This window comes from Triticum urartu, chromosome 2A (genome assembly GCF_056163025.1).
Source record: "Triticum urartu cultivar PI428250 chromosome 2A, HENAU_Tu73, whole genome shotgun sequence".
Taxonomy (NCBI): Eukaryota; Viridiplantae; Streptophyta; class Magnoliopsida; order Poales; family Poaceae; genus Triticum; species Triticum urartu.
Genome location: NC_141874.1, coordinates 360004459 through 360076547, shown reverse-complemented (window position 1 = coordinate 360076547; position 72089 = coordinate 360004459). Strand labels below are relative to the sequence as shown.

Genomic DNA, 72089 nt, shown 5'->3' with positions numbered 1-72089 from the left:
ACATAATATGTTCCCCTTTGAGAGGTTCATGGGAGTCCTAAAAAAATATGTCCGTAACCGCGCTAGGCCAGAAGGAAGCATCTCCATGGGCCATCAAACAGAGGATGTTATCGGGTTTTGTGTTGACTTCATTCCTGGCCTTAACAAGATAGGTCTCCCTAAATCGCGGTATGAGGGGAGACTGACTGGAAAAGGCACTCTTGGAAGAGACTCAATAATATGCAGGGACGGATATTCTTGGTCTCAAGCACACTACACAGTTCTACAGAACTCTACCTTGGTGACCCCGTATGTCGATGAACACAAGAACAGTCTGCGCTCCAAACACCCGGAGCAGTGCGACGACTGGATTACATGTGAACACATCAAGACTTTCATCAGTTGGTTGGAAACACGTCTCAGAGGTGACAACACTGTTTGTGATGAGTTGTACTTGTTGTCCAGGGCACCATCTTTGACTGTATTGACTTACAAAGGATACGAGATAAATGGGAATACATTTTACACGATCGCCCAAGATCAAAAGAGCACCAACCAAAACAGCGGTGTCCGCTTTGATGCAGCAACCGAGAGCGGAAAGGACACATATTATGGTTACATAGTGGACATATGGGAACTTGACTACGGACCTGATTTTAAGGTCCCTTTGTTTAAGTGCAAATGGGTCAATCTGTTAGGCGGCGGGGTACAGGTAGACCCACAGAACGGAATGACAACAGTGGATCTGAAAAATCTTGGGTACACTGAGGAACCGTTCGTCCTAGCCAATGATGTGGCACAGGTTATCTATGTGAAGGACATGTCTACCAAACCGAGAAAAAGAAAAGATAAGGAAGCGAATACATCATACGATGAGCCAAAGCGCCACATAGTTCTTTCAGGAAAAAGGGACATCCTGGGAGTGGACGGCAAGACAAACATGTCTGAAGATTATGAAAAGTTTCATGAAATTCCTCCCTTCAATGTCAAGGCTGACCCAAGCATCCTGATAAACAATGGAGATTATCCATGGTTACGGCGCAATAAGCAAATGACACAAGCGAAGAAAAAGTGAAGACTTTCTCCCGCAACTATTATGATGATACCATGCCAAATTTGTAACAGACGAACATGCTATGTGGGTGAAATTATGATACCATCCCAACTTTCAACTTTTTCAGAGTTCATTTGAAATGCTTTCATGTCTTATGGTTCGAAACTTTGATACTTCGAAAGTGATTGTCCATTTTGTACACGAAGTGCATCAAGTTTTTGTCATAACCCTCTCTACTTTTTGGAACATGCTATGTGGGTGAAATGATGATACCATGCCAACTTTCAACCTTTTCAGAGTTCATTTTGAAATGCTTTCCAATTTCAGAGTCATTTAGCTCAAAGAATGAATTAATAGCAAACAGAATGAACTACAAAACTTTTATGAAAATAAAAACAATCAATTAAAATATTATGTTATGATCAACTAAAATAAAACTATAATATTCTTCAATAGCAAAAAGAATATAATTTTTGTGACCTAAAATCAAACTATAAGTATTTAATTGTAAGTATAAATAAAAAATAAATAGCAAAGAAGAAAAAAAATTCTATTTTTATAGTAAAGTTATTCATAAACTAGTGATTCACACAAATTTTTAAAAATTCAAATATAAACTATTCAAAATTTAAAACTAATGGCACTAACAGAAAGTTTATAATTTTTGTGACCTAAAATAAAAAAGAAATCACTAAAGAACTATAAGTATTTAGTTGTAAGTATAAATAAAAAATAAATAGAAAAAAAATATTCTATTTTTATAGTAAAGTTATTCATAAACTAGTGATTCACACAAATTTTAAAAAATTCAAATTTAAACTATTCAAAATTTAAAACTAATGGCACTAACAGAAAGTTTATAATTTTTGTGACCTAAAAGCAAAAAGAAATCACTAAAAAACTGTAAGTATTTAGTTGTAAGTAGAAATAAAAAATAAATAGAAAAAAATTCTATTTTTATAGTAAAGTTATTCATAAACTAGTGATTCACACAAATTTTTAAAAATTCAAATTTAAACTATTCAAAATTTAAAACTAATGGCACTAACAGAAAGTTTATAATTTTTGTGACCTAAAATCAAAAAGAAATCACTAAAAAACTATAAGTATTTAGTTGTAAGTATAAATAAAAAATAAATAGAAAAAAAAATGCCTCCTACTGGGCCTCCACGGCCTGAATACGACTAGAAACCCTACATGGGCCATGATTCAGGCCCGCAGAAGGCCCAATAGGCCCACAGGCAGTAGCAAGTTTAGGCCCGAAAGCCTCCATTAGAGAGGAGCTCGAATGGGGAGGCACACCAGCTCTTATAAACCAGTGCCGGCGCCCTTCAGCTAGCGATGTGGGACTAAACTTTTGGGCGCGGGGCAGCACAAGGCCATTGGTCCCGGTTGGTGGCACCAACCGGGACTAAAGGGGGCATTGGTCCCGGTTGGTGGCACCAACCGGGACCAAAGGCCCCCTTTAGTCCCGGTTGGTGCCACCAACCGGGACCAATGGCCTTCGCTTCCCGCCCTTTCGGCTGCTGAAAATTGGCCTTTGGTCCCGGTTCGTCGCAACAACCAGGACTAAAGGGAGCATCAGTCCCGGGTCGTAGCACGAACCGGGACCATTGCTCTGGCTATATAAGCCAACACTTGTGAAATTTTGCCCAACCGCCTCCCATTTGCCCCCAGGCCGTTCGTCGTCGTCGTCGCCACCCCGAGCCCGTCGTCGCCCCGCGCCCGCCGCCGTCGCCCCGCCCCGGCCCGCCGTCGCCCCGCCCCGCCCCGTCGCCGCCCCGAGCCCGTACGTCGTCGCCCCGCGCCCGCCGCCGTCGCCCCGCCCCGTCGCCGCCCCGAGCCCGCCGCCGTCGCCCCGCCCCGTCGCCACCCCGATCCCGTCGCCGCCCCGAGCACGTCGCCGCCCCGCCCCATCGTCGCCCCGCGCCGGCGCCGGCCCTTTAAGTTGATGATGTTGATGATATGATGATGTTTTTTTCTGTTGATGATATGATGATGTTTTTTTTCATATATGCATTTTTTTCATATATGTATTAATTTTTTAAGTTGTTAGTAGATATCGATTTTAGGTTAGTGCATTTTATCACTGATTTTAGGTTAGTTGAGCCTCTTTAGTGCATTTTATGTTTGTTGCATTTTAGGTTAGTGCATTTTATGTTAGTGGAGAGGAAAAAGTAAAATAAGGAAAAGGAAAATAAGTAGAGAAAGAAGGAGAAGAAGAAGGAGAAGACGAGGAGAGGAAGAAAAGGAAGAGGAGAAGAAGAAAGGAATAGAGGAGAAGAAGAAAAAATAGAAAAAAAATTCTATTTTTTCTTCTCCTCCTCTATTCCTTTCTTCTTCTCCTTTTTTTTTCTTCTTTTTTTTCTTCGATCTTCTCCCCCTCCCGATAGGAAAGTTTTATATAGAAAGTTACAATTTTAGAAAAGTTTTATATATGCAAAAATTACAATTTTAGAAAAAGAAGGATAGGAAAGAAGAAAATAAGAAGAGGAAAGAAAGAAGAAGAGGAGAGGAAAAGAAGAGGAGAAATAAATAAGAAGAAGAAAAAAGAAGAAAAAGAAGAGGAGAAGGAAGAAAGGAATAGTGGAGAAGAAGAGAAAATAGTATTTATTTCTCCTCTTCGAGGGGTCGAGGGTCGGGAACTAGGGTAGAGGGTCGAGGGTCGTTAAGAGGATTCCTAGTGTCAAAGTATTGAAGAAATCCATGCCTTCATCATTGGCCGGAAGTAACCAGGGCATGTTGGTACGAAGTTCTGCAAAGTTGTTCTGGAATGGAGTCCCGGATAGAATAATCCGCCTTTTGGTACGAATTCAGCAAAGGCCTTCCAAATAGCGATATTCGGAAGGCTCTTGCTGAACTTTGTACCAAAAAGCGAATTATCCTATCTGGGACTCCGTTCCAGAACAACTTTGAAGAGCTTCGTACCATCATGCACATGTTACTTTCGCCTAATGATGAAGACATGGTTTTGTTGAATCCTTTGACACTAGGAAACCTCCCGACCCCCCGGCGATCCTCTCGAACATGAGAGGAAGAAGAGGGTCATCTAGGGGTCGAGGGTTCCAGGGTCGTCGAGGGTTCGAGGGGTCGAGGATCGCCGAGGGGTCGAGAGAGGTTTCCTAGTGTCAAAGTATTGAAGAAATCCATGCCTTCATCATTAGCCAGAAGTAACCAGGGCATGTTGGTACGAAGTTCTGCAAAGGTGTTCTGGAATGGAGTCCCGGATAGAATAATCCGCCTTTTGGTACGAATTCAGCAAAGGCCTTCCAAATAGCGATATTCAGAAGGCTCTTGCTGAACTTTGTACCAAAAAGCGAATTATCCTATCTGGGACTCCGTTCCAGAACAACTTTGAAGAGCTTCGTACCATCATGCACATGTTACTTTCGCCTAATGATGAAGACATGGTTTTGTTGAATCCTTTGACACTAGGCAACCTCCCGACCCCTCGGCAATCCTCTCGAACATGAGAGGAAGAAGAGGGTCGTCTAGGGGTCGAGGGTTCCAGGGTCGTCGAGGGTTCGAGGGGTCGAGGATCGCCGAGGGGTCGAGAGAGGTTTCCTAGTGTCAAAGTATTGAAGAAATCCATGCCTTCATCATTAGCCGGAAGTAACCAGGGCATGTTGGTATGAAGTTCTGCAAAGTTGTTCTGGAATGGAGTCCCGGATAGAATAATCCGCCTTTTGGTACGAATTCAACAAAGGCCTTCCAAATAGCGATATTCGGAAGGCTCTTGCTGAACTTGTAGGATCTAGAAGTAGATGTGTCTAGAGGGGGGTGATTAGACACATAATGCTCAAGTTGCAATTTTTAAGCTTTTTCGGTTTAAGTGGAGTTTTAGGCACAATTTCAACACACACGATACATATCAAGCAAGCATGCAAAGAGTATATGAGCAGCAGAATGTAAAGCATGCAACTTGCAAGAATGTAACGGGAAGGGTTTGGAGAGATCAAACGCAATTGGAGACACGGATGTTTTTCCTGTCGTTCGGATAGGTGGTGCTATCCTACATCCACGTTGATGGAGACTTCAACCCACGAAGGGTAACGGTTGCGCGAGTCCACACAGGGCTCCACCCAAGGGTAACGGTTGCGCGAGTCCACACAGGGCTCCACCCACGAAGGGTCCACGAAGAAGCAACCACCCACAAAGGGTCCACGAAGAAGCAACCTTGTCTATCCCACCATGGCCATCGCCCACACAGGACTTGCCTCACTAGCGGTAGATCTTCACGAAGTAGGCGATCTCCTTGCTCTTACAAACTCCTTGGTTCAACTCCACAATCTTGTCGGAGGCTCCCAAGTGACACCTAGCCAATCTAGGAGACACCACTCTCCAAGAAGTAACAAATGGTGTGTAGGTAATGAACTCCTTGCTCTTGTGCTTCAAATGATAGTCTCCCCAACACTCAACTCTCTCTCGTAGGGTTTGGATTTGGTGGAAAGAAGATTTGAGTGGAAAGCAACTTGGGAAGGCTAGAGATCAAGATTCATATGGTAGGAATGGAATATCTTGGTCTCAACACATGAGTAGGTGGTTCTCTCTCAGAACATATGAGTTGGAATGGTATGTGTGTTCTGATGGCTCTTTTTCGAATGAGAAGGAGGTGGAGGGGTATATATAGCCTCCACACAAAATCCAACCGTTACACACAGTTTTCCAATCTCGGTGGGACCGAATCAATAAACTCGGTCGGACCGAAAATGTAAACCTAGTGACCGTTAGAGATTTCGATGGGACCGACTGGATCAACTCGGTGAGACTGATGTGCTAGGGTTAGGGTAAATCCAAAACTCGGTTTGACCGATTTCTCAAACTCGGTGGGACCGATTTGGGTAACAAGTGAAACTGAGATTTGGCCAAGCAAACTCGGTGGAACCGATTGCATATCTCGGTGGGACCGAGAATATTGCAATGGGTAACAGAGAGTTTGCAAGCCCATCTCGGTGAGACCGAGATCCCATCGGTGGGACCAAACTGATTAGGGTTTGGCAGTGGCTTATGACAAGTGAAACTCGGTGGCGCCGGATAGGAAAAATCGGTAGGACCGAGTTTGGCTTAGGGTTTAGGTCATATGTGGAAGTGGGAAAGTAGCTGAGGGTTTTGGAGCATATCACTAAGCACATGAAGCAAGAGGCTCATTAAGCAACACCTCATCCCTCCTTAATAGTATTGGCTTTTCCTAAAGACTCAATGTGATCTTGGATCACTAAAATGTAAAATGAGGAGTCTTGAGCTTGAAGCTTTAGCCAATCCTTTGTCCCTAGCATCTTGAAGGAGTTCCCACAACCTTTAGTCCATGCCACTCCATTGTTGAACTTATCTGAAACATGCTAGATTGAGATGTTAGTCCAACAAGAGATATGTTGTCATCAATTATCAAAACCACCTAGGGAGCACTTGTGCTTTCAATCTCTCCCTTTTTGGTAATTGATGGCAACATACATCAAAGCTTTAGATAAAGATATAAAGAACAGCAAGTAAAGCTTTGGAAGGACATGTAACAAGCATAGGCTCCCCCTACATGTATGCACTCATGTAAATATGAAATAGAGAGGCATGTGAGAGCATAACCATGACAGAGTAGGCAAGGTGTTACATGTATCTTGGCCATATGCATCAGAGCAAAAGATTATCAAGGAAAATACCTTCATGCTCATGAGTCCTTCTTGCAAACAGTATGTACATAAGCAAGAACTCCTCATACTCATGATTTTGATGCATATCCTTACCTTGTGGTCTTGAGTTGGCTTAGGATGGAATGAACCTGCACAAACAAGGTTAGATAACACAGGTACGTCCACTAGCCAGAGCAAAGAAAAGAAACCACAAGAATACCAAGATTGGGATGCCATGTAGAGGGTGAGTACAAGGTACCATATTGAATTCAACATGTCCCCAAGAATAAAGATATGCAATGAATTTGACTGATTTCTTTCCCTTAGGTGTCTTGCTCCCCCTGAATCTTACATGGGATATTGGGAGAAGATAGGAAACAGAAAATCAGAGCTGAAGGTTATGAATAGAACTAAATTCAAATGAGTTCATATGAACATGTCTTTCCCCCAAAAAGACATGTGGCATCTCTCCTCTTGAACATCAAGCATCTGGGATCCTTGAGTATTCTCTCCCCCTTGGAGATTTCTTTCTCCCCCTTAATATATGGGATCCTTGAGTATTCTCTCCCCCCTTGAGGTCTCTCTCTCCCCCTTAATATTTTCTCTCTTGTAGGTTTGGTCCCTGAGACTGTTTCTCTCCCTTGATGTGATCTCTCTCTCCTACAAGCTTTGATGTGATCTCTCTCTCCCCCTTTGACATCAATTTCCAAGAAGGTTTCTCCTGGAATCCGTCGAATAGGTTTGGTCCTTGAGATTCAGTACAAAGCAGGGAATAAAACTGTGATGCTTGTAGAGGACAAGATTCATTGAGTGGAGCTGGATCAGAAGAAATATAGAATATGTGGCAAACTGTTTTTCCTGTTGCGAAATCGGTGGCACCGAGTGGCATGTTTCGGTAGTACCGAAGGGATTCGGTTGGACCGAAAATGGCAATTCGGTGAAACCGAGTTCATCACAGAGAAAAACACTTGTCACCTCAGCTCACTAGACAGGTAAGATCTCACAAAGATTTGCAATGAATTTGATGCAGAAATATGCAGAACAAAAATCAAAAAGAAAAGGGTAAAAGGTTTCTAGATGAAGTTTTTTTTGATTGAAAAATAAAGAAACAAATATGCAAGGGACAAATGCAATAACTCAGAAAGGAACACAAGAGAACTTCATCTAGAATTGGGCGGTGACATAGTCACCTATGTTAGAGTATATTGACTTAGGAGTCAAGTTAGAACACTTGATCATAGGTCATACTCATCGTTTAAGCTCAAAATGGGGTTACCATTTTTCGTTTAAGCATCTTGATGTATTCACATCTTGTTGAGTTGCTTTGACTCATGTCTTGGAGTAAAGCTTCTCTAAGATGGAATAACATACCTTGGGTGGTGATGTGGTTCTTGCTCATGAAGTTGAACTTGTGTGGGTGCTCAAGGTTGATGTAGCTCATCGAGAGTTGGGAGCATCATTTGGAGTTTGGATTCATCTACCTACATGGGTTAGTTTTTGCAAGGAAGAGCACTTGTGTATCCAAAAATGACAATCATGAAGCTCAATCATAGAATTTGTCAAAGGATATGTTTGTATGGTTTTGTGCTTCCTTGTCTTCAACCACTATTGTGTAGAGTTTTGGTGATGTAGGGATCGCTCAGGATATGAGTGAGTCGCAATCTCATGGAATTAGATTCAACCAAGCACCTACATGGGTTAGACAACATGCAAGGTACAAATGTATCCAAGACATAAGATAGTTATCATGAGAGATATATCATGGATTAGTCATAAGCTCATGTCTTGCATGTATCCAATGGAGTTTCTACTCCAAGTTTGAAGCATCAATGATGTTCAATTCTCCTCTCAACCTGCAAAATGCTTTCTCATCAAGTGGTTTAGTAAATATATCCGCTAATTGCTTGTCGGTGCGAACATGCTTAAGATTGATGTCACCCTTAGCAACATGATCTCGAATGAAATGATGACGAACTTCAATATGCTTAGTTCGAGAATGTTGTACAGGATTATGACCAATTTTGATAGCACTTTCATTGTCACAAAGCAGTGGAACATGTTTCACATAAATCCCATAATCTTTAAGAGTTTGAGTCATCCAAAGTAATTGAGCGCAACATGAACCAGCGGCAATGTATTCAGCTTCGGCGGTGGATAAGGATACCGAGTTTTGTTTCTTGGAAGACCAAGACACAAGAGATCTACCAAGAAATTGACAAGTACCTGAAGTGGACTTTCTATCAACCTTGTCTCCGGCATAATCCGAGTCGGAATAGCCAACAAGATCAAAAGAAGACCTCTTAGGATACCAAATGCCAAAATTTGGTGTATGGATTAAATATCTCACTATCCTTTTCACAGCCTTAAGATGACAATATTTAGGAGCAGCTTGATATCGTGCACACATGCATACACTTAGCATAATATCGGGACGTGAAGCACATAGGTATAACAATGAACCAATCATAGAGCGATAAACCTTTTGATCAACCGGTTCACCATCTTTGGTTAAATCATTATGTCCACTAGTAGGCATGGGTGTAGACATACCTTTGCATTCTTGCATATTGAACTTCTTGAATAAGTCCTTGGTGTACTTTGTTTGAGAGACAAATGTACCTTCCTTAGTTTGCTTGATTTGCAACCCGAGAAATAATTTGAGTTCACTCATCATAGACATCTCAAACTTCTCTGACATTAGCTTTCCAAACTTTTCACTAAAGAGAGGGTTAGTTGAACCAAATATGATATCATCAACATAAATTTGGCATACAAATAGTTCTCCATTAACCCTTTTAGTAAAAAGAGTAGAATCAATTTTACCAATTTCAAAACCACTTGTAGTAAGGAACTTGGTCAAGCATTTATACCATGCTCTAGGAGCTTGTTTAAGACCATAAAGAGCTTTGTGAAGTTTGTAAACATGATTTGGTTTCTTGGGATTGATAAAGCCGGGAGGTTGTTTGACATAAACTTCCTCCTCTATTTCACCATTTAGAAAAGCACTTTTAATGTCCATTTGGTACAAGGTGATATTATGGTGATTAGCATAGGCAAGTAAGATGCGAATGGACTCAAGTCTAGCAACGGGAGCATACGTCTCACCATAGTCCATACCTTTGACTTGTGTGTACCCTTGGGCGACGAGACATGCTTTGTTGCGAACCACTTGTCCATCTTCATCTTGCTTGTTGCGAAACACCCATTTGGTACCAATGATGTTGTGGTTGTTGTCGGGCTTCTCAACCAATGTCCAAACTTGGTTTCTCTCAAAATTATGTAGCTCTTCATGCATAGCGTTTATCCAATCCGGATCTTCCAATGCTTCTTCAACCTTCATTGGTTCAATGCTAGAGATGCATGAATAGTTTTCACAAAAGTTAGCTAAAAGAGTTTTTGAGCGAGTGATTCTCCCGGTTTGTATATCATTGAGGATTTGCTCGACGGGATGATCTTTGGCAATTCTTGCTCGAACTCGTGAGAGCTTTTGCTTGGGTCTTCGTTGAACATCTTCTTCATCTTGTTCTTCTTCTTGGCCTTCTTCATTGTTGACGTCGTCGTTCTCTTGTCGTGGTGGAGAAGGAGGTTGTTGATGTTCGTCTTGACGTATTTCCTCGTTTTCTTCATCTTGATGTGTCCCACTTGTGGATGCTTCCGTGTCGATTCTTGGTTCACCTTGTCGTGAAGTAGAAGCTTCCACTTGGACGGATGAAGTACTCTCCTTCACCTTCGTTGGACGAATTTTGCCAATGGACAAGTCTTGAATTGCTTCTGAAGGGTCTTTGTCTCCTACATCAATTGGCAAATGCTCTACTTGCGAGCCATTAGATTCATCAAACTTCACATCTACCGTCTCTTCAACCTTTCGGGTGAAATTGTTGTAGACACGGTAAGTGTGAGAGTTTGAGCCATAACCAAGTAGAAAACCTTCATGAGATTTAGGAGCAAACTTTGAACGACGATGCTTATCAAGAATGTAGCACTTTGAGCCAAATACTCGAAAGTATCCAACTTGAGGCTTGTTACCGGTGAGGAGCTCATATGCCGTCTTGCCGAGTAGCTTGTGAAGATATAAGCGATTTGTTGCGTGACAAGCTGTCTCAACCGCTTCTGCCCAAAAGTGCTTTGGCGTCTTGTATTCATCAAGCATCGTTCTTGCCATTTCGATGAGCGTCCGGTTCTTCCTCTCAACAACTCCATTTTGTTGAGGTGTGTACGTAGCTGAGAACTCGTGTGAAATCCCTTCTTCGTCCAGAAAGGTGTCCACATTTGCGTTCTTGAATTCCGTTCCGTTGTCACTCCGAACCTTCTTGATCTTCACATCAAACTGATTTTGGGCTTTCCTAGCGAAGTTTCTGAAGATCTTCTGGACCTGCGACTTGTCATTAAGAAAGAACACCCACGTAAATCTTGAAAAGTCATCAACTATAACTAGACCAAAAGAATTTCCACCGAGACTCTTGTAGGCGTTGGGACCAAAAAGATCCATGTGAAGTAGCTCGAGTGGCCTCCTTGTGGTCATGATGTTCTTCACGGGATGTCTTCCTCCAACCTGTTTACCTGCTTGACAAGCACTGCAAAGTCTATCCTTATCAAATATGACATCGTTAACTCCGAGGATATGATTTCCTTTAATAAGCTTGTCAAGGTTTCTCATGCCAACGTGACCTAGTCGTCTATGCCACAACCAACCTTTTGAGGATTTAGCAACAAAGCAAGTTTTAGGTTGTGCCTTTTTAGAGAAATCGACAATGTAAAGATCACCTCTACGCATACCCGTAAAGACCATTTTATGATTGTCTCGACGAAATACTTGGCAATCTACCTCAGTAAATAGGACATTCAAACCGAAATCAGCAAGTCTAGATACTGAAAGTAAGTTGTAGCCAAGAGATTTAACGAGCATGACATTTTGAATGGAACTATCATGTGAGATGGCCACCTTACCAAGGCCAATCACTTTACCCTTTGAATTATCACCAAAGGTGACATATTTTCGAGGGCCGTCATTTTCAGCAAGCTCACGAAACATCTCTTCATCTCCGGTCATATGATCAGTACATCCACTATCAAGAACCCATTCCTTTCCTCCTGATTCATATCCCCGAAGATTTGCCATAAGACCAAAATGTCTCATTGCATCATCAAGATCGAAGTCACTATCATCCTCATTGTAATATTCATGTTCATCATGATCTTGTGATTCATCATTTCCTAGAGAGGGTAATTCATCAGATAAATGATCATCAAAGTGGTCACTTTTATGAATTCTTATAGCTTTGAGTATGATATCATTAATGATTCCAACATCTCCTTTAGCATGCTTAAGATTGGCAAGTTCAAGAAGACATTTACCAAAACTAGGATCACTAGAGTTCATCTTACTCAAGGCAATAGATTTATGGAGAATTTCATCCAAAGTTTTCAAGGAATGATTGGGAAACCGTTCCTCAAGAAATTTCCATATAGTATAGGCACAATTTTGAGTAGGCAAACTAGCAATCAAATTTTTGGACAATCCTCTAATGATGAGCTCAATAGTTCTAAGATTGCGAATCATGTCAATATCTTCATCTAGGGTAGGATGCAAGGGATCAATATGGGGTGCACAAGGGCTAGCAATATACTTGTTCAAATGATATTGATTGAAGATTACAAGCATCTCATTTTTCCATTCATGAAAGTACTTTCCATCAAGAATAGGCACTCTATGTCTAAGACTCCCTAGAGTAGACACATCCATCTTCCTCCAATGGTGATTAAACCAAAGCAATGGAGACCAAGGCTCTGATACCACTTGTAGGATCTAGAAGTAGATGTGTCTAGAGGGGGGTGATTAGACACATAATGCTCAAGTTGCAATTTTTAAGCTTTTTCGGTTTAAGTGGAGTTTTAGGCACAATTTCAACACACACGATACATATCAAGCAAGCATGCAAAGAGTATATGAGCAGCAGAATGTAAAGCATGCAACTTGCAAGAATGTAATGGGAAGAGTTTGGAGAGATCAAACGCAATTGGAGACACGGATGTTTTTCCCGTGGTTCGGATAGGTGGTGCTATCCTACATCCACGTTGATGGAGACTTCAACCCACGAAGGGTAACGGTTGCGCGAGTCCACACAGGGCTCCACCCAAGGGTAACGGTTGCACGAGTCCACACAGGGCTCCACCCACGAAGGGTCCACGAAGAAGCAACCACCCACAAAGGGTCCACGAATAAGCAACCTTGTCTATCCCACCATGGCCATCGCCCACACAGGACTTGCCTCACTAGCGGTAGATCTTCACGAAGTAGGCGATCTCCTTGCTCTTACAAACTCCTTGGTTCAACTCCACAATCTTGTCGGAGGCTCCCAAGTGACACCTAGCCAATCTAGGAGACACCACTCTCCAAGAAGTAACAAATGGTGTGTAGGTAATGAACTCCTTGCTCTTGTGCTTCAAATGATAGTCTCCCCAACACTCAACTCTCTCTCATAGGATTTGGATTTGGTGGAAAGAAGATTTGAGTGGAAAGCAACTTGGGAAGGCTAGAGATCAAGATTCATATGGTAGGAATGGAATATCTTGGTCTCAACACATGAGTAGGTGGTTCTCTCTCAGAACATATGAGTTGGAATGGTGTGTGTGTTCTGATGGCTCTTTTTGAATGAGAAGGAGGTGGAGGGGGTATATATAGCCTCCACACAAAATCCAACCGTTACACACAGTTTTCCAATCTCGGTGGTACCGAATCAATAAACTCGGTCGGACCAAAAATGTAAACCTAGTGACCGTTAGAGATTTCGGTGGGACCGACTGGATCAACTCGGTGAGACCGATGTGCTAGGGTTAGGGTAAATCCAAAACTCGGTTTGACCGATTTCTCAAACTCGGTGGGACCGATTTGGGTAACAAGTGAAACTGAGATTTGGCCAAGCAAACTCGGTGGAACCGATTGCATATCTCGGTGGGACCAAGAATATTGCAATGGGTAACAGAGAGTTTGCAAGCCCATCTCGGTGAGACCGAGATCCCATCGGTGGGACCGAACTGATTAGGGTTTGGCAGTGGCTTATGACAAGTGAAACTCGGTGGCGCCGGATAGGAAAAATCGGTAGGACCGAGTTTGGCTTAGGGTTTAGGTCATATGTGGAAGTGGGAAAATAGCTGAGGGTTTTGGAGCATATCACTAAGCACATGAAGCAAGAGGCTCATTAAGCAACACCTCATCCCTGCTTAATAGTATTGGTTTTTCCTAAAGACTCAATGTGATCTTGGATCACTAAAATGTAAAATGAGAAGTCTTGAGCTTGAAGCTTTAGCCAATCCTTTGTCCCTAGCATCTTGAAGGAGTTCCCACAACCTTTAGTCCATGCCACTCCATTGTTGAACTTATCTGAAACATGCTTGATTGATATGTTAGTCCAACAAGAGATATGTTGTCATCAATTATCAAAACCACCTAGGGAGCACTTGTGCTTTCAGAACTTTGTACCAAAAAGCGAATTATCCTATCTGGGACTCCGTTCCAGAACAACTTTGAAGAGCTTCGTACCATCATGCACATGTTACTTTCGCCTAATGATGAAGACATGGTTTTGTTGAATCCTTTGACACTAGGCAACCTCCCGACCCCTCGGCGATCCTCTCGAACATGAGAGGAAGAAGAGGGTCGTCTAGGGGTCGAGGGTTCCAGGGTTCTTCTCCTCTATTCTTTCTTCTCCTCTTTTTTTTCTTCTTCTTCCTCTTTTTTTTATCGGGAACGAGGGTCGTTGAGGGACATAGATGTAGTGTCATCGTTGTCGATATATACCCCCTCCCGATAGCTTACTATGATTAGGTAGCTAGTTCTACGTTTGGCACTAATATATCCATCTGTCATGTTTGAATAATAATTGCCATGTTGTAAATATTTGTAGAAACTATGGACACCACCCTAGACGAATCAACAAAAGAAGCATTGTTGAGGGACATAATCGCAGAAGGAAGTGATGCCATCTTGTTGTTTCTCAACGAAACCGATGGTCTGGAAGGAGAGGGTGAACAAGCTGGCTATGGTGACCTAATGCTGGTGCAAGAAGAAGAACATGAGGACGGCTCCGGTGACCCAATGCCGGTGCAAGAAGGAGATCGTGATGACGGCTCCGGTGACCGAACCGAGTCCGGCCAGGTATATATATTAGTTAAGCCTATGCTGACTAGCTGATTGATGCATTCATTGTTTTGGTATGTACACATATTAATTAAGTCTTTGTTCTTTTTTCTAGCCCTCCGGATCGAGCACAACTTCGGTAAAGAGACGAGGCCCGAAGAAAAAGTTGAGCTCGGATGAAAAGTTTGAGATCATAGCAATCGCGCCCGACGGCCAACCTATTGAACCCCTCTGGACAAAGAGCGCATTTGTTGCTCAGTGCGGGGTTCTGGTTAGGGACAAGATCCCGATAAGCATCCAGTAATGGTTTAAGCCGGCTACAGAAGACCCTGAGGTCTCTTATGTCAATGATATGCAGAAAAATGATCTTTGGACTGAGCTGAAGTCAAATTTCACCCTACCGCCTGAGGATAATCCAGAGAACCCAGTTAAAGAGAAATTAATCAAGTCTTTTGCTCTGAAGAGGATGGCAGAACTATTCAGGAGGTGGAAGAAAGAGCTGAATAAGTTTGTCGAAAATAATGAGACACCAGAATTCAAGGGCAGATATGAGAAGATCAGAGATCACTGACCCGCATTTGTGGCCCACAAGACATCGGAAAAGAGTCAGAAGATGTCGGCGACAAACAAGCAAAATGCTGCGAAGAAGAAGCTTCACCATCGCACGGGGTCAGGTGGCTACCTCGTAGCCCTGCCTAAGTGGTCCAAGACTGAGAATGATCTGGTTCATAAAGGGATCGAACCAGAGACAATTAACTGGCCAGACTGTTGCCGGACTTGGTTCTTTGGGGCTGGCGGAACCCTGGACCCTGTAACAGGGAAGTGCATTTGGACGAACGATCAAATGGACATACCAGTCAGTAAGCTTAAGCAGTATATCGAAGCAGCGTAGGAAGGGACATTCTTTCCAGACAGAGAGAACGACGAGCTCACAATGGCCCTCGGGAATCCTGAGCACCCTGGACGGACACGAGGCACGCCAGGCTCCATTCCGTGGAAGGTTGGGTTTCCAGACGCAGGCGGTTACAAATCCCATGAGAGGAGGAAAAAAGTGCAGCAGACCCAAATGCAGGCGCTGCAAGCAAGGGTAGACGCGATAGAGGAACAAGAAGCAAATCGCAGCAAATGTACTGCCAAAGCCTCCCCCGAAGCTACCCCGCCATCTCAGCGCAGAAGCAGCGTGGCTTCCACCGAGCTGCTTCAGCCGGAGCATGCCTTGACGGCTCCTGCCAGCTATCCCGTGGATGCTATAACGGAGTCTCAAAATTGCCACCTTATGACGCAATGGATGAATTTGAAGGTCAAGGCGGCTGTTGGCTCTGTTTATCCTACTGAACCCGGCAACTTTTCACTGCCGGCCGATTCCAGAAGGATATGCTAGGGTGATGGTGGATGAGATAACAGAGGGATTTGAGGACCTCCAGCTTGACCACCCTACCGGTGAAGGGGAGACTCGGCTGGGGTCTGCTCTGAAGACTCCATGCCTATGGCGGAAGGAGCTCATCAACCTTCTGAACTGGACGCCACCGCCTCCTCCTCCTCCTCCGGCGAGTCAGGGCACTCTGCCTCCACCGCCTCCTCCTTCGGCGAGTGACGATCAGGGCCCTCGGCCGGCTCCTTCTCCGGCGCGTGGCGGCACTCCGCCTCCTTCTCCGCCTGCGCCGACGCACCCGAGCAGCCAGCCTCCTCCTTCTCCGCCTCGTCAGCAAGGGCGGAAGAGACCTGCCGCCGCTCCAGCTGCTCCGGCGCGTCGTAGTCCTTCTCCTCCGCCTCTTAAGCAAGTAAAGAAGACAACTGCTACGTCTGCTCGGTCGGCGTCTAGCAGTACAACCAGAGGCGGGAGGACATACAGATTCGGTCCTTCTCTGAAGACTCCAGAGAAGTTACCATATGAGAGGACCCTGGAGGAGAACGCCGAGATCCCGCGAGAAGAAGTGAGGAACTTCTTTGAAGGGGTGAAAGCAAAGAAACATCCACCTCCGGAGGAGAAGGTAGATCGGGTGAAAGTGAAGCGCACTCTGGCTGCCCTGACAAAACCATCGAAGTCTGATCCGCCGAAAGGAAACTATGAACGCATTATTGGAAAGGAATTTGCCGAAGCGGAGCGGTCGGGAAGTACTGTCAGTGATCAAAGGCTGAAAGAACGACGAGCTGGGAAACAAATTGCCCAGCTCGGCGAACAAGCGAAGCAATCGTGCCCCCCGCTCAAGGTGCCTAGCCACAACGTCGCTAATGATCTGAGGATGGTGCCCGGTTATAGCAATCTTGCAGATTACCTGCCCGACGAAGTACATTATGAACCCATGGACGTGCAGATACAAAGATACGAGTACGGGAAGCCTCTCGTCAAAGATGAAAGTTCTCTATCAACGATGATGCGAAGATTGCATGATTGGTACTTGAAAATCTGCAGAGACTCTAGGGGCAGGAGTACTTTGTATGTGAAAGTTAAAAAGGAGCATGACCTTGTTGGAATTGATCTGTTGCCTGTTCCATTTGAGGAGTTCTATCAGTTTTTCAATCAATTGGCCCTCGATAAAACAACGGTCGCCTGCTACTGTCTGTAAGTAGTACTACTTTTGTCATTAAGTTTCTCTATATAGCTTAGCTCTTTCATTGCATGTATTTATAATCATCCTCACTATATTATGCAGATTGAAGATCGCCGAATTGAAGAAAAGACAAGTCGGTGATATTGGGTTCATTAACACATATCTCATAGATGCAACTGAGGTTAAACTTCATGCCGCAGCTACCGAGGCCAACTTGCTACGATCGTTCGTAATAAATCAAAACAAAGATATAATACTCTTTCCTTACAACTTCAGGTGAGTGTTACTGTCTTGTGCGTATTCGGTTTCCCTTATATATTAGTCAAGGTTATGGTAATGTAATTGATGAGTTATGCATGTGTGTGCAGTTTTCACTATATTCTCCTAGAGATTAAGCTTGAGAAGGGAGTAGTAACCGTCTTAGACTCTAAACGAAAAGATCCCCAGGACTATGCAAACATGACTCAAATACTCCAGAAGTAAGTTAAATCGATCATTATCCACCATATCAGCAACTTTGTTCATTTCCTAATATCAAGTAATTGTTTTCTTTGTCCGGGAGGGTTTGGAGAAAATTCACCAAAACAGTTCCGGGACTGCCGAAGGAGCTGGAATTTAGACACCCGAAAGTAAGTACTATAGTAGCATGTTCCGCGCATCTCCTAGTGATTCAAGCGCTAGTTTCATCAATCCCATTTAGCATTCTTGCTTATCAGTTTGATTGACCTCTATTTCTTGTAAAGTGGTTGTGGCAGGAACAAGGGAATGATTTCTGTGGATACTACATCTGCGAGTCCATCCGCCACACGACCTGTGAGCGGGGCGGGTACTCTAATGAACAATATGAAGTACATAAATAACAACATTCGCAATTTTATTTTATTACCATCATTTGTGTTGAGTTTCATTCATTCATATATATATATATATATATATGTATTGACCCCCTTCTTCAAATTAGATGTTTCGGAAGCGGGATGAACTCCTAGCACCAGCTCGCATGCGAGCAATTCAAGAGGAATTGGCGGCATTCTTTCTTGACCACGTGATCCCTGAAGACGGAGAATTCTATGTGGACCCTGAGTCCGTATGATTATATTTGTAAGAGATAATTATTGTATATATGTAGCCGGTAGTGTCAGATAGATATACGAGAACTTGTTGTTCGACCAATCTCTCGGAGAAGGAGAGGTGGTCGATATCACTTCTCTCTGTATGCATATATGTTCATGACGATCTTCTGTTTCCTTCGTTTGCTTACTAGCTAGCCAGCGTGTCTAGTCCTCTCTATACGTATGTATAGTACGTAGCATCGACCAAGCACGGACATAAGAGAGGACACTTCTCTCTATTAATTATAGCTAGCTAACACAATATATGAAACACCTAAATTAACCCCCCAAAACCCCCAACCCCACCCCCCTTTCAAAAAAAAACCCCAGCCACAGAAATGTTGACGCGTGGATGCCTATTGGTCCCGGTTGGTGCCACCAACCGGGACCAAAGGGTCTCCTGACTGGGCTCTGCGCACTACCCACGTGGAGGGCCTTTAGTCCCGGTTCTGGATTGAACCGGGACTAAAGGGGGGAGGTATTAGTACCGACACTTTAGTCCCGGTTCCGGAACCGGGACTAAAGGCCCTTACGAACCGGGACTATAGGCCCTTTTTCTACCAGTGTATCCTAGAGTTCGTAATAGAATAACACCAAAGCATATTCATATTCATAATACTCAATCCACACAAATAACTACAAAGAGACCCCAAAGTTTCTATCAGAGAAAAGATAATAAAAATGTGCATCAACCCCTATGCATAGATTACCCCAATATCACCGCGGGAATCCGCAAGTTGAGTGCCATAACGTATGTCAAGTGAATCAATAAGATACCCCATTGTCACCTCAAGTATACATACCGCAAGACATACATCATGTGTTCCCAAATCTGAACATTCAATCCGACATGACAAAACTTCAAAGGGTAAAGATTCAATTCATCACAACAAGAGTATAGAGGGGAGAAACATCATATGATCCGACTATATTAACAAAGCCCATGATATAGAACACGAGAGGGAGAGATTAATCACATAGCTACTGGTACAAACCATCAACCCTGAGGGTGGACTACTCCCTCCTCATTGTGGTGTCCGTCGGGATGATGAAGATGGCCACCAGAGATGATTCCCCCCTCCGGCAGGGTGCCGGAACGGTTCTAAATTGGTTTTCGGTGGCTACAGAGCCCTGCGGCGGCGGAACTTCTGATCTAGGTTAACCCCAAGGGGTTTTGGAATATTTGGGAATTTATAGTGCAAAGAAGGGGTACAAGAGGCCACCGAGGTGGGCACAACCCACCTGGGCACGCCAGGGGGCCCTGGCGCGCCCTGGTGGGTTGTGCCCCCCTCGGGGCACCCCCAGGTGCTGCTTTGGCCCATCGGGAGTCTTCTGACCCATAAAAAATCCACAAAAAGTTTCACAGTGTTTGGACTCCGTTTGATATTGATTTTCTGCCATGTAAAAACAAGCAAAAAATAGTAACTGGCACTGGGCTTTGGGTCAATAGGTTAGTCCCAAAAATGATATAAAGTCGCTATAAAATGATTGTAAAACATCCAAGAATGATAATATATTGGCATGAATACTTCATAAATTATAGATATGTTGGAGACATATCAGCATGGCGGCATCCACCTCTACCCCGTCATCGCGATGGTATAGTAGGAGGTAGACCTCCGGGAGGCCGCGCGGGTCCTTCTCCAGCAAGGTACGCAAGGCCTTGATTAGCTCCTCGTCTGATAGGTCTCCCGAGCACAGCCGGAGATCATCTTCCGCGCCCTTGAGACCCCACAAGGGGCACGAGTGCGCCTGGAGCGGAGCCATGCGTTGGTTCAGGAACTCCCTGACAAGCATGGCCCCCATCAGCTTCCCCGCCTCCAGATCCACCATCATCCTCTCCAGGACCAGCACCGCCCAGGGATTGGTGATCTTCTTGTGAGCCCACCGGTCCAGCTTCGCTGGCATCACGGTCGGCAGCTCCAGCCGAGCATGGAGGCGCTTGGCGTCCATGAAGATCCACTTGCGTCGGAAGTCGTCCACCTTCTTCCCGGCCCTCGAGAGCGCATTGCTACCGTGGGATGCGCCGAAGCAAATGAGAGAACATGCGGTGTCCCCATGTTTGGTTTTGGTAATTGATGACAATCTCTATGGACTAATGGTTGCCTTGAGTTATATTTGAAGGTTTTATCCATAGGCTCTTCTTGGAGTACATGTGTTGGTTTCAAGGAGAGTTTGTGTCGACCAAGGTGCTATTCAAGGAATTACCTAAAGATTGGTCTTGTGAGAGGTTGATCAAGACTAAGTTAAAGAGTGAATCAAGATGATCAACCCACAAAGCGTAGAAGATGTACCGAGAGGGATCAAGTGATCCCATGGTATGGTAAGCATTATCAATTACGCTTTGTGTACTAACCCATGGTCTTCGTGAGGGTTCTTTGTGGGGTTAGGTTGCGGTGTGCAAGTTCAAGTGGAGCACCACGAAGAGATCAAATGCTTGAAGCTTGTTGTCCTTTGTGGTGACAATGGACCTGTGAAGATGTGCGGAAGAAAGGCTCACCCATAGTGGAGTATGGGGGAGCAATCAACTAGTCTTCATCGAGCCAACACAATCAAGAAAGGTGGTCCAACTTGAGGGAGTCAAGATTGTCATCATCTAGCTCAAGTGGACCATGTGCAAGGCAAAGGTTTGCCCTTGATAGGTTTTCTATTTTACCGGTCTCATGATGGTAGTTGGGAGACCGGGTTATAGGATCGATTGCCATACTATCAAGGGGGGCTCTCAATGAGTAGCTTGATCGTATTGTTCATTGAGAGCTCAAACCATTGCATCCTTGCATCATCTTTCTTGGTTCTTGTTTGGTTCTCTTTGTGAGTCTTAGAGCTTACGGTCATCTTGTTGACAAGCTTGAGTTCATCGAAAACGGAGTTCGCTTGCATCTTCTATGATGTTTTCGATGTTGGAGGTTTTGCCGGTTCTTCTCGGTTGGAGGTTTCACTCCTCTTTTTGTTAGGCATACCTCCCCTGCCTCTTCTTACTATAACTAGTCGCTTTTTTGATGCTACTCGTCGTCTTGTTTCCAACAAGCTTGAGTTTGCTCAATTCGGAGCTCATATGCAGAAGTTATGGCAGTTCTGGTTTTCTTGAGTGTGGTTTTGTCAGGGTCCCAGCGGTAGTACCGCTGAGGGGTCACAAGCGGCAGTACCGCTCCGCAGCGGTAGTACCGGCGGTGACTCTGCAGCAGTACTACCGCTGGCTTACCAGGTCCCTACCGCGTCGATTTGATGGGTCTTTTTCTGTGTCGGATTGTGCGGTACCTCGCTGCGGCAGTAGTGCGGCAGTACCGCTCCTTAGCGGCAGTATCGCCCTTCCTCCACGATAGTACCGCCCGGTTCCCTCTTTCCCAACCCTTCGCTCTGCGTGGTAGTACCGCCGAAGGGAGCGGTAGTACCGCTTAACCCAGCGGTAGTACCGCTGTCTCCTGCGGTACTACCGCCCCAAGGTTCATGTTTTGTTTCTCCTTTTCCCTGTTTCTTCCGCCTGAGCGGTAGTACCGCTCATGGAGCGGTAGTACCGCTCGTGTGCGGGCTGAGCACATAACGGTTGGATTTTCCCCCTCCTATAAAAAGGGGTCTTCTTCCCCAATGAACCTTATCCTTTGAGCTCGTGTTCTTCCCCCATTGTTGACCTTCTTCGAGCTTGCTAACTCTCAATCCCTCCATGGTTTCTTGCTAGTTTTTGAGGGAAAAGAGAGAGGAGATCTAGATCCACATTTCCACCAATCACTTTCTCCTCTATGTAAGGGGAACCCCTTGGATTTAGATCTTGGAGTTGTTTGTGTTCTCTTTCTTGTTCTTCCTCTCATTTTCCTCCCTAGCATTAGTTGCTTCAGTGGGATTTGAGAGAGAAGGACTTGGGCACTCCGTGTGCCCTTGCCATTGCATTTGGTGCATCGGTTTGAGTTCTCCATGGTGATACGTGGAAGTTACAAGTTGAGAAGCTTATTACTCTTGGGTGCTTGGTACCCTTGAGCTTGTTCCTCTTGGGTGCTTGGGCGCCCTAGACGGTTGTTGGTGTTCGGAGCTCAATCATTGTGGTGTAAAGCTCCGGGCAAGCGTCGGGGTCTCCAATTAGGTTGTGGAGATCGCCTCGAGCAATTTGATGGGTTTCGGTGACCGCCCCCAAAGGTTGCCAAAGTGTATGGTTCGGTGACCGCCCCCAAGGGTTGTCATTTGTACGGGTTCGGTGACCGCCCTCAAGGGTCCCTTAGTGGAATCATGGCATCTTGCATTGTGCGAGGGCGTGAGGAGATTACGGTGGCCCTAGTGGCTTCTTGGGGAGCATTGTGCCTTCACACCGCTCCAAACGGAGATTAGCATCCGCAAGGGTGTGAACTTCGGGATACATCGTCGTCTCCGCGTGCCTCGGTTATCTCTTACCCGAGCTCTTTACTTATGCACTTTACTTTGTGATAGCCATATTGTTTCTTGTCATATATCTTGCTATCACCTAGTAGTTTATCTTGCTTAGCATAAGTTGTTGGTGCACATAGGTGAGCCTAGTTGTTGTAGGTTTTGTGCTTGACAAATTAACCGCTAGGTTTATTCCGCATTTGTTCAAGCCTAAACCGTAATTATTTTAAAAGCGCCTATTCACCCCCCTCTAGGCGACATCCGCGATCTTTCAGCAAACGCACCCGACGCATTGGGTTGTGACGCGCATCCGGAGATAGAAGAAGTGACGGAACAACGCAACAGAGGGCGCCACACCCACGAGCGCCTCATAGTAGAAGATGAATATCGACAGGAGGAGGATGGAGTTGGGATGGAGATGAAGGGTGTGGATCTAGTAATGGTCCAGAACCGCGAAGAAGAAATCGGAGAAAGGGGGACGAGCCCTGCGAAGACGCTGTGTAGAAAGAAGGGATAGAAGGACCTCGCCAGGGTGTCTCACTTGGTGGAGCCAACCCAAAGCTCCGTCTCCCTCCATCGTTGCCATTGCTCGCCGTCAGCGGTAGCACGACGGCGAGGTGCTTCTCCTCAGTGATGGTGGACACACTGAGGGCAGGTTCGGGCGAGGCGGCGGAACGTGCGGAGGAAGCAGCGGGCTTCGCCTTCTCGGTTGACATCGGTGGCGAGCTCGGGAGGGGTTCGAAGGATCTGGAGGCGCTCTGAGCAGGGAGAGAAGGGGATCTGGAGCAACACGAAGAGAAGGCAATGAAGACTCAGCGGCAGGCGCCAGCCTTTTTGTCAGCCCGGAATGGTTGCCGAGGCAGCATGGGGAAGCGGAGACGCCCACATCCCATCAAGCGCCACGCGTCGACCGGGTCCGCATGCGGTTGGGGCCCGCGGCGCTTCGCCTCGAAGCCAAGTCCTAGCGCGCCTTGGGCCCGGGGGCTACTGTCAACGTTTTGGGAACCAGGGTACCCAGACTTGCCTGCGTGCGGCCCACGACGTGGCTACATCGGCGGCCTGGTACGACCCGCCTTCGACATCAACGACACAAGACCCTCGTGAGGCGGACGACGCCAAGACCTCCGGAGGGAGCGGCCACCCTAGGCCAGCTCCTGACGAGCGGAGATTTCTATGCAGGCGCCCACCTCGTGAGGTTAAGGTGACACAAGCCATGACGATCAAGGCTGGACGGGAGCCAGCGGGTGCAGTACAACAGGTTTCCTCTTTGGTTCTAAAGAGGCAAGCGCATGCGCGGAGTCCCGAGGAATCAGCCAAATGTTTCCATTTCCATGCTACAAGACTGAGACCGCCAGGATGGCAGGACGAAGGTCATCGCCGAGCCCACCATGACGCCACGGCCAGAAGCTTTGCAGGCGAAGATCACCTTTCGCCAAGATAATATGTACTAGTTGTTTTCCTTCAAACTTGGCCGTTGTGGGATTCCTTCCCGCCTTCATTTTGGGGGAAGAGGACCAAGGCCACTATACAGATAGACTAGCCACCACCATAGGGGAGGGGAGAGGTGATCCGCACCCACACCAACTCACACCAACACAAGAACACACCTCGTGAGGTTGTTCTTCCTCTGTATCGGTTCATCCTCAGTCCACCTCGAGGCTAATCCACCACAAAGCAGTAGGGTATTACACCGCAAGGTGGCCCGAACCTGGGTAAACTGATGTGTCCCTTTTCATTCCAGTTCTTCGAGTTAGGCCGTAGGATCGATGAGTTGGCAGACTGGGGAGATTGAATTCTTCGCACGCATCCCAAGGTTCGAATCTATCAAGGGTCTGGCGAGCCCCGAACCCAACAGCAGCTTGCCCGCTCATGCATGCGCATTACCTGCTCCACTAATTGTTATGCCACGCAACAGGTTGGCTAGTAGTACAAGCATTGGCTGCTTTCCCGCTCATGCATGCGCACTACTTGCTCCACCTAGGAAGGGCTGAGTTGAGTATTATTAATTTAGAAGATATGCTCACCTTCTTATTTCCCGTCCTTAGTTTAGGAAAGTGGAAAGTTTTTTCCTTTTATTTTAGGAATTTTGGGAAATTCATGCTCACTTATACAACACAACTCCAGATTTTATTCAAGTCAAGGAATATTTTTCGGTTCTTTTCCTAGATGAAACGGAATACCTATTTATAATTAATTCCTAATTATACAAAAGCACCTTAATGAATTAACTGACTTGTTTTACTTATTAAAATAAAAATCTTAAAAATCTAAAATTTGACCTGTTAGTGTACTAAGTTCAAAAGTCCAGTAAAGTAAAAAATATTTTTATGGGGGTTCTTATGTCTCATAAAAATTGTTTGTTACGTCAGAATCTGAAGAAACTAATTCTCTGACCGAAATCTTTGGGGACGATTCTGTATTACAATTTGGCGGAGGAACTTTAGGACATCCTTGGGGAAATGCACCTGGTGCAGCAGCTAATCGAGTGGCTTTAGAAGCCTGTGTACAAGCTCGTAACGTATTTTTTTTGATCAATTAGAATTAACTTCTAGAACGTATAATTGTCTAAAAAAGGCCAATATACATACACTATTGGACCTTTTGATCATTGAGTGAAAAAGGAGCAAAGAATGACAAAAGACGAGACTCTACTAGTCTTCACTCTTGTAGTTTCCTCTTCCTCGGTTTCTGTCGGGTTGGCTAGTAGTACAAGCATTGGCTGTTTGTCCGCTCATGCATGCGCACTACCTGCTTCACTAATTGTTATGCCACGTAACAGGTTGGCTAGTAGTACAAAAATTTGTTGCATTGAAAGACAAAAGGCAGGGGCAAACTTGGAACGAGACGAAAAAAAGACTAGCATACAGAGCATTTGGAAAAAATGGGAAAAACTTAGACGTAGAGTAATGAAAAACAGAGGGAATAGTATGGATTTTTTCGCTTACGGACCTACCGTTGTCTGAGCTTGGGGTGTCATGAGAAAAAAAAGGACAGCAAACTCGTGGAAGCTGCGCACCTGTCCGACTCTAGGGGATGTCCCGGAGAAAAAAACAATATAATGGAAAATGCGTCTATTAAGGGTCTGGCGAGCCCCGAACCCAACAGTAGTTTGCCCGCTCATGCATGCGCATCACCTGCTCCACTAATTGTTATACCACGCAACAGGTTGGCTAGTAGTACAAGCATTGGCTGCTTGCCCGCTCATGCATGCGCACTACCTGCTCCACTAATTGTTGTGGCACGCAACAGGTTGGCTAGTAGTACAAGCATTGGCTGTTTGTCCGCTCATGCATGCGCACTACCTGCTTCACTAATTGTTATGCCACGTAACAGGTTGGCTAGTAGTACAAACATTTGTTGCATTGAAAGACAAAAGGCAGGGGCAAACTTGGAACGAAACGAAAAAAAGGCTAGCATGCAGAGCATTTGGAAAAAAGGGAAAAACTTAGACGTAGAGTAATGAAAAACAGAGGGAGTAGTTATGGATTTTTCGCTTACGGACCTACCGTTGTCTGAGCTTGGATGTCTCGGAGAAAAAAAACAATATAATGGAAAATGCGTCTGCCGGGAGTCGAACCCGGGTCTATTGCTTGGAAGGCAATTATCCTAACCGTTGGACTACAGACGCTTGGGTGATGGTGCTTCTTCTGTTACGTATAAGGATAGTAATGTGTTCCCCAACACCAGTGAATCGATGCCCCCCCCCCCCATCCTGACGAGCACGTGGTCTTCCGCCTCTCATCCGGCCTGCCGCCATCCATGGCCGCTTCCCTCTTCCGCCTCTCCCGGCCCCGCCGCGTGCTCCTCCCCTTGTCCGCCCTCCGCCTCCCTCTCTCCACCCAGCCCCTCCCGCAGCCCCGGGACCCGTCCTCCCCCAATTCCAACCGCGGCCTTCCTGCCTTCCTCTCCTTCCTCGCCGCCGCAGCCGCAGGCGGAATCACCGGTTCCGTCGCTCTCTGCGATGCCGCCCCCGACCACCGGTGCGTGCATGCCCATCCGATCCAAACCAGTCGCTCGATCGACGGTTACGTCACTTCTCGCATCGTTGACTGCTGAGCTGACAGCGCCCTGTGCTTGTCTGTTGATTTGGCCCAGGGTCGGCGGGAAAGACAGCACCGAGCTGGTGGTGCGTGGGGAGCGCAAGCGCGTGCCACAGCAGTTCATAGAAGAGCTCGCATCCTTCCTCGGGGTAAGTGAATTCGAGTTCCGCGCTGCCATTGCCGGCTTGCCCTAGTGCCTGCGGGCGGCGATGCTGCGTAACTTGTGTTTGTTGTTTTTGCTGTCCGTTGATTAATTCAACCCACGACATGCTCACTGACTAGGTGGGTTGCTGTTTTGCAGGAGAACCTGACGGTGGATTACGAGGAGAGGAGCTTCCACGGGACGCCGCAGAATAGCTTCCACAAGGCAGTCAACGTGCCCGACGTCGTCGTCTTCCCAAAGTGATCTCACCCGGCACACACTGATAATTGCGTTTTGTGGGTGTATATGCCAAGCTTGTTCCATGTATTGTAATGCCTCCATTACTGATTTGCAGGTCCCAGTATGAGGTACGGAAGATTGTGATGACTTGTAATAAGTACAAGGTATGGATCTCTTCCATTCATTAGCCTAAAGGAACATCATATGCTCCCTGTTTTGCAAGAGTTACTGATTTGGATTCTGTATCCTGTACTTCTGGTTTCCACAACAACAATTTCCATGATTGAGCCACCTAGCTGTTTTTTTTTTTTGAATTCCAACCCCCACCTGTATATTTATCTCAATTCAAAAGAAATGGGCCAGTTTACGTGGGAAATGGGTCGAAAACCATGATCCAGTTTATGTTGGAAACCGGATCGAAACCTTAACAGCCCCAGGGGCAACACATCTCATGGAGGCAAGAACATGGAAAACACCCAAAAAAACACCAAGTACAAGTTACAACACAGAGCAAGGATCAACCACCTAAACATCAGGATAATATAGATGGTTGTGATGCAGCACAATCTAAGGCATAACAACATAAATGGTGCACTAGCAGCAGAGAGAGGCTATCAAGGCAGCAGATCATGCCCGGAGACAGCACAACAACAAACTTACAGGAACGCACGTGGAAGCACCACCAAGACAGCACCGGAACCACTGACAGGGGTAGACCACGGGTGGCCACATCAAGGAGTTGTGTCATTACCAAGACCGAGCCATCCGACACTCGGGAAGGGTTGTCATTGCCCAGGAAGGAGTAAAGATGACCACAGGAAAGGATCTGACTCGACAAGCATGCACGAGGGGGAGCCGCGAGTTCACCGCCGGAAGGGAGGGTCTCATTCCCATGGACGTGTCGAGTAATAACTTTGATGGTGAAGTGACATGATCGAAGAGAATGCTGTTAATGAAATCATCCCCACAGGAGGGTGGTTATCGCCCAAGGTGGAGTGTATAGGAAGGGCACACACAACAATGAAAGAGACGATAAGAGGATCTACCCAACGGCAGAGTCTGGAGATGTTGGAGATAGCTCATGAGAATACCAAGAAGTTCACCGGACGACAGATAGGAGATGAAGACAGCGCCACCAACATGCGAAACGGTGTGAATGCATCACTGTTGTCGTTGCCGCGCGAGCCGCCGAGGAGGATGAGGTCTGACACGCCACCAAGGTGGAACGCGGCGCTTGCAGGTGCCGCCGTAGTCAACCGGCGGCCGCCGGGCAGATTTCTTTGGCCTCCTCACAACCTCCAAACTCCTCCACACCTCTGACACGGCAGGACCGGAGGGCAACCACCAGCTGCACAACACGAGGCATGCTAGAGATACGACATGCAAATCAAACGACGAAGAACGAAATCAACATAGGAGACAATATTTTAACGTTGAAAACCCCTCCAACACGAAGGGGAAAAACCCCTCCACCTTCAGACTTCGCTACGCTCCACTTCGGCCTAAGCCTCCTGGCGACGGGCCTCGCTCCGCTCGCTCGTCAGAAGTTAGTCTTTATCTTTATAATTGAATTTGAATTTGGATCACAACATAACAAGGCAGAGAGCAGCAAGGCTGTCGTGGGGAACCAACAAGCGCCAGCCGGTGCAAGGATGGAGAATCCGGGCCAGGTGAAGACGGAGGTGGATGTGTGATTGGATCTGATGGGAGGAGGCACGGTGGATGCGCGCGGGGGGGGGGGGGGGGGTTGGGTGGATGCTGTCCAGATCCATAGTGGTATGGCGTATGCCAAAACTAGACCCTGCGTTGGCCGCCGACACTGCGGCAGTACCGGGCGACCATCACGGAAGGACATTGGAGGCGGATGAGGACGGGGACGGAGGCTAACCAACGGTGGTCGAGCGTCCTGCACGTATGCGCAAGGTGGCAGATGAATCGGGGACGTGGGTGATTTGCGCAGGCCTTCGCGTGCGACGTGAAGCCACAACAGCCGGACGAGTCTGACCCCGTCCCAGCGGATTTGACGATGGCGTGCGGCTGAGGAAGGGGCGCGGAGGCGCAATCCCAGATCCGGCGAGGTCCGAGCGCAGCGGCAAGCCGGTGACCCCCACGGGGCGGTGATGCGGGAGAGGGAGGACGAAGCTAGAAGCGGGACTGCAGGCTTTGGAGGATGTGTGTGTGTGTGGGGGGGTGGGGGGGGGGGGTGGCTGAATGAGTTCCGCTGCCATCGGCAGGCTTTGCTCATCGTTGTTTGCCGGTGCGGCGAGGGGAGGTTGCTGGAGATTCGGTGGCGGCGGCGTAGGGTGCCCGCCTGAGCTGCCTCGGAGAGACGACACGGGGGAAATAGCTTTTTTCACCTGCAGAGAGAAGTTATTTTGTGCTCCAGCTAGTTGTCGATAATGGAGGTTGTTGTATTTGCATTTTTGGTTTACACGACTCCCATTTTGCGTTCTTAGATAACTTTTAGTAGGATGTCATATGACCCTGTTTTGAGAATTAGTAATTGATTTTCAAACAGCATGTTATATTCTTGGTCTAGGAGTTATTTAGCTTCTTTATGGGTTTTCTTCGGGAGTTTGTGGAAGGAGTTGGTACTTTCCATTTCAGTAACACTAAGTGGTGTTTCTTTCTTTCTTTCTTTCTTTTGGAATCAGGTGCCAATTGTACCATATGGTGGGGCTACATCAATTGAGGGACATACGTTGGCACCTCATGGTGGTGTTTGCATTGACATGTCTTCAATGAAGGTAAATATTAAGATTTATGATCAACAGCCATGTAATCATAACATTAACAATGATGTAGATGAACTCGGTATGAATAAATCGAAATCTTACTCTAATGCCTAAAAAGTGCTAGAGTACTTGGCTCATCTATTTTACTATATTTTGTTATACCAAGCAGGCAAGCACTTTCTTAGCAGTGAGCTATATACATGCAGGATACGATCTGTTAATTTCATACTGTATATTTTAATGTATCACAAATTCATTGCAGAAAATCAAATCTCTGCATGTTGAGGATATGGATGTTGTAGTTGAACCAGGAGTTGGATGGATTGAGCTGAATGAATACCTGAAACCCCATGGTCTCTTTTTCCCTCTTGACCCAGGCAAGCTCCTTGTTTCCTTTCCCCTTCCAGTTTTTTCTGTCCATTTACCTTTTCAACCGACGAAGTGAAGTATTCCCCACTTGTGCCAAGAAGTCCTGGGTTCGACGCAGTCTCTCTGCATTGCTCTGCGCAGGGGTAAGGCTTGCCACGTATCCTTCCCCAGACCCCACCTGGTATGGGAGCTTCTAGCACTGGGTCTGTCCTTTTTTTTTACCTTTTCAACCGACCATGTAAAATCCAGATTGACATAACCTGATATGAAATTATTCAATCATCAAAATCAATAAAAAGGCCATCATGGAGCAAGATCCAAACAGATCAATCTTGTCAAAAAAAAAACCCTTTCATCATGCCCTTTGTTCCTATGTCCTTTGCCCTTTCATATTCAGTGTAACTCGACTACAGTTGAACAGCAGCTTTGTTTGCAACTGACTTCTGTAGTGTAATTGCATCTTCCAGACATTTAGGTGCAAAATCCAGATTGACATAACTTAATAAATTATATTTAATGCAACTCGACTGCAGTTGAACAGTGTAATTGCACCCTCCAGACATTTAGGTGTTATGTACCTTCTGTCCTAGGGAGATAATTATGCATGTTTGTAGTACTCAATAGTTGCACTGAAGTTCGATCATCTTTCTGGGTCCACTAAAATAGCATCAGCGGTTGCTTGCTTTTGCACTAGTTTAGTGGCGTAGCTTATCTACATTGGTCTGATTTACAGGACCTGGAGCCACTATTGGTGGAATGTGCGCTACACGATGTTCTGGTTCATTAGCCGTGAGGTAATTCTCCATATAATTTCAGGCCACTTTTTGGCTTCTACAGTGCATCTGTAACCCCATCCGCACAAAGAGGAAGGACAACCATTACGTGCACGATTCACCTGTTTATCTGTTGTATTCTTATGATACTTATGTTAGATGGCTTTGATGAATTTGCTTCTTAGTTTGTAGGTATGGAACTATGCGGGACAATGTTATCAATCTTCAGGTCCTTTTGCTATCCTCATTATTTCCCCATATACTGTACATTTGACTAAGCATACAAGTAGTGATCTTTTATGGTACATCAGGCTGTTCTACCAGATGGCGACGTTGTCAAGACCGGTTCTCGGGCTCGAAAGAGTGCAGCTGGGTATACAAGAACTGCTCCTGTTTCTTAAGATTAAAAGGCTTCATTTCTTCGGGAGTGAATCTTAGTTGTGCTGTGCTGCTTGCTTTTCCCATAATGTCTACATATTATATATATGAAGTTATACATCTGTTGCTGCCATTAGTATTGACAACTTTTTTTACTTTCCACCATGTTGAATATCAGATATGACCTAACTCGGTTGATCATTGGAAGTGAAGGGACTTTAGGGGTAATTACAGAAGTGACTTTACGACTTCAAAAGCTTCCATCTCATTCCGTGGTAGGTCTTCTGTTTTGATTTATTCGCTGTCGAAATAATGTTTTGCTAACAATTCTTACTGCACTTTGTATACTTGATTGTTAAGTTTTAACAACTAATCTGTTTCTCTGTTTAGGATATACACTCTTTATGTAGCACATCCTGTGGAGAAACACCATTCTTCATGCCGTATTTGAAGCAGCACAAAGGTTGTGGAGGAGCAACTCCACCTTGCTGCTACAACGTGTACAGCACAAGTGTTGAAGGAACAGCTTCAACGTGCTGTGCTAGATATCGCTCTAGAGGCGAATGTAGGCCGATAGGGCAGCAAGAGTTCAATCCAGAACTCCTAGGGCACAAGGTCTACTCCAAGATCTTAGATAAGAACAACAAGTTCTATTATAGGTAGTGGGTAGTCTGGGTACAAAGTAGAGGTGAGGACCTCTATTTATAGGGCTTTGGGAAGCCTTCACATACTTCTACTTATAGCTGTTATTTAGGATTCACCATTCTACTCACAGCTCCTTATAACTAGAGAGCTCTAGAAACAGCAGGTAGGGTAAAGAAAAGAAAAGAAATACTAGACCACAACAGAAGTATCTAGAAGTAGCCAAACAGATTTGACATATGATTATATTTTCATTTTCCTCATCTATTGTTCCTCATCAGTATTACTATGACTTAACTCCTATCTTGCATCTTAGGAATGGAAACAACTTTTGTATGAACACAAGATATTTTCTTTTAATAGTCTATCTTATCCTGCACTCGATAATTACATTATTCGGAACATTTCTATGTGATGTTCTCCCTATGTTCCTAACAAAATGTTTATTGGCTTAATGTTCTATGATATAAAATTTGGGAAGTGTTTTTTTCCGGGAAAACACAAAAGCTTTGCATTTTGATGCATTGGTAGAAGGAAAGAGTTTGTACAAGCCCAAAGAAGGTCACACTCAGAGTTACAACACACCGCCGTCGTCCCTAGGCTCCACCTCAGCCCCGTAGCACAACCTGAAGGCCTCTCACGCCCGCCGACACCCATTGTCTGGCTTCCTCTTGGATCTTACCAACGAGGGAAGGCAAGCTAAGGGGAGCGTTGTCGAAGATAATGCGTTGCGATGCTTCCAGATGCACCGTGCCACCAACATGATGGCCGGGGATGTGCCCTTCTGAGTCTGAGGAGAGGCTGGTGTTGAAGTGTACATGTGGATTGCCTAGCCCTTTCCATCAGTTCGGCCTTTTGGTTGTGTTGGCTAGCGCATGAAGCTTAATATGCTATCAGAGATTAGGTTATTTTTTTAGCACGTGCAAGTCGTGCTGATCCGATTTCGCGATGCCGCCATCTTCCTCTGGCCAGCTCGCGCTTTCATAACATGGTATCGCAGCCTAAGGTCTTGAGTTCAAGTCCTGGCTTTTGCGATTTATCCAAAAATTGTTGCTGCCCCCTCTGTGTCCACGTATAGGCCTCTTGAGTCATACCTCTGAGTCTATTCACGTGTTGACTTCCCGCGTCACACGTGAGAGGGGGTGTTGAAGTGTATATGTGGATTGCCTAGCTCTTTCCATCAGTTTTGACTTTTGGTTGGGTTGGCTAGCGTATGAAGCTTAACAGCTGGGACCGAGTGGCCCATTCAATGCCACCAATCCACGTAGTCGTCCTCCGCATTGGGTGTCTTGCCGTCGAACGCAACCAGGAAAGAACCTCGTGCCACACCACGTGCGAGAAGGAACAAACAGTGAGGAGATGAGCCATTGTTCCTCCGACTGATCATAAAGCACGCAACACGGTGCATGCTGAAGGCCTCGGCGTGCCAGGCTCTCAGCAGCCCAACAAAGTTCCTGGCAGGCAAGCCACACGAAGAACTTGACCCTAGGTGGGGCCCAAGTCATTCAGTTAAGCTTCCACGAACTTGAACCGGCTGCCCCCCCCCCCCCCTAGAACAAGATGTCGTAGCAGCTCTTGGAGGAGTATTGCGAGTCCAGGGTCCAGCGCTATTGGAGGACATCCGGCAAGGTGGTAAGCTGCATTGGCACACCAACCACCAGACCTCGATATACTGCCAGAGTGCCAACGGGCTCAGGCCCCTCTGATATCCGAGATCCAACGGCGGCCAACCAAGGCATCGCTGACGGTCCGGCGCTTCCTGATGCACTCAAGACCAACGTTAGGAGCTCAGGCGCAATCTCAGAAAATGGCATGGCCATCGAGCCAGCGATCCTCCCAGAATAAGGCTGAGGTTCCGCCACCAACCACCATCCTGGTGGATGCGGCCCATTGTGGCGAACACCTCACACTCATCGCGGGAGAATTACAGGTCGAGGCCTCTCCCAGGGCGGAGGAGTTCAGTGCACATCCTGATCCTTAGGCTGGTCGCGGCCCTGCTAAGGTCCGGAACACCAACCCCTAGGTGAGGCGACCCACCTTCGCGTGGGATGCCCTCCACATGGGAAGGCGGTCCGCAATCCTGCAAGTTATAACATATAAACCGCAACACGGCTATTCTTACAATGCACCAGTATTCACGTCGCCACAACATTCATCTTGTTTTGCCATTGCTAGTAGCAAACCATGTACCATTTTCAATGTTAGAAGTTTTGAAAGAGTAATGGACATGCATAGGATGCCACCTTATTCATCTAGCTTTGTCGACCTTTTTTTGTAGTTCTTTCTGCGTCTTCATTTTACCTATGAACTCATTCCTCCTAAATGCTCTCTATATTCAGGTTGCCATGTGCAATTTTCAAACGGTTAAGGATGCTGCTGATGTTGCTATTGCATCAATGCATTCTGGCATACAGGTTTGTCCGTATCCTTCCGTTTTTCTTTCATTGCTATGACATTTGAAAAAATTGTAAGTCAGATATGAAATAATCGACATCCTTTCCATATGGACTGAATGTTCATATCTCCATGCTCGTATTTGTGTTAAGAGTTGTGTCGAATATAGTGTACAAAGTAGGTTACAGTTGGACTTGTAGTTTGTATTGTGTTTAGATAGGATATGGAGTCGTGTCCTAGTAGGACACTTGTATCCTAGGCCTCTCATATATAGCGAGGGTAGACACATGAAGTATTGTAACCTATGCCAACATAATAGCACAGGAACGCAGGGGAAGCCGGCGGCATGTGGCGGCGTCCAGGGCGACCGGGTGCGGTATTGTAGCGGTGTCATGGGGAGGAGCGCCCATAGTCAGGCCCCAGGGATGTAGCTGTTAGAGTATCATACTAGATCATGAAGACGCGCGTTGCCGCGCCCGCCCATATTGAGAAAGTATAGAGGTATGCATTATGATGGTTGACACAATGAATTAATTATTCAAGAAACACAATATTAGCCCAGTTCATCTTAACAATCTAGGATAGCACTCCCTTCTGTGAAATGCCAAAGTTGTTAATATATCATTTTAACATTGGAGAAGGTAAGACATCATATTTGCCTACTTTGAGAAGCCATCGCCTATGACCGTATCATGCGTTCTTTTGTGTTATGACAATGACATTCAACGCACATGATGAAGTAGACGTCAAACTTGGCAAATAAAATATCCTCGCAAACTGAATGGCAATTTCATCTGGTATTAAAACAGATTAAAACTAAATAATTTTCTACGTAAGCCAAAATTAAAATTATTCATGCTCATAATTACCCAAACAGACCCGTACTAATATTGACCCAGGCCATTTTATCATGATTCGACCCATCAAGCATATTTAACCCATGCGGCCATGCCTACTCATTTTAGACTAATTAAGTTCATTTTAGACTAATTAAGTTCTTTAGGTAGAACAATTATAAAATGTTGATAGCAGTAGCAAAGGAAAGAACATAGGCATAAGAGTTATTCGGTCTTACATACCCAAGCCGTACCAAAGAAACTAATCTTCATAGGTTCAGCTTATGCCAGAGACAGATTATATGAAATCCGAAACAAAGAGAAGGAAAGGGAGCAGGCAAAACGCAAGTGCCTGGCTGAAATAAAAACCAAACAAATCGCATGGAATGCAGCACTAAACTCACAGTAATAATAGAGAGAACAAAGATGAACAAAGGGCAATAATTTGTGAATAGTCGCACCTGTCTGCCCGCCATGATCGCATAGCTGGCTGAGGTTTACTGTTTTTTAATTGGGTTTGAAGCACACCCCTTGAGAAATTCGTACAGGAAAACTCCAATGAACAAGCACTGCAACCCTGTAAGAAGGAATAGAAAATCAGTTCCATAGATACGAAGACATGGAGGAGTGTGCGTCAAACCCAATTAGGGAGAATGAAAGATTGTAGTGACACAGCGGCGGTGTGTGCTGCCGCCACAGCCGCAAAGGAGGAGATATGTATGTCACTCTTGCGCTGACGAGGATTCTGGTGCAGCGGTCGCCTCCACCTCCTCCTCGCACCAGCGAGATGCCGCCGCGTTATCTTGCGTCGGTAAGACGTACGTAGCTGCTTGATGCTGCAGCGTCACTCTTGAGCCGTTCACATGGCCTCCTCCTACTGATCGCCCGCCTTGGCTACAGCCAAAGCTCTCTCTCTCATTGTCGCCGCATCCATGATTCATGGACAATCACCAATAAGAACAGCTGGGGTTAGCACTATGAACTTCGAGGACATAGGGAGGTGAAATCAAAACGTAGGGTTGCGCTTACGATGGACTGTTACTGGAGGAATACCGTCGACCTGGACTGGAGCCGCCGCCGGTTTCAGGGCAGCAGATGATGAAGAACCTGGGCCGATCGGGATGACAGGAAGTCGGGACGATCGAGCCTCGCGGCGCTCGGTGTAAAAATTTGACGGTTCACGAGAAGGCTCCCAAGTCGATCCTCGGAGCAGCGGCCCGATAACGGGGTAGGGCGACGGCTAAAAAGGCCCACGAGGGCCGAACGATCTTCAGCGTTAAACAGTAGATCGGATGGTCCAGAACGTCAAATCGCTGTGGAGGGGCGTTGGTGGCTGAGTTTTACTGTTTTACAATATATATATAGCCATGTAACCTTTCGTATTTACCCTATTGTATAAGGGGTTTCCTGCATATATTCCACACCTGTACATGTATATATACACTGGCCTATGGCCTCCTGGAAATACAAGTTGCATATTTCCTAACATGGTATTAGAGCTAGGTCAATTTTTTGCATGCTGCAACTCGTGCCATTGATCCGTTCCTGCCGCCGGCCGCTGGGTTTTCATCTGCCCGCCTCGCCCCGCGGTCTTCCTCTGTCCCTCCCGATCGATCCGATCGCGTTGAGCCGCCGTCTTCCGTTCCCTCGCCAGGTCTCCCGATCGAACTGATCGCTCTGCCCCGCCCCGCAGTCGGGCCTTGGGCCTCTGGTCGCCATCGCCCCACAGTCGGGCCTCTCCCGATCGCGCTCGCCCGGGCCTCTCCCGATCGATCGCTCCAGTCACCAGATCGCCCCGCCACCAACCCTCTGGATCGATCGCGCTCGTGCACTCCTGGTTCGCTCCAGCCACCAGATCGCCCTGCCACCAACCCTCTGGATCGCCTTCTGCTCTGGAGCGGCGGCCACCAGCTACCGATTTTCGCCGCCCTTGCCGGATTCTGCCGCTGATCTCCGTCGTTCTGCTGCTGGTTGTGTCTTCGTACGCTACCTCACGACCGAAAGCTGCTGTCGCCTGCTTGTTGACGAAAAAAAATGTCTACACTGTCAGGCTATGTCGCAGTTCTTCGCTGTCCAGTGATCTTTGATGGCACTAACTACATCGAGTTTGTTGGTTTCATGCGCATTCATATGCGTGGCATTCGTCTTTGGGGCGTTCTTTCTGGCGAGGTCCGTTGTCCGCCTTGTCCGGTTGCACCTGTGGCCCCTACTCCGCCGACGCCACCGGTTATTGCTGCCGATGCTGATCAAGTTGCGAAGGATGCAGCTAAGCTTGCAGATGACACTGCCATACATGCTTATGATGAGCAGGTTTCGACTTATGAGGAGGCTCTTCAGACTTATCATGAGGCTCTTTCTGCTTACACTCAGTGGCTTGATCAGGATGCCCGTGCCGCAACTGTTCTCACTGCTAGTGTTCTGCCTCAGTTTGCCTCTGAGTACTTGGGGCTCCCTACCGTATCTGAGATGTGGACCCGTCTTCGTCAGCGCTATCAGCCCTCTGGTGATGCCTTATATCTGTCTGTGGTCCGGCAGGAACATGCTCTTTAGCAGGGTGACTCCAGTGTTGACGATTTCTATGCACAGAGTTCTGCTATCTGGCGTCAGCTTGATTCTCTCCGCACTGCTGGTTGTCGTACTTGTCAGTGTTGCCAGGCTGTGCGGGCTGATTTGGAGTTTCATCGTGTCTACGAGTTCTTATCTCGGCTCCGTAAGGAGTTTGAGCCCCGGCGTGCTCAGTTGTTTGCTCGTGGTCGTATCTCCCTCATGGAAGCGCTTTCTGAGATTTGTGCTGAGGAGACTCGCCTACGTGGTGCTGGTCTACTTGAGGTTCCCTCTGTGCTCGCTGCTCGAGTTCCTATTATGTCGCCTGCTGCACCGACCCCATCCCGCTCCAGTGCTCCTCCGCTCTTACCTACTCCTACGGGCGGCCAGGGTCGGTCTCGTCCTCACTGCGGCTACTGCAATATGGATGGTCATGTTGAGTATCAGTGCTTCCAGAAGAAGAAACACCTGCGTAAGGCGCGATCATCAGCTTCAGGGACTTCTTCTTCTACTTCGACATCTTCAGCCACCGCCTTGACTGAGCAGGATATTCTGCGACTTAAGCGTCTGCTTGCTGCTTCAGGTTCTCCTTCGACGGGCACTGCAGCTTCTGTGGCTGATGCTTCCCGCACCGAGCAACCACCCTCTACACAGTTAGGTACATCCTCGTGGGTTCTGGACTCCGGAGCTTCTTTTCATATGTCTTCTCATTCTTCACATTTGTCCTCTCTTAAATCGCTTGATTTTCCTGTTCATGTACTCACTGCTGATGGTACTCCTCTTTCTGTTGCTAGTCGAGGCACTCTTATCACACCTTCTTACTCTGTTCCTGATGTTGCTCATGTTCCTCGACTTACCATGAATCTTTTTTCTGCTGGTCAACTTACTGATTCTGGTTGTCGCGTCATCCTTGACGTTGACTCTTGTTCCGTTCAGGATCGTCGAACGCACACTTTGGTTGGGGCTGGCCCTCGCCGCTGTGACTCTCAGGGTCTTTGGGAGCTAGACTGGCTTCATGTTCCTTCCGCTGCCACCACTATCGCCAGTCCATCCGCTTCTGTCGCTTCAGCTACCGGCTCCTTCCAGCAGTGGCATCATCGACTTGGTCATCTTTGTGGGTCTCGCTTGTCGTCATTAGTTCGTCGAGGTCTTCTGGGGTCTGTCTCAGGAGATGTCTCTTTAGAGTGTCAGGGTTGTAGACTCGGCAAACAGATTCAGTTACCTTATCCTACTAGTGAGTCGGTGTCTCAGCGTCCTTTTGATTTAGTCCATTCTGATGTATGGGGTCCGGCACCCTTCGCTTCGAAAGGGGGCCATCGATACTATATTATTTTTATAGATGATTTCTCTCGTTACACTTGGCTTTATTTTATGACTTCTCGCAGTGAGGTTCTTTCCATCTATAAGCGTTTTGCTGCCATGGTTCACACTCAGTTCTCTTCGCCTATTTGTGTGTTCCGTGCTGACTCCCCTGGCGAGTATATTTCCAAGATGTTGCGTGGTGTTCTTGCTGAGCAGGGCACTCTTCCTCAGTTCTCTTGTCCTGGTGCTCATGCTCAGAATGGCGTGGCTGAGCGAAAGCATCGCCACCTTCTTGAGACGGCTCGTGCGTTGATGATCGCCACTTCTCTTCCACCTCATTTTTGGGCCGAGGCTATCTTCACCTCCACCTATCTCATCAACCTTCAGCCGTCCGCTGCTCTCCAGGGTGGTGTTCCTTTCGAGCGTCTCTTTGATCATTCTCCTGATTATTCGATGCTTCGCTTGTTTGGTTGTGTTTGCTATGTTCTTCTTGCCCCTCGCGAACGCACCAAATTGACCGCTCAGTCTGTTGAGTGTGTTTTCTTAGGCTATAATGATGAGCATAAGGGCTATCGTTGTTGGGATCCCATCGGTCGTCGGATGCGTATTTCTCGTGATGTGACTTTTGATGAGTCTCGTCCCTTCTACCCGCGTCCATCTTCCTCGACCTTTTCAGTGGAGGATATCTCTTTCCTCACTTTTCCTGACACACCTATCACTCCAGTTGAGCCCTTGTCTCTCCGTCCTGCTCACTCTACTTCTCCAGATCTTGCCGATTTGTCGCCGCCATCTCCCACGATTTCCTCACCTCGCATGTCACCGGATTCTGCACCTTCATCCCCGGTGATTTCTTCGTCTCCACCTCCTGATTCTACCTCGGCTATTTCTCCTCGTATTCTTTCATCTTTTCCTCAGTATTACACTCGTCGTTCACGTAATGTGGATGCGTCTGCTGATGTGCCGTCCTTCTCATCTCAGCCTACCTATGGCTTACGTCCTCGTCCGCTTTCGCATGTTGATCGCCTTGGTTTTTCAACCGCTAGTGCTGCTGTTCTTGAGCCGACTTCTTGTCGTCAGGCTGTTGTTCATCCTGAATGGCAGTTTGCGATGGCAGAGGAGATTGCTGCTCTTGAACGCACTGGTACATGGGATCTTGTTTCTCTTCCTCCAGGTGTCCGTCCCATCACTTGTAAGTGGGTCTATAAGGTTAAGACTCGCTCCGATGGTTCTCTTGAGCCTTACAAAGCTCGTCTTGTGGCTCGTGGTTTTCAGCAGGAGCATGGTCGTGATTACGACGAGACTTTTGCTCCTGTGGCCCATATGACCACTATTCGTACACTTCTTGCCGTGGCTTCTGCATGCCACTGGTCTGTATCTCAGCTTGATGTTAAGAATGCTTTTCTTAACGGTGAGCTGCGTGAGGAGGTATACATGCAGCCACCACCTGGGTATTCTGTTCCTGATGGCATGGTATGCCGTCTTCGTCGCTCTCTCTATGGCCTTAAGCAAGCCCCCCGTGCCTGGTTTGAGCGTTTTGCCTCTGTGGTAACTGCCGCTGGTTTTTCAGCGAGTGCTCATGATCCAGCATTGTTTGTCCACCTTTCTCCACGTGGTCGGACTCTTCTTCTTCTCTATGTTGATGACATGATCATCACTGGCGACGACCCCGAGTATATTGCCTTTGTAAAGGCCCGTCTTAGTGAGCGGTTTCTTATGTCCGATCTTGGACCTCTTCGCTACTTTCTTGGGATTGAAGTCTCTTCTACCTCTGATGGCTTTTTTATATCCCAGGAAAAGTATATACAGGATCTTCTTACTCGTGCTGCTCTTACCGATGAGCGCATTGTTGAGACTCCCATGGAGCTCAATGTTCACCTCCAGAGAATCGAAGCCTATTTCAACGGGAAAAAGTGGGTGACGTGTGGTTCGGACTGGAGCCCAGTGGTCTGATGGAAGCGTGAAACTCGTCATCGGTCGGTGATGATCGATGGTACTCTGCAGTGGGGGTTGAGCAGTGTGGGTTCGCGACCTTTGAGACTCGACCGGGGAGAGGCTCGACGTGGTAATAGCGGCGTGACATGCGGTATGCATGGGACATGGAGACGGGTCAGGGCTCTTGTGGTCATGCATGTGGTGAGACAACTGTGAATTTGACTCGGGATGACTACAAGCAACGGTGAAATTCTTTCAAGTTTCAGACAGACGGTCAAGGAAGGGTGGTGATGTTGAGTTCAGGTAACTTTTATGTGTGACACTCAATATGTTAGTTGTTCACTTTCATGCAGGTTAGTGATCAGTGCGTGATGGCATTCGATGGATACTCTAGAAGTTGGGAGCACAAACTCTAGAGTAACAAGGAACTTAATTTTGCTCGAGTGTTGACTGTGGTCAAGAAAAGAAGGGACTACAAGTTGCAGGTGGAGTCATATGGAGTCTTTGAAGTAGCAGCGGTGCTCATGGGATAAGCTCAAGTCCAATGTACATGGAAGTTTGACACATGGACGAATTCAAGGTGGTGGAGAATATTCGCCAAGGTGGAGTTTGTTAGAGTTGTGTCGAATATAGTGTACAAAGTAGGTTACAGGTGGACTTGTAGTTGTATTGTGTTTAGATAAGACATGGAGTCATGTCCTAGTAGGACACTTGTATCCTAGGCCTCATATATAGCGAGGGTAGACACACGATGTAACCTATGCCAACATAATAGCACAGGAACGCAGGGGAAGCCGGCGGCATGTGCCGGCGTCCAGGGCGACCGGGTGCGGTATTGTAGCGGTGTCATGGGGAGGAGCGCCCATAGTCAGGCCCCGGGGATGTAGCCATATCGGTGAACCTCGTTAACAAATTTCGGTGTCGTGCTCGTGTGATTGCTTGGTCCTCGGATGATCGATGGTATGCCTCGGATTTATTCTAACAATTTGTTCATGTGACATAATTTGTCCATTGCACATTAAGTGGCCGTCAATGGTGGTGTTCGATGTTTTTTGTGGACTATTGTGGGTGTTAGCTTGACTTCAGTTGAAGTGCTTGAGTAGAAGTTACATTTGTTGAGATGTATCAGTGGGTAACCAAAATTTAGTAAGGTTGTTGTTACTTGTTGGCTAGTTAGTTACTGATACTATCTTTTTCTGCTTGATTAGGTCTCGAGAGTGGAATTGTTAGATGAGGTTCAGATAAGGGCAATAAACATGGCAAACGGTAAAAGCTTGCCTGAAGTGCCGACCTTGATGTTTGAATTCATAGGGACAGGTAACCTAACTTGCACTTTTATGCCATTTATATTGTATTATGCATCTATGGTGGCAGTCCTGAGTTCTAGTAGTACAATCTAGATAAATTTGAAATATGTGCACATTCCTTAAATCAGTATCTAGATTGATGATCAGAGTCACATGATATGTACAAGGAATTATGCAAGTTGCCACAACGGTTCAAACTGCGAAGTTTTATGCATGCAACCACCCAAATACACACCCCAAGAAGATTTCACTACATTAAAAAGAAGATAATACTACAAAGAGGAACATAAACATAAAAATTGCTTAGATTTTGCAGGCATATTGACATAACTGACAGATTCATTTCCATGGTCTTAATTTTGTATCTATAATACTAATAGTTTGTGAATTTGATGTTGTGTGATTGACAATAACGGGTAAAGAATGACACTATCTACTATACCATCAATATATTGTTTTTGTATTCTAGGTTATAACTTAGCATATACTCCCTCCGTCCTATAATATAAGATGTTATTACAACCAATGTACTCATATATTGGTTGTAATAGCATCTTATATTATGGGACGGAGGGAGTAGTTTCTACTTTCTGGTGTACATATACCTCTTGCGATCTCTCTATTAAAACTAAATTCACTTTGTGCACACTACTTTTTAGTAGACTCTAGACAATTTTCAGAAGTGATACCATAGCTCATGCTTGTGGTCTACAGCTGTTCCTTATCTTGGGGATGTAATTAACACATATTCAGTAATTTACTATCGTCTTCTGTTGGTTGTTCACTTGCTTGGACAAGTCACTTAAAAGCTCTTCTTAAGCTGCAAACATTCCTTCAGCTTACACATCAAGAACTGGCTGATCTTCCTTTTCTTTGTTAATCTCTTTCCATTGCAACTATTCAGAAGCATATGCACTTGAACAAACACTGTTGGTTCAAAAGATTGCTGCAGAGCACCATGGTTCTGATTTTGTTTTTGTGGAGGAGCCGAATGCTAAAGAGGAACTGTGGAAGGTCAGTCATCTGAACTTGTAGAGCTAATCTACAGATGTTTCGTTGTGCCGCATGATTGTGCACAGGCCATGCAATACCAGTGTCATACAGTACGACATTATGTTCCCTGGTTTCTGGAGAATAGTAGTACTGTGATATATAGGATATTTGGTCTTGAAGCATATTTTAATGGCATTTTCCTCTATGTGCAGATCAGGAAGGAGGCACTTTGGGCTGGGTTTGCCATGAAACCTGATCATGAAGCTATGATAACGGTTTGATTGCTTGCTCAGTATTTGATATCACTATAATCATCACCTTTTTGGTTGGTTAGAGATAGCTAGTCTCTAGTGGCATGCATCATATACCATTATGTTTACCTCCTTAGTTGTGAATCTTGGCATTTGTCAACATGCCCCAATGTAATCATCATTTGGCAAAAATATGGAATGTGATCCAATTTTAGTTCACATTCAAGTATAGGGTACTTAGCGAATAGCAACGGAATATCTTATCAGTTATGTAAAGGCCTAAAGGGTAACTGGTGCCGCTCTCTTCTCTTTGTTTGAATCAACATATGGCTTTTTTGTCCCTTGGTGGTAAATGCAGATCTTGTCAGCTTCATAATTTTTTTAATCTCATCTGCTCACAGAGATCGGCCAATGGTCATTATGATTATTGTAGCCTTATTATCTGTCGGTTTTCAGTGGATGAACTGCATCAAGTCTTGTAAATTCTAATGCCGCCCCAATTGTTGTTCATGCAGGACGTTTGTGTTCCATTGTCTAGACTTGCAGAATGCATATCTGTATCTAAGCAACTACTTGATGCGTCACCATTGACTTGGTACATATTCTCCCTTACGCAGTACCTAGGTTTTTCCCACTTTGTTATCTGTTGTAGCTAGGAAAGCCATGGCCATCTCTTTTGTATTAGATTTGTATTTATAGGAGAGCAGGGCAGTTTGAAAATTCGAACTCTTGATGAAGTAGCATGCGATTCTTACCGCAGCTCCAGCATGACAGTACAGTATGCTATCCTTTTAATTATCCAGGAGGACCTTCTCTCTGACTTGTGCATGTTTTCAGTTTGGTTATCGCCCATGCCGGTGACGGAAATTTCCACACAATTATCCTATTTGATCCAAGCCAGGAGGAAGAGCGAAGGGAAGCAGAGAGACTAAACCATTTCATGGTTCATACTGCTCTGTCCATGGAAGGTACATGCACAGGAGAGCATGGTGTTGGCACAGGGAAAATGAAGGCAGGTGACCTATGACCTCTTTATCTTATCAAGGCCGTGATTTGTTTCGAATTTCCACATGAGTCATCAACAAGTCAGCACCCATGAGTGTGACAAGTGACAAGTGCTTTGGTGTGTGCATTGGCAGTACCTGGAGAAGGAGCTGGGGATGGAGTCACTGAGGACGATGAAAAGGATAAAGGCCGCGCTGGATCCCAACAACATCATGAATCCAGGAAAGCTCATCCCACCCCACGTCTGCATCTGACCAACCAAGTGCCTGATTCCATGGCAGTGGGTTCGGTTGTTCAAGTTTGTCGTGGTGCCGCCACTGAATACGTCCATGAAACATTTGGATCTGTTACAGCCTTACCCGAGGACACCAACACATACTTCATGAGTTACAAGTTACAACTTACAGTACCCGGCCCGGCCCGGCCATACTGAGGCCCAGTTCTTTTGCCAGAATCTAGGGATTCTCCCAGAATCCGACCCCTACCCAGCTTCTCCTAGAATCTTTGAGCCCCATTTGTTTCACAATCCTATCTAGTTAGGGTTTAATTAGACAGGGTTGTAAAACAAATGGGGCTCAAAGATTCTAGGAGAAGGTGGGTAGGGGTCAGATTCTGGGAGAATCCCCAGATTCTGGCAAAAGAACTGGGCCTGAATAAAAGGACCAGGACGTTGTTATCTCTTGGTGTTATTTGTACCAATAGTAGTATACATGCATGGCACCGTTTACTGGGCCTGCTTCACATATTAACATACCTCCAAAACACGAGGGAGTGGTTTACATCCTGGTTTCACAAAATAGCGTTCTTGCTCTATACTCTTCTTGTAACAGTCATATATTCCCTCCGTTCATAAATATGAGATGCTTTGGATATTTCGAATATGTACCAAACACAAACTGAAATGAAACGTGTACATCTAATTCAAAAAAGTTACAACATCTTGTAGGAGTATATGTGAATTGAGGGAATACTTGTATTACAAGCTCCACCTATGGACGCTGTATTTATTGCGTGACGGCAAAGCCTTGTCCCCTAGTGCCGGCCGCCGGACCCCGTCGATGGCCTGCACCAGCACGGCCGGCCGAGATGACGACGACAAACACACAACTCCACCTGGTGCAGCGCACACGTCGCGTACTCCACTGAACCGGGTCTATATCATCACCTCGCACCTGGCAAGTCCCATCTCACCACGGTTCACTGCTATAATGGCTTCCGAGGACTCTGCCGCGCCCGTCGTCGTGGACGACTGCCGGGGCGTGCTGTTGGTGTACAGCGACGGGGCCGTGGTGCGCAGGGATGGGCCGAGCTTCGCCACGCCGGTGCGGGACGACGGCACCGTGGAGTGGAAGGACGCCGAGTTCGACGCGCCCCGCGGGCTGGGACTCCGGCTCTACAGGCCGTGCCAGCGGAACCAGCTCCTACCGGTCTTCTTCTACTACCACGGCGGCGGCTTCTGCATCGGCTCGCGCACCTGGCCCAACTGCCAGAACTACTGCCTCCGCCTCGCCGCCGAGCTCGGCGCCGTCGTGGTCGCCCCGGACTACCGCCTCGCCCCCGAGAACCGCCTCCCCGCGGCCATCGACGACGGCGCCGCCGCCCTCCTCTGGTTTGCTTCGCAGGCCGGCCCCGCCGGTGACACATGGCTGACCGAGGCCGCCGACTTTACTCGGGTGTTTATCTCTGGTGACTCCGCGGGAGGCACCATTGCCCACCACCTGGCCGTGCGTTTCGGCTCCGCGGCCGGGCGCTCTGAGCTGGGCAACGTACGCGTCAGGGGCTACGTCCAACTCATGCCCTTCTTCGGCGGCACGGAACGGACGAGGTCCGAGGCGGAGTGCCCCGACGACGCGTTCCTCAACCGCCCGCTCAACGACCGCTACTGGCGCCTCTCGCTGCCTCCCGGCGCCACGGTCGACCACCCGGCCTCCAACCCGTTCGGGCCGGACAGCCCGGCGCTGGAGGCGGTGGAGCTGGCCCCGACGCTGGTGGTGGTCGGAGGCCGCGACATCCTCCGTGACAGGGCCGTGGACTACGCCGCGAGGCTGCGGGCGATGGGGAAGCCGGTGGGGGTGAGGGAGTTCGAGGGGCAGCAGCACGGCTTCTTCACCATCGACCCATGGTCCGCCGCGTCTGCGGAGCTCATGCGCGCGCTCAAGCGCTTCATCGACACCGACGGGCGCTTCGACTAGATCCGTTCCATCGCCTCCGACTCCTCAGTCTATGTCTTTCTGCTGCTTTACCAAGTCTACAGATGGCATTGCAATACCAAAACTCATGAAATTACGGCAAAAATGATAAATTTGACCTGTAGACAAAAAGAATTCACAAAATAAACTGTTCTTGAAATTTTTTTACTCCACTGACCCTTTCATGTAGCGCCCAACAACAAGGCATCACACTACACAGTGCAACGCCTGACTGACAGACGCTATACACCTAACCAGCGTTCAAACCTAAACTGCCTGAAAATTCTAAGTTAATGTGCAACGTCTAAGGGCTAGATGCTACATTATACAGTGCAGCGTCTAGCACCTAGGCGCTACACTGATGTCCAGTTAATTAGTAAAAAGATTCGCATTAAGCAGCACGAAAGATCCAAACAAGCACACGACGCTCATGCATGCAGTACGTTGCTGTAGGCCCTACGAGGCTGTGGCCACGCATGCACGCACACGGCATGCATGCACGTGGTTTGGTGATCCGTCGGTTGCGTGTAGTGCGTCCGTACAAGGTTTTGCTTTGTCCCTTGTATAGCTGTTAGTGCAGCGCCTAGACTCTAGCGCTGCACTATATAGTGTAGCGTTTAATTCTTAGGCGTTGCACGCTGACTTAAAAATTTTCAGGCATTTCAAGGTGTGATACAGATTAGACGTGTAGTGTCTGTCAATCAGGCGCTGCACAGTGTAGTGTGGTGCCTGGCTGTCGGGCGCTACACAAAAAGGTCAGTGGAGTGAATTTTTTCTAACAACAATTTACTTTGTGAATTCTTTTTATCTACATGTCAAATTTATAGTTTTTGCCTGAAATTACACCGAGGCAAAAGATAAGCTCCCACACGGAACAAATATATCGTCTTGTTTCAGATTTTCTCAAAGACCCATGGAATGTACTCATGTTTGCTTTGAAAGCTGTAGATCGAGAGATTACACAAGATTTACTGGAACATACGGCTAAACACCGGAGAAGCAAACCTACATCACCACAACACTGAACATGCGGCATCACTGTTCCAAGCAAAACAGAACAAAAATTAGGCTGGAGATAATTAAGCATCTGGAGAACTAAAAGGACAACTAGTTGACTGGCTCTGCCATGATTCAAATACTTAGGTCAAAATGCAACAAAGTTTACAATCTACCAACTAGAGCATACAACCTGGACACAAGATGGTGCAACGCCACACAGGTTTCATGTTGCTAGAGCATCTTTAGCGGACCCCGTATAATGCCCTGACCTGTAAAATAACTGTCAAAATACGGGTCCGCACGGAAAATGCTGCCCGATCAGATACCGCAAACGCGTTCGACCCGTAAATTTTTTTGCGGGGCGCGGCAAAAGTCCCGCCCCAACCCGCGAAAACGTGGGTACTCCCCCTCGCCCCGTCGGTGCCCTGTATATAGCGATAGCGGTTGGGGGGGGAGGCATTTCAGCCCGCGCTTTTCCCCCACCCACCGCCGCCCACAATTCCGGCCATACCAGCTGGCGGGATCACACCGACGGGCCGCCACACGCCCGAGATTCGCCCGAGATTGTCCTCTACCACTTCCTCCTACCTCGTGCGACCGGATAGTTGCAGATCGGCGACTGTTTGCCTTGGCCCCCGGATTTGGCGTTTTCGGCCACCGGTGGCTACACCAAGCCATGGATTGGTCGGGGAGCACCCCGCACAGCCCCGACAAAGCCCTAGCGCCGCATGCAGGTACTAGTCCGTCCTCTAGCCGTCATCGTTGGTTTGCTAGCAAGTAGTCGGCCGGTTGTCGCCCGGGCTCGGCGCTCGCGCAGCGGCTAGCCGGCTCGCCGACGCCGCTCATACAGTGCGACGACTGCATGCAGAAAGTGGTGCAGCTAACATTTAGCACGTCGAAACACCCCGGATGGGTATTCTTCAAATGCGAGAACGACGAGGTATGTTCTTGTTTTCATTCGGCTTTGTCAACCTATTCGGTTCAATTTCAATAGCTTATTGAGATGGTCATGCGTGCACGAAGACGGATGCTTATTTTGGTTTTGGGAAGAAAAATACATCAACTTATTGATAGAAAGAAACTTAATAGACGTCCGTGCACTAGTTGGTAGAATTGAGGCTAATGATGCGGCTGCATGTGCAATTAGAGAAGAAATTAGATGTCACGCCCTCGATGCGGCTATATCTCTCACGTGTCGAAGCACGACTTAGAGGCATAACCACATTGAAAGCAATGTCGCAAGTGAGGTAATCTTCACACAGCCCATGTAATACATAAGGGAAAGAGATACATAGTTGGCTTACAATCGCCACTTCACACAAATACATGAATAAAGCATTACAACATCCAATACAATCAAGGTCCGACTACGGAACCAAAATAAAAGAAGAACCCCAAAAGCGACAAAGGTCCCCGATCGACCCCAACTGGGCTCCACTACTGATCAACTAGAACGAAACAGCACAAAAGACAAGATCTTCATCAAGCTCCTCCTTGAGCTTGGTTACGTCATCTGCACGGACTCATCGACACCTGCAAGCTGGTTTTGGAAGTACCTGTGAGTCACGGGGACTCAGCAATCTCGCACCCTCGCGATCAAGACTATTTAAGCTTATGGGTAAGGTAAAGGTATGAAGTGGAGCTGCAGCAAGCGACTAGCATATCTGGTGGCTAACCTGTTTGCAAAAGAGAGTGAGAAGAGGAGGCAAAGCACGATCGTGAAACTATGATCAAGAAGTGATCCTAGAACAACCTACGTCAAGCATAACTCCAACACCGTGTTCACTTCCTGGACTCCGCTGGAAAGAGACCATCACGGTTACACACGCAGTTGATTCATTTTAATTAAGGTCAAGTTCAGGTTTTCTACAACCGGACATTAACAAATTCCCATCTGCCCATAACCGCGGGCACGGCTTTCGAAAGTTCAAATCCCTGCGGGGGTGTCCCAACTTAGCCCATGACAAGCTCTCATGGTCAACGAAGGAATAGACCTCCTCCCGAGACATTCCGATCAGACTCGGTATCCCGGTTCTACAAGACATCCTCGACAATGGTAAAACAAGTCTAGCAAAACCGCCCGATGTGCCGACATCCTGATGGGAGCTGCACATATCTCGTTATCAGGGCAACACCGGATAGGTCAAGCTACGAGTAAAACCAGCCCTCAAGTTTCCCCGAGGTGGCCCCGCAGGCTGCCCATTTTGGACCAACACTTAGACAAGCACTGGCCCGGGGGGGGGGTTAAAATAAAGATGACCCTTGGGCTGGCTTAACCCAAGGGAAAAAGAGGCTAGGTGGCGAATGGTAAAACCAAGGTTGGGCCTTGCTGGAGGAGTTTTATTCAAAGCGAACTGTCAAGGGGTTCCCATTATAACCAAACCGCGTAAGGAACGCAAAATCCGGGAACATAACACCGATATGACGGAAACTAGGGCGACAAGAGTGGAACAAAACACCAGGCATAAGGCCGAGCCTTCCACCCTTTACCAAGTATATAGATGCATTAATTAAATAAGATATATTGTGATATCCCAACAAGTAAACATGTTCCAACAAGGAACAACATCTCCATGTTCCAACGAGGAACAAAACTTCAATCTTCACCTGCAACTAACAACGCTATAAGAGGGATGAGCAAAGCGGTAACATAGCCAATCAACGGTTTGCTAGGACAAGGTGGGTTAGAGGCTTTGTTCAACAATATAGGAGGCATGATAAGCAAGTGGTAGGTATCGCAGCATACGCATAGCAAAAGAGCGAGCAACTAAGCAAGCAAAGATAGAAGTGATTTCGAGGGTATGATCATCTTGCCTGAAATCCCGCAAGGAAGAAGAACGAGTCCATGAAGCAGACAAATGGACGTAGTCGAACGGTTCCTCACAAACGCGACGTTACCGGAAACAACCCGAAGAAGCACACCGGAAAGAAGCAGACAACATAGTAAACAACCACCACATCAACACAGCATGATGCACAACCAAGTATGATGCATGTCCGGTTTAATGAGGCATGGCATGGCAAAGTGCACAAGCAACCCTACAAATTAAGTGGAGCACAGTATGCAACGGGTTGCATATTGACGGAACACCACACCAATTATTTAGTTCGAATCTCGTTTATGTACCCAACAATATTAAATGTTGTTAGCATGGCAAGAGGTGAAACATAACAAAACTATACCATCTAAACAATTTAAATGGGGCCGGATATAACAAACAACAAATCCGGTAAATCCCCATATGCATTTAGCAAATTGATGGAAACAACAAATATAATCATTTTAAATGTTGTTATTATGATGCGAATGACATATGCAAGTTTTAAGCAATTTTATGAAAATGTTGACATGAGCATGTTATGAAGCATTTGTCACCGTGGTGGAATAAAGGGGTGCCACGGCAACGAATCCGAAAATGATGCCACGGCAACATATCGGTTCCGGTAGCTCATGGAGATACAGGTGCAAAAGGAAGCGTGCGGATGTGCGAAACATGCTAGAGATGGTGGGGTGATCCCGACTACCGGGTTCCCACGAGTTAGTGGCATGGAAAACGAGTGACAAATCGGACACGGTGCAAACGGTGCATCTCATACATCACACAACATTCGTTCACGGGCGTCGTCTCGGGTTATACCTTCAAAGCGTGCAAACAGGACGGTTCGAGTTCGTCGAGGGAAGTAGTCATTCCGTGATGGTAGAAGAAGTAGTGGTACAATTGGTCCTCGCCGGTAGTGGTACACGTTCGTTTTAAAGAGGTACTTGACGGATCCGAGGTTTCCGAAGGCGACGGTAGTGGAACTTGGTGAATCCGAGTTTCTCGGAGGTCGTCATCGAACTTGGTCAAATACACGATGTGGGTAGACGTTCACTCGACGTCTTCGGAGATGGTAGTTGTACACGGGTCTTCGGCCACGGAAGTAGTCGTACACATTTTCGTAGAGGTTCAGGGTCAACGACACGGAACTTGACGTCCAGGAGGTCTTCGAGGGTCGACGGTAGTGGTACTCGGTCGTTTCGAAGAGGTACTTGGGGTCTTCGGACTTACCGGTCTCGTTCACTTGACGGCGGTGGACGAACTTGACGGTCCCCGTCGTCCTGGTACTTGGCGTTATTCCCTATTCAGGGTCGAGCTTGACGTGTCGGCCTTCGATGGAGGCAGGAGCGGGGTTTGACGGTGGAGCTCGGGAGCAAACCCCAACACAGAAGACCACAGGAGCTCGAGGCCGCAGGGTCACGTGCAGGAAGTGGAGCAGGGTCGAGCGGCGCTGGAAACGAACCCGAAAAAGGAGAAGGGCGGGCAGAGCTTGCCGGGGGCGACGTGCGGGTGCAGAGGCGGCCATGGCTGGCGAAACAGCAAGGGGGAGGCAGATGGCGTCGGAGCAGGAATGTGGTGCGGCGACGGCAGAGGCACGATGTTGGTCGTGGTCGCCGGCACGACGATACAACATGGACGCTGTGGCAGGGAGGCGGCGAGCTTGAAGCCGAACGGAGGGAGGAGGAGGCGCGGGCGCGAGGAGGTGAAGGAGAGGGCGGTGAGGCTGAAGGAACTGGCAGGGCTCGCCGGCGGTGGCGCCATGGAGAAGGTCGCCGGCAGGGGCGGCGTCGGGCACGCAGGGCTCCTGGCATGAGGAGCAGCTCCGCTCCGGTGGCAAGGGAGCCCTGGCCTGGACGGCGTCAAGAGGCGCGAGGGAAACGGGGGGGGGGGAGAGAGGTGGATCGGGAGAGGGGTTGGCGCTGCCCTCTCCCTGCGTGATGGCGCTCGGGAGGGACAAGACGAACGAGGGGAGAGTGAGGAGGAGCGATGGTGCGGGCTAGGGTTAGGATGCTTAGGTGGGCTTTGGCCTTGGAGCCGGCCCAGGAGTTAACCTAGGGAGGCCGGCGGCTGGTTGGGCCTAGGGATGGACCCTAGAGGCCGGCCTGCTGGTCTCTCTCCTCTCTCTGCTATTTCCTTTCTTTTAAATAACAGAAAAAAGAAAGGAAAAGAGAGAAGAGAAGGTTAGAGTAAGAATTTGGGCATGCGGATAATATTCCCGGACTAGCAAAAATGCGCATGTTCCAAGAAAAATGGAGTGGGCATTTTTAAAGTTTTAAATTCAAACTCATTCGATTTAAAATCAAATGGTGTGAAAAGGAAGTGAGGGTTAGGAAGGTCCAAAAAATGTTCGGATTTTTGTTGGAGCTCCGGAAAATGACGAAAGAATTTATGGGCAAAGTTTGGAGACCAAGAATTGAGATAAAAAAGGCATGGGATATTTTCAAGTGTGTTATGGTTAATTCCAAATAAATGGAATAATTACTATAGCTCTCTAAATATCGAGAGGATATGTTGTAAAGAGAATCACCATGTGAATTCCCTCGGTTTAAATGGATCGAAGATCCATACGGTTTATTTAGTTGAGTTAAGAAAAGAAATGACATGATGGCATGATGACATGATGCAATGCACACGATGCAAAGATGAATGCAACAGACGAAACAAAACACACAACGAAACCTGGAAACCCTGGAAGGCATCTGCAGCTCCGGTCTTGGGGCGTTACAACACTCCACCACTACGAGAGGATCTTGTCCCGAGATTTAGGATGGCACCGGAGGGAAAAGAAGAGGAAGAGAAGAGGTAAAACTAAGTTGCTCCTTTGACAAGCGAGTGAAACCAAAGAACCTTCAGAAGTTGAACAACTTGAAAGTAAGAATGCAACGAAGTAGAACAAAGTTGAAAGCACTCCGGTAGGGAAGAGGAACAAGGAAGAACAAATTCGTATGACACTCCGGTTAAAACAAGATAGAGGGGAAAAGAATGGTATAATTTGGGCAGCACTTCGAGTGAAAATGGAAGGAACTGAACATGAATTTGACAAGATTAGGGGATACTTGATGAAAACAACAATACACTGCCTCCGGAACTATTGAAAGAATGGCACAATGGGTAAGAAAGATCTTGGACAGCACTCCGGTTTAAAAGAGATGAAAAACTTGATAAAATGAAAGAGCTTGAGCAAAGGGACACAATACTCCGGTTAAAAGGATAAGCATGATCAAAACATGGTCCTGACAGTCCGAGAAGATGGACTGAGGTGAGCAACATCACAATGCCTCCGGAACGGAAGAATAGAAGATAGATAATTGAAATAGAAGAATTGAGAAGAAAATGCCAACTTCTGCCACAAAAGAGCTTGAGAAGGCATCCTTAGGAGAAGGGTCGAACGGAGTTATTGGAAAGCCAACAACGAAAAGAATAAGCTTGATATGGTCTTATGGAGTACATCTCAAATTATGAGGTGACAACCTGCCACTCATGGAAAAGATTTGATTGGATTTATATTACAAGGAGACGAGAAGCTATTTCACCGGGAGGATAAACGAACTTGAGTCATTTATGAGCACCATAATAGCAACAATCCTTAGGGAAGGCTTTAGGTGAACTATAACCCAAGATAACTCCCATGACGCGATTGATGGGTTTTAAATACCTCATTCTTAACAACATGTGAATCATGAGACATGAACTCAAATTATCAAGAATGACATAACACACCCTCAACTGATACGGTAGAAGGAATTGCACTCCGGATTGCAAGAAGAAAGCTTGAACTCCTCTGAAAAGAATCTCGATGAACACTTTGAGAATGAATTAACTCCTTGATGAGACACCATGAAGAAACTCTCGAAGAACTCCGGTAATAAAAGACTGATCAAACGAAAAGAAAGAGAAGTTGAAAACACAAGGTGAATCCTTGTACCGATTTAAATGAATCTCCGTGGTGAAGTAGTTGAAAAAGGTTGGAACTCCGGGAAAAATAGAAGATGAAACAAAGAAACCGAGAATTTTTCAATGAACCTTCGGACTAAGGAATTAATCACTTGGATGAACAAGAATAAGAATTATGTTATGCTTATCCTTCACCAATTTAAATTGATGACAAGCAGTGGATTTGACATACTACTATTCTCGTAGCAAGGATGAAGTTAGATATAGCTCAACTTGAGAAGGTCTTCAACGATCCACCGGTAGAATTTGGAAAGCACGAATGCATTGATATGATAAACGAAGGAAGAAGAATCTTGGAAGAACCACCGCAAGAATTTAAAATGGACGAAGAAAAAATAAAGGAACACCGGGAAGAATTAGCAAATGAACGAAGATTCTTGCTAGGATTTAGATACATGAGAATGAAGAGATCATGAACTGATTAGAGAATATTGAATGATGCACCGGTAAGATTGGAGAATGATAACTGACAGCTGAGAATGAATAAAACTGAATTGGTGGACTCCGGATAACACACTGAGAAGACTCTTGAATTGCTCCGGATAGGTGAAAAGAATTCTCACAATCAAAACAACTATGAGAGGATGGCAGAGAATGGGGCAAGATTTAAAAGAAATTCTTCTTCGGTCTTCAAAATCTGAGAATGACGACTGAAACACCACCATGAATTAGTGAGGTACTCCGGAATTAAAATTGGAAAGGTTGAACCAATGATGAAAAGAATTTGAAAGATCTTGGCAAAAAACATTTGACTGATGACAGTTCATTCTTACGTCAAACTTCGAAAAGAATTTTACGGATATCTCCGGGAGAATTAGAAGAGTCAGGTAAGATCCTGGGAAAAAAACCTGTGGGTTAGGGCCCACTCAAAAGAAACACCGTAGAACGATTTAAAAGAGAGATTTCACCGGTTGAAATAAATGGCTTGAATGAGATAACATCCTCGAAAGAGATTGAACGAATGTAGATGATGAGGACATCAATACCATTGTTACACCCACAGTCCCTACTGTTACATATACTGGACCAATTACTAGAGCTCGCGCACGCCAATTAAATTACCAGGTACTTTCGTTTCTTGGTAATGATTCTAATGTTCATGAGATTATGATGCTGCCTAAATTGGATACATTTGTTTTGCTTACAAATGAAGGGCCTAGCTTGGAGAAGGATGAACATTGGAGCAAGAACACGCATGGAGTTGATGGCATGCGCAAGGGGATCAAGAACGGAGTTACAAGTGATGATTTCAGGACTTTGAAGCCGCCATAAGGAGTGCATGAAGCCTTGGACGAAATATACAAGATGCCACTTCATAATATTCGTCCATAGGCTATTCTAGGTGCTGCGTCACCTTATTAATGGGCCAGGCCCATGTAATTTCGAAATACTTAAGTATAGGCTATTTCTAGAGTCCGTATGTGTGGGGAAACAAGAGTTAGGGTTGGTTTCGGACCCCACCCTCAAGGGCCACAAAATTTCCCCCTCTTCCTCCATATATACAACCCTTAGGGCGTAGTTTAGACTTTGGGTTTTGTTTAGATTAAACGTTCGCCATAGCTGCAACTTCGCGTACTTCGTTTGTGTCCAACGACCAGACCAAGACGTCACAGAACCCCACCTTGATCAATAAAGCTTTCATCTTATATTCGCAATATCCCGATTGCAATCTCAGTTTCTTGCTTGTTCTTCGTTTGCTCGCAGGAAACAGACCCTCGTGGTCAGGTTGATCGTGCTCTGGCGTGGTCAATAACCCTCGGAAGTTGGTTTAGCGATTGCTAAGGCGCGACGTCTCGCACGTTCGTAGTCGGATCGTCAAGGTCGACTCCCACAGAAAACGATAGCCACCATCTCATTGAAACATCGGGACACCTTAGCCTCTATCAAGTGGTATCAGATTTCCAGGTTGCTCGGTGAGATTTTACAGTTTTTCGTAGATTAGATCGAGTCTGTTCTTCATACCTACAGTCCACGAAAAAGCCAGAAAAAAAAATTAGGGTTAGTTCATCATATCCGAACCAATCTGAGCCTTTGCATAATCTTTTTAGGGTTTTTGCTTTGTTGAATTTGCGGTTGCATCGTCGTGTCAAGTTGCTGGTCTTAGAGTCTAGTCTTTAGAGTTTCGAGTTCTGGTCATAAGTTGTCACGCCGCCGCCGCACCATCATCATCGCCTTGCCATCTACCACTTTTGCTTATCCGCCACCGCTCTGAATCCATATCCATATACCACCACCAATCCGTATCCATATACCACCACCGCTACCATATACCACCACCGCTGCCATATACCACAACCATATATCCACCACCAATCCGAGTTCTTCTCATATTAGGTTTGTTCTTGAGATCAATCTAAATTCTGATTCGTGTTTCCTTGCCTGCGTAGGTCTCGGAAAAAAAAAGAGTCTGGAGACCCCCGGGCAGTTTTTAGGCCAAAATTTTCACGGGCAATTTTTTTCCCTATCCTATTTTAGGCTTTTCTGAGTCTTTTGAGCCACGTGCCATCATAGTGATTTTTTGTCGCACTTCTTCGTCATCGCTGCCCTGATTTCTGAAAAAAAAGTGAAAAAAAAATTTCGTGCCCATCCTATCAGTTTGACGAGGGAAGAGTTTTGAGACACTCGCCATTATAGTGATTTTTCGCAAAAAAAAGAGGAGCGCAAAAAAAAGGAGCGCAAAAAAAAAGAGGAGCGCAAAAAAAGGAGCGCAAAAAAAAGAGCGAAAAAAAAGAGTTCCAGAGTGTGCTTTTCCCTTATTTACGTGCAGCGCCGTGATTTTGTTAGTGTTCTAGGCTCGCGTCTCTAGCACGGTCTAGCCTAGGACCAGCACAGTACCATCGTTGAACGTTTATTCAACTTTGCATCTCTGAATTGATTATTGCTGACCCTTTTTGCTACCATACTATAAGCCTTCCCAGCTCCACATACATCTACGTCGTGCGTTTGACTCTCCCTGGCAATCGCTCTATCCAAGCTTTTGAGAGTTTTGACTACAACGGTTGCCGATCACCGCCTGCTGCTGGGTAAGAACTGGTATGAATTTGAGATTTGCTTGACGGATTTGTGACACCCGCCACCACCACCACTTGTTAGTAGTCTGTAGGATCATCTTCTTGTGTGTTTCTATTGCTGCTAACCATGCCAGGATCACAAGCCGACGAGACTGACTGGGAGAATTTGACGAACAAGGAGCTTCATGATACGTTTCAGCAAATGATGAGTGTACAGGTGCAAGATGTGATAAACAGATTTGAAGAGGCCATGGAGAAGATAGATGGCATGGAGAAGACGTTTGAAACAAAGCTCGATAACAAGTTTGCTGAATTGCTTTCGCGTTTTCCACCACCACCACCGGCTGCTCCTGCCGCACCTCTGCAACAACAGCAACAACACCGACTACCTCCACGTCGGGAAACAGCCCTCCGCCGAGCGAGCCGTGTCCCTCTTCAGTCGGGCCAAACTGCTGGTGCTGCTGTTGATACTTCTGTGGCTCCTACTGCTGATGTGGAGGAGGATGATTATGTGGGAGATTATGAGGATGAGGTTGATCAAAATCATAACTACGTGCCACCACCAGCACAGCAACCACCAGGTCGTCCACATGCAAATAATGGCAATGGTAGGGCTCACCCTCAGGTACGAGATCATGACCATCTCCCTAAACTAAAATTGAATATTCCACCATTTGAGGGTAGATATGTTCCTGATATATATCTTACTTGGGAGTTAGAAACTGAACAACGATTTACATGTTTACAATATTCCGAGGAGAGACGTGTTCCTGCTGCTGTTTGTGCTTTCACTAGTTTTGCATGTGTTTGGTGGTCTGAGCATTGTAGATTATATCCTATTCCGGCTACTTGGGCTGCTTTGAAAACTGCCATGCGTACTCGTTGGGTTCCACCATATTATCAACGTGAATTACTTCAAAAATTGCAGCGCTTAAGACAGGGAAAAATTCTGTAGAAGAATATTATCAGGAATTACAAACTGGCATGATTAGATGTGGTATTGTTGAGGAGAATGAAGCTATGCTTGCACGTTTTATGGGTGGATTAAATAGAGAGATTCAGACGATTCTAGAGTATAAGGAGTATACTAATATCACTCGTTTATTCCATCTTGCTTGTAAAGCTAAACGTGAAGTGCAGGATCGACAGGCATTGGCGCGGACTAACTTTTCTGCAGGTCGACCTTCATCATGGACACCACGTGCATCATCTACTTCCACACGTTCTGCTACACCGGCGCCTCCGTCGGCTGCCACCTCCAACCGTGATACAATAAAGCAGGCACAATCACCACTATCTGCCAAGAGCACACCTTCTGGGCCTGCAAAGAGCTCTTCTTTATCCATGGCATCAACGGGGCAAACACATGATATTATTTGTCGACGTTGCAAGGCTGGAGGTCATTATGCGAGAGAATGCCCATCTAAGCGTGTGATGATTGTTACTGAGGATGGTGGGTATGAGTCCGCTAGTGACTATGATGAGGAGACTTTGGCTCTTATTACACGTGAAGAACACGGTGGAGACGGTTCTGATCATGAGACGCAATACATGGCTCCTGAAGATGCTGACAGGTATGAATGTTTAGTTGCTCAACGTGTTTTGAGTGTGCAGGTTACACAAGCTGAGCAAAATCAGAGGCATAATTTGTTCCATACAAAGGGAGTTGTGAAGGAATGTTCTGTTCGCGTGATCATAGATGGAGGGAGCTGCAATAACTTGGCTAGCATGGAGATGGTGGAGAAGCTATCTCTCACCACAAGACCACATCCACATCCTTACTACATCCAATGGTTCAACAACAGCGGCAAGGTTAAGGTAACACGTACTGTTTGTGTGCATTTTAGTATCTCTACATATGCTGATTATGTTGATTGTGATGTGGTACCTATGCAAGCATGTTCCTTATTACTTGGTAGACCATGGCAATTTGATAAAAAATCTGTACACCATGGTAGAAACAATCAGTATACTCTTGTTCATAACGATAAAAATATTACTTTGCTTCCTATGACTCCTGATTCCATTTTGAAAGATGATATTAATAGAGCTAATAAAGCAAAACAGGAGACAAATAAGAGTGAAAATCAGATTGTGGCAAAAGAATTTGAGCACCAAATGAAGCCTAATAATAAACCATCTACTGTTGTTTCTGAAAATAAATTGAAAAGTGCATGTTTACTTGCCACCAAATCTGATATTGATGAGCTAGATTTTAGCAAATCTGTTTGCTATGCTTTTGTGTGCAAAGAGGCATTATTTTCATTCGAGGACGTGCCTTCCTCTTTGCCCCCTGCTGTCACTAACATTTTGCAGGAGTTCGCTGATGTCTTTCCACAAGACGTGCCACCGGGATTACCACCTATTCGAGGGATTGAGCATCAAATTGACTTAATTCCCGGTGCTTCGCTACCCAACCGTGCACCATACCGTACCAATCCAGAGGAGACGAAGGAGATTATGCGTCAAGTACAAGAACTGCTCGACAAAGGTTATATACGCGAATCCCTTAGTCCTGGTGCTGTTCCTATCATTTTAGTGCCGAAAAAGGATGGTACGTCGCGTATGTGCGTTGATTGTAGAGGCATTAATAATATTACTATTCGTTATCGTCATCCTATTCCTAGGCTAGATGATATGCTTGATGAATTGAGTGGCTCTACAATATTCTCCAAAGTTGATTTGCGTAGTGGATACCATCAAATTCGTATGAAGTTGGGTGATGAATGGAAAACAGCATTTAAAACTAAGTTTGGATTATATGAGTGGTTAGTCATGCCTTTTGGGTTAACTAATGCACCTAGTACTTTCATGAGGTTAATGAACGAAGTTTTACGTGCTTTCATTGGACGATTTGTGGTAGTTTACTTTGATGACATATTGATTTATAGCAAATCTTTGGAGGAACATTTGGAACATTTACGTGCTGTTTTTATTGCTCTACATGATGCACGTTTGTTTGGAAACCTTGGAAAGTGCACCTTTTGCACCGACCGAGTATCTTTTCTTGGCAATGTTGTTACTCCACAGGGAATTGAAGTTGATAAAGCCAAGATTGAAGCTATTGAGAGTTGGCCGCAGCCCAAAACGGTCACACAAGTGAGGAGTTTCCTTGGCCTCGCTGGTTTCTATAGGCGTTTTGTGAGAGATTTCAGCACCATTGCTGCACCTCTCAATGAGCTTACAAAGAAGGATGTGCCTTTTGTTTGGGGTACCGCACAGGAAGAAGCCTTCACGGTATTGAAAGATAAGTTGACACATGCTCCTTTACTCCAACTTCCTAATTTCAATAAGACTTTTGAGCTTGAATGTGATGCTAGTGGAATTGGATTAGGAGGTGTGTTATTACAAGATGGAAAACCTGTTGCATACTTTTCTGAAAAATTGAGTGGGCCTAGTCTGAACTATTCTACTTATGATAAAGAATTATATGCTCTTGTTCGGACCTTAGAAACATGGCAACATTATTTATGGCCCAAGGAATTTGTTATACATTCTGATCATGAATCTTTGAAACACATTAAAAGTCAAGCAAAACTGAACCGTAGACATGCTAAATGGGTTGAATTCATTGAGACTTTCCCTTATGTCATTAAACACAAGAAGGGTAAAGAAAATGTTATTGCTGATGCCTTGTCTCGTCATTATACTATGCTTTCACAACTTGACTTTAAAATATTTGGTTTGGAGACCATCAAAGATCAATATGTTCATGATGCTGAATTTAAAGATGTATTGCAGAATTGTAAGGAAGGGAGAACTTGGAACAAGTTCGTTCTTAACGATGGATTTGTGTTTTGTGCTAACAAGCTATGCATTTCAGCTAGCTCCGTTTGTCTTTTGTTGTTGCAGGAGGCGCATGGAGGAGGATTAATGGGACACTTTGGCGTCAAGAAGACGGAGGATATACTTGCTACACATTTCTTTTGGCCAAAGATGAGACGGGATGTTGAGCGTTTTGTTGCTCGCTGCACTACATGTCAAAGAGCTAAGTCACGACTCAATCCTCATGGTTTATATATGCCTTTGCCTGTACCTAGTGTTCCTTGGGAGGATATATCTATGGACTTTGTTTTAGGTTTACCTCGAACAAAGAAGGGGAGGGATAGCATATTTGTTGTCGTGGATAGGTTCTCGAAAATGGCACACTTTATACCATGTCATAAAAGTGATGATGCTGTTAATGTTGCTGATTTGTTCTTTCGTGAAATTATTCGCTTACATGGTGTGCCAAATACTATTGTTTTAGATCGTGATACTAAATTTCTTAGCCACTTTTGGAGATGTTTATGGGCTAAGTTGGGGACTAAGCTGCTTTTTAGTACTACTTGTCACCCCCAAACTGATGGACAAACTGAAGTAGTCAATCGAACATTGTCTACTATGCTTAGGGCTGTTTTGAAGAATAACAAGAAAATGTGGGAAGAATGCTTGCCTCATATTGAATTTGCTTATAATCGTTCATTGCATTCTACTACTAAGATGTGCCCTTTTGAAATTGTGTATGGTTTCCTACCTCGTGCACCTATTGATTTGTTGCCTCTTCCATCTTCAGAGAAGGTTAATTTTGATGCTAAAGAACGTTCTGAATTGATTTTAAAAATGCATGAGTTAACTAAGGAAACCATTGAGCGTATGAATGCTAAATATAAACTTGCTGGAGATAAGGGTAGAAAACATGTTGTGTTTGCGCCTGGAGATCTTGTTTGGTTACATTTGCGTAAAGATAGATTTCCTAATCTGCGCAAATCAAAGCTAATGCCACGTGCTGATGGTCCTTTTAAGGTGTTAGAGAAAATAAATGATAATGCATATAAACTTGAGCTACCTGTAGATTTTGGGGTTAGTCCCACTTTTAACATTGCAGATTTGAAGCCTTATTTGGGTGAGGAAGATGCGCTTCCGTCGAGGACGACTTCATTTCAAGAAGGGGAGGATGATGAGGACATCAATACCATTGTTACACCCACAGCTCCTACTGTTACATATACTGGACCAATTACTAGAGCTCGCGCACGCCAATTAAATTACCAGGTAGTTTCGTTTCTTGGTAATGATTCTAATGTTCATGAGATTATGATGCTGCCTAAATTGGATACATTTGTTTTGCTTACAAATGAAGGGCCTAGCTTGGAGAAGGATGAACATTGGAGCAAGAACACACATGGAGTTGATGGCATGCGCAAGGGGATCAAGAACAGAGTTACAAGTGATGATTTCAGGACTTTGAAGCCGCCATAAGGAGTGCATGAAGCCTTGGACGAAATATACAAGATGCCACTTCATAATATTCGTCCATAGGCTATTCTAGGTGCTGCGTCACCTTATTAATGGGCCAGGCCCATGTAATTTCGAAATAGTTAAGTATAGGCTATTTTTAGAGTCCGTATGTGTGGGGAAACAAGAGTTAGGGTTGGTTTCGGACCCCACCCTCAAGGGCTACGAAATTCCCCCCTCTTCCTCCATATATACAGCCCTTAGGGCGTAGTTTAGACTTTGGGTTTTGTTTAGATTAAACGTTCGCCATAGCTGCAACTTCACGTACTTCGTTTGTGTCCAACGACCAGACCAAGACGTCACAGAACCCCACCTTGATCAATAAAGATTTCATCTTATATTCGCAATATCCCGATTGCAATCTCAGTTTCTTGCTTGTTCTTCGTTTGCTCGCAGGAAACAGACCCTCGTGGTCAGGTTGATCGTGCTCCGGCGTGGTCAATAACCCTCGGAAGTTGGTTTAGCGATTGCTAAGGCGCGACGTCTCGCATGTTCGTAGTCGGATCATCAAGGTCGACTCCCACAGAAAACGATAGCCACCATCTCATCGAAACATCGGGACACATCAGTAGAGTGGGAAACACGAATCTTCGAGATATCTTGAGCACTCCGGAACAATTGAATAGCGAGAAATGACTGAATATGAGGTGCACCGGCAAGAGAAGGTATTTGAAACGAGGAAATGATATGATCAACAAGGCTTGAATTGGTTCCACCGGAGAAGAAAAAGAACGAATAATGATAACTTGAAGCTCCGTTAGTATCTTCTTGAGAATCACCGGATAAGAACATTGACGAAAAGAATGGAGAGACTTCACACGAATAAAAAGATACTTGATTAAGAAATCTGAGTCCTTGAAGAAAACAAAGGGAGGGAGGGTGGGAAAAACAAAGGCAACTTGGAGACGGAAGTAATGAACACCGTTGAGAAAACTGAGATTGAATCTTGCGGATGTGGAAAATGAACGGATCCACTTGAAGAGAGACACGCCGGTGAGAAGAATTGACATGACAATCTCAATAAACGAGAAGGATTAGTATTCACATAGGAATATGAGAACACCACTTAGAAAGATATGGAATCAACATTTGACTTTGAAGCAACTCGAATACCACAACTCAAAACAAAAACAAAGGATTGGCTTGCAGAATAAGCCGGAACAAACATATGATAGAGATTTCGTCCGAAGTTTTCGTGGTGGGGCCTACACGGGCTCGATTGTACAGCATCATCATGTACAAGGCAGTGCACATGACATACGAAGCGTCCCTGAGTCGGCATAGCCAAGGACTCTTTAAGACACAACGAGATCACTGTAAAATCGACCGTGAATAGGCGGACCACTAGACGTCGAACCCCAATTTCATATCATATATCCGTCAGAAAGATATCCTAAGAGCTACTTGAATTCCCACCTATGAAACTCCCAAAATTTTCTGGTTATGCAATCAAGTGTTGGGGATACAGGGGAAGCATAATATCTCACCCAAACTAGCAAATCCTACATCCAGCTATATCCATCCTTCAACACATAACCAAGAAACCTTCGGAAATCATCTACCTCAACCTTCGAAAAGCATCCGTTATACAAGTTATGGCGATACTCCCGAACTCCCGCCCCAGTACTGGGTGGCGTCGAGGTTATCTCACCAACGAACTGCATAAAAGAGATTTTCGATGTCGGCGTACTAAACTCAGGTATTCCAGAATTGCAACGATAAAATTATGATGACAACACCTCAGAGCTCAACTCCCCGGGACACTTCCACAAAACCCCTGACAGGAGGCACCAAGACAATGTTCTCATCATAAAACCATCGGAATGATTTCAAGATACCCGCGTGATCCTAAATTTTTTTAGTGAAATTTGAGAAGAGAAGAGTCAAAACTCTACATCAGGATGCCTTACCAGAGCGATGAGGAGTCTGGGAAGTAAAAAGAATTCCTAAACTCTCCGATATATAATTCCTAAATGACTCAAAACATGTTCTAGACACAACTTGGCTGCTAAAAACGATCAAGCAATGGGGGCTCCTAAGGTCGGGGAAGGCTCTGATACCAACTTGTCACGCCCTCGATGCGGCTATATCTCCCATGCGTCGAAGCAAGACTTAGAGGCATAACCGCATTGAAAGCAATGTCGCAAGTGAGGTAATCTTCACACAACCCATGTAATACATAAGGGAAATAAATACATAGTTGGCTTACAATCGCCACTTCACACAAATATATGAATAAAGCATTACAACATCCAATACAATCAAGGTCTGACTACGGAACCAAAATAAAAGAAGAACCCCAAAAGCGACAAAGGTCCCCGATCGACCCCAACAGGGCTCCACTACTGATCAACTAGAACGAAACAGCACAAAAGACAAGATCTTCATCGTCCTCCTTGAGCTTGGTTGCGTCATCTGCACGGACTCATCGGCACCTGCAAGCTGGTTTTGGAAGTACCTGTGAGTCACGGGGACTCAGCAATCTCGCACCCTCGCGATCAAGACTATTTAAGCTTATGGGTAAGGTAAAGGTATGAAGTGGAGCTGCAGCAAGCGACTACCATATCTGGTGGCTAACCTGTTTGCAAAAGAGAGCGAGAAGAGGAGGCAAAGCACGATCGTGAAACTATGATCAAGAAGTGATCCTAGAACAACCTACGTCAAGCATAACTCTAACACCGTGTTCACTTCCCGGACTCCGCCGGAAAGAGACCATCACGGTTACACACGCAGTTGATTCATTTTAGTTAAGGTCAAGTTCAGGTTTTCTATAACCAGACATTAACAAATTCCCATCTGCCCATAACCGCGGGCACGGCTTTCGAAAGTTCAAATCCCTGTAGGGGTGTCCCAACTTAGCCCATGACAAGCTCTCACGGTCAACGAAGGAATAGACCTCCTCCCGAGACATTCCGATCAGATTCGGTATCCCGGTTCTACAAGACATCCTCGACAATGGTAAAACAAGTCCAACAAAACCGCCCGATGCGCCGACATCCTGATGGGAGCTGCACATATCTCGTTATCAGGGCAACACCGGATAGGTCAAGCTACGAGTAAAACCAGCCCTCAAGTTTCCCCGAGGTGGCCCCGCAGGCTGCCCATTTCGGACCAACACTTAGACAAGCACTGGCCCGGGGGGGGGGGGGGGGGGTTAAAATAAAGATGACCCTTGGGCTGGCCTAACCCAAGGGAAAAAGAGGCTAGGTGGCGAATGGTAAAACCAAGGTTGGGCCTTGCTGGAGGAGTTTTATTCAAAGCGAACTGTCAAGGGGTTCCCATTATAACCCAACGGCGTAAGGAACGCAAAATCCGGGAACATAACACCAATATGACGAAAACTAGGGCGGCAAGAATGGAACAAAACACCAGGCATAAGGCCGAGCCTTCCACCCTTTACCAAGTATATAGATGCATTAATTAAATAAGATATATTGTGATATCCCAACAAGTAAACATGTTCCAACAAGGAACAACATCTCCATGTTCCAACGAGGAACAAAACTTCAATCTTCACCTGCAACTAACAACGCTATAAGAGGGCTGAGCAAAGCGGTAACATAGCCAATCAACGGTTTGCTAGGACAAGGTGGGTTAGAGGCTTTGTTCAACAATATAGGAGGCATGATAAGCAAGTGGTAGGTATTGCAGCATACGCATAGCAAAACAGCGAGCAACTAAGCAAGCAAAGATAGAAGTGATTTCGAGGGTATGATTATCTTGCCTGAAATCCCGCAAGGAAGAAGAACGAGTCCATGAAGCAGACAAACGGACGTAGTCGAACGGTTCCTCACAAACGCGACGTTACCGGAAACAACCCGAAGAAGCACACCGGAAAGAAGCAGACAACATAGTAAACAACCACCACATCAACACAGCATGATGCACAACCAAGTATGATGCATGTCCGGTTTAATGAGGCATGCATGGAAAAGTGCACAAGCAATCCTACAAATTAAGTGGAGCACAATATGCAACGGGTTGCATATTGACAGAACACCACATCAATTATTTAGTTCGAATCTCGTTTATGTACCCAACAATATTAAATGTTGTTAGCATGGCAAGAGGTGAAACATAACAAAACTATACCATCTAAACAATTTAAATGGGGCCGGATATAACAAACAACAAATCCGGTAAATCCCCATATGCATTTAGCAAATTGATGGAAACAACAAATATAATCATTTTAAATGTTGTTATTATGATGCGAATGACATATGCAAGTTTTAAGCAATTTTATGAAAATGTTGACATGAGCATGTTATGAAGCATTTGTCACCGTGGTGGAATAAAGGGGTGCCACGACAACGAATCCGAAAATGATGCCATGGCAACATATCGGTTCCGGTAGCTCATGGAGATACAGGTGCAAAAGGAAGTGTGCGGATGTGTGAAACATGCTAGAGATGGTGGGGTGATCCCGACTACCGGGTTCCCACGAGTTAGTGGCATGGAAAACGAGTGACAAATCGGACACGGTGCAAACGGTGCATCTCATACATCACACAACATTCGTTCACGGGCGTCGTCTCGGGTTATACCTTCAAAGCGTGCAAACAGGACGGTTCGAGTTCGTCGAGGGAAGTAGTCGTTCCGCGATGGTAGAAGAAGTAGTGGTACAATTGGTCCTTGCCGGTAGTGGTACACGTTCATTTTAAAGAGGTACTTGACGCATCCGAGGTTTCCGAAGGCGACGGTAGTGGAACTTGGTGAATCCGAGTTTCTCGGAGGTCGTCATCGAACTTGGTCAAATACACGATGTGGGTAGACGTTCACTCGACGTCTTCGGAGATGGTAGTTGTACACGGGTCTTCGGCCACGGAAGTAGTCGTACACGTTTTCATAGAGGTTCGGGGTCAACGACACGGAACTTGACGTCCACGAGGTCTTCGAGGGTCGACGGTAGTGGTACTCGGTCGTTTCGAAGAGGTACTTGGGTTCTTCGAACTTACCGGTCTCGTTCACTTGACGGCGGTGGACGAACTTGACGGTCCCCGTCGTCCTGGTACTTGGCGTTATTCCCTATTCAGGGTCGAGCTTGACGTGTCGGCCTTCGATGGAGGCAGGAGCGGGGTTTGACGGTGGAGCTCGGGAGCAAACCCCAACACAGAAGACCACAGGAGCTCGAGGCCGCAGGGTCACGTGCAGGAAGCGGAGCAGGGTCGAGCGGCGCTGGAAACGAACCCGAAAAAGGAGAAGGGCGGGCAGAGCTTGCCGGGGGCGACGTGCGGGTGCAGAGGCGGCCATGGCTGGCGAAACAGCAAGGGGGAGGCAGGTGGCGTCGGAGCAGGAATGTGGTGCGGCGACGGCAGAGGCACGATGTTGGTCGTGGTCGCCGGCACGACGATACAACACGGACGCCGTGGCAGGAAGGCGGCGAGCTTGAAGCCGAACGGAGGGAGGAGGAGGCGCGGGCGCGAGGAGGTGAAGGAGAGGGCGGTGAGGCCGAAGGAACTGGCAGGGCTCGCCGGCGGTGGCGCCATGGAGAAGGTCGCTGGCAGAGGCGGCGTCGGGCGCGCAGGGCTCCTGGCATGAGGAGCAGCTCCGCTCCGGTGGCGAGGGAGCCCTGGCCTGGACGGCGTCAAGAGGCGCGAGGGAAACGGGGGGGGGGGGGGAGAGGTGGATCGAGAGAGGGGTTGGCGCTGCCCTCTCCCTGCGTGACGGCGCTCGGGAGGGACAAGACGAACGAGGGGAGAGTGAGGAGGAGCGATGGTGCGGGCTAGGGTTAGGATGCTTAGGTGGGCTTTGGCCTTGGAGCTGGCCCAGGAGTTGACCTAGGGTGGCCGGCGGCTGGTTGGGCCTAGGGATGGACCCTAGAGGCCGGCCTGCTGGTCTCTCTTTTCTCTCTGCTATTTCCTTTCTTTTAAATAATAGAAAAAAAGAAAGGAAAAGAGAGAAGAGAAGGTTAGATTAAGAATTTGGGCATGCGGATAATATTCCCGGACTAGCAAAAATGGACTGGGCATTTTTAAAGTTTTAAATTCAAACTCATTTGATTTAAAATCAAATGGTGTGAAAAGGAAGTGAGGGTTAGGAAGGTCCAAAAAATGTTCGGATTTTTGTTGGAGCTCCGGAAAATGACGAAAGAATTTATGGGCAAAGTTTGGAGACCAAGAATTGAGATAAAAAAGGCATGGGATATTTGCAAGTGTGTTATGGTTAATTCCAAATAAACGGAATAATTACTATAGCTCTCTAAATATCGAGAGGATATGTTGTAAAGAGAATCACCATGTGAATTCCGTCGGATTAAATGGATCGAAGATCCATACGGTTTATTTAGTTGAGTTAAGAAAAGAAATGACATGATGACATGATGATATGATGCAATGCACACGATGCAAAGATGAATGCAACACACGAAACAAAACACACAACGAAACCCGGAAACCCTGGAAGGCATCTGCAGCTCCGGTCTTGGGGCGTTACATTAGAGGGGAAGCAACGTCTACTTCTTTAAAATCAAAAAAGAAGAATGAAGAATGCAATATCAAGAATCCGCAGATCAATAATGAATGCATGGAGAAGATGTTGGTCCAGCTAGCGGGAGCAGTTATGGAAGTTGGATACCTTCTAAAATGCCTAATTGTGGTTCTTATTTTCTTTGGTCATGCTATTCTAGTAAAGATTTGATGAATTATTATGTATGCAATGCCTTCAAAGAAAATAAAGAAGTAAAGAAATGTATTTTCATGCCCGAAATTGAAATGCAAATTACTAATTTACGGGCCGTCGCAGGAAGCGGTCGAGCAGACCCCGCAAAGAGGATCCATAAAAAAGGAACTGTATACGCATTTAGAGTACCATTCATAATTAAACCCATGAGAGAGAACCGGAGCTAATTTGTGCCGCTGCAGTTTCAGTGCTAATTTGGACAATTAGCCTCCTTCTGCCTTCGCTTCTTCTCCTGCAGTTTTTCTAATCTGTAATGTAAACACAGGGGTCAAGTTTTTTTCCAAAGAATACAACTCATGTCACAGGGAACATGGAGGGCGAGACCTTACTCCCTCCGGTCATTTTTATACTGCATATAAAATTTGTCTGAAGTCAAACTTTGTAAAGTTTGACCAACTTTATAAAAAAATATCAACATTTACTATACAGAATCAATATCATTAGATGTGTCATGAATTCAGTTTTCATATTGTATAACTTCAATATTGTAGATGTTAATATTTTGGGAGCACCTAGGCATCAGACTACTGTTTTTTTTGCTTCTTATCAGACCGGTCATAGGCCGTTGGATGCAATCTTGAATGAATGGTGGATGCAGCAAGGCTGCATGCTGTCCATCTGCGTAGGACTTTCCAAACTACAAATCAATCAGCGTACGTGGGCTTACCATGCATTTGGGTGCTAGGTTCAGGCAATCACTCTTAGGTGCTGATTTTATGGAAACAAATTGTTGCATATTTTAAGGAAATTAATTAATTACTTGGGCGTGATCAAAGGTGATTCTGATGCAATGAAAATTTGCTTCAATTCTATAGAAATATGCTTCAAATAATCGCAAACTTACTTTGATCACGCTGCTGTATATGATCTGGATATTCACCCCAGGTCCATATAATCACACATCCCTCCTTTCATTTCATACTTGTTTCCATGGTAATATAAACGTGCTTCCAACATTACAAACCATGCATCACGATTCTCATGTTCTTGTATTGCGAAGCACAATTTATTGATGGTTCAAGCATGACACTTACGATATTGATGCATTTTATGTTTTGGTGAGACATCGGAAACATCTATATCTATATCTATACCAATATAAAAAGACTCAAATGGGCTGATCCAATTAATCTCGGCCATCAAATCATGTCAATCCAACGACCTAGACCGCTTCAATGTCGAGCGCTCAACACGTTTAGCGTGTAGTTAATTTCATGTCAAATATAGTGCTAATCACATAATAACACGCAAATAATATCATATTTAATATCCGCATACACTTAATATACTTCCAAATTAATGTGCATTGCACGTACACATTGACTAGTGGTTTATAATTGTCAAAGCCGGACTAAAATACTAGTACCGAAGCATTGTCAATGCCATGGTTGTTTAAAAAGAAGGAAGCAATCCTGTAAATACTTGAAACCATATTATACACAAGTTGGAATCATGTCACACATTGACATGTGTACATAGGCACTAGGAATCCTAATACACATGCTGAAGCATTGCATCTGTGACAATGAGGCACCACATTCCCACTTCAGATGTACATACGTCAAGAAACCGGTGGTGTAGATGGCAAGAAGCATAAGAGACGACGCCAACTCAAACAAGGGCACTGTGCAGAGGGATGTCTCCATGTCACCATGGAATAAAGGTGCCAATCTTGTCGTGAGTGGTGTTGCACGGATGGGGAGAGCGACGGCGGTGAGGAGATCAGTATGCTGAGATAATTGGGATCACTAATGGTCGCGCTCACGATCATCGACACGTGTGTGCTCTTCCGTCCCTCGTCGACCTCGGCGGATCACGACCACAACACCCGTGAAGAATTCGTGCCTGATCACGGCCATGGCGTCATGAATAATTAGCACCTTGTCGGATCACGTCCATGACGCCTCCTCGTCGGCATTCTGGCCAACGACGTACTCCTTGTTTCCTCTCCCCGTTGATCCTTGCCACCATAGCCGGCGGCAGCGATGACATGCGAGGAGCTCTAGGATTGATGGCGGCTATGGTGGTTACCTATCTAGGTCATGGCCAGGATAACGTGGGGCTACCTGTTAGAATAAATCCGAGGCACTCCGTCGATCATCCGAGGACCAAGCAATCACACGAGTACGACACCAAGATTTGTTAACGAGGTTCACCGATATGGCTACATCCCCGAGGCTTGACTACGGGCGTTCCTCCCCGTGACACCGTCACAATACCGCACCCGGCCACCCGGGCGCCGGCACACGCCGCCGGCTCCCCCTTGCGCGCCTGTGCTATTATGTTGGCATGGGTTACAACGTGGGGTGCCTCATACCAACCCCGCTGCTACTCCAGCAACTCTAGTCTCCGTGACTCCACCTGCAATAGTGCTTCCTTGCAACTTGTAAAGATGCGAAGCTGTCCTCTCTCCAATCATCACGGTCACCTCATCTTCCATGATTCTCATGGTCTTCCTATCCCGA

General features: G+C 46.2%; 2 protein-coding genes and 1 non-coding gene across 13 annotated transcripts; 2 read left to right on the top strand and 1 right to left on the bottom strand.

Moving 5' to 3' along the window:
• Positions 1-26367: 26367 nt before the first annotated feature.
• TRNAG-UCC (transfer RNA glycine (anticodon UCC)) lies at positions 26368-26439 on the bottom strand. Its single transcript has one exon. It is a non-coding gene; the product is annotated as a tRNA-Gly (tRNA).
• Positions 26440-26503: 64 nt separating this feature from the next.
• LOC125537149 (D-lactate dehydrogenase [cytochrome], mitochondrial) lies at positions 26504-45566 on the top strand. 11 transcript variants are annotated; one of them, XM_087543883.1, is made up of 19 exons: positions 26506-26791; positions 26907-27000; positions 27153-27253; positions 27349-27397; positions 29888-29980; positions 30231-30345; positions 30439-30480; positions 31071-31131; positions 31303-31339; positions 31422-31483; positions 31667-31763; positions 31879-32103; positions 34470-34544; positions 42347-42455; positions 43350-43459; positions 43651-43713; positions 44205-44284; positions 44527-44705; positions 44829-45566. In XM_087543883.1, exons 1-19 carry the CDS (start codon positions 26571-26573, stop codon positions 45125-45127), a joined length of 2112 nt encoding a protein of 703 aa, XP_087400009.1. In that variant the 5' UTR covers positions 26506-26570; the 3' UTR covers positions 45128-45566. The 11 variants fall into 11 exon arrangements, 9 of the variants coding, with proteins under 9 accessions (XP_087400013.1, XP_087400009.1, XP_048556406.1 ...); XM_087543884.1 differs by having other exon boundaries at positions 26507-26791; positions 44527-44701; XM_048700449.2 differs by lacking the exon at positions 30439-30480.
• A 49-nt stretch (positions 45567-45615) lies between these two features.
• On the top strand, positions 45616-47051 carry LOC125537145 (strigolactones hydrolase CXE15-like). Its single transcript, XM_048700448.2, has one exon. It carries the CDS (start codon positions 45753-45755, stop codon positions 46884-46886), a length of 1134 nt encoding a protein of 377 aa, XP_048556405.1. The 5' UTR covers positions 45616-45752; the 3' UTR covers positions 46887-47051.
• The last annotated feature ends 25038 nt before the right edge of the window (positions 47052-72089 follow it).

Coding starts and splice junctions, on each gene's coding strand:
- LOC125537149 (XM_087543883.1), top strand. CDS start 26,571: ATGGCCGCTTCCCTCTTCCGCCTCTCCCGGCCCCGCCGCGTGCTCCTC. Junction 30,481..31,070: donor CTGCATTGCTCTGCGCAGGG/GTAAGGCTTGCC, acceptor TCTGATTTACAG/GACCTGGAGCCACTATTGGT. Junction 43,714..44,204: donor ATCATGAAGCTATGATAACG/GTTTGATTGCTT, acceptor TTGTTCATGCAG/GACGTTTGTGTTCCATTGTC.
- LOC125537145 (XM_048700448.2), top strand. CDS start 45,753: ATGGCCTGCACCAGCACGGCCGGCCGAGATGACGACGACAAACACACA.